This window comes from Pteropus alecto, unplaced genomic scaffold (assembly GCF_000325575.1).
Source record: "Pteropus alecto unplaced genomic scaffold, ASM32557v1 scaffold224, whole genome shotgun sequence".
Lineage (NCBI taxonomy): Eukaryota > Metazoa > Chordata > Mammalia > Chiroptera > Pteropodidae > Pteropus > Pteropus alecto.
Genome location: NW_006436289.1, coordinates 5,985,102 through 6,057,190, shown reverse-complemented (window position 1 = coordinate 6,057,190; position 72,089 = coordinate 5,985,102). Strand labels below are relative to the sequence as shown.

Genomic DNA, 72,089 nt, shown 5'->3' with positions numbered 1-72,089 from the left:
GATTGGTAGCCTCACTGGTCCTACAGTGAATTCTCTTACAGTATAGTTTCAAAGAAGCCAGTCCCTCACAGTGAATTCTCTTACAGTATATTTTCAAAGAAGCCAGTCCCTTCTCAAATCCCAGTAAGTTCTTGAGGATGTCAGTTTGCACGCAGATTGCTAAGTGCTAGTTTAACTGTGAGGGGCTCAGGCCCCCATGCAGCCTACCCTCAAAAAGCTTACCTACAGCATTTTGGACAGAGTGTGGTGACTCCATCAATTCTGTCTTATGTTCCAAGGTCTGAAACAGCTTTTTTATAGATTGAAAGGTTAACTATATGAACTTGTCTTTGTCAAAACTTTATCGACTCTGAAGGATTAAACCATGATATTAACCAGCAGTTCCAGCTAGGTTTCTGCCAGTCACTGCTTCGCATGGCTGCCTCAGCTTCTCTTCCTCTTCCTCTTCCTGTCCTCTCTTTGCTGATCTGGACTCAGCTTGGTATTCTCGTCACATGTCATCGCCCAGGTGAGCTCAGCTCAGCGTGAAACAAACAGCTTATCCGAAGGCACCCCACTATCTGTAGTCCCCTCACAAGCCAGTTCTTTCGGTTCCATCTTGCAAAAGCCAGATGGAAAGGGTTTTCATCTGAGCTCTTGGAGCCCTCCGACTGGAAGCACGAGCCACCCCTCATTCTTTGGGTGCTGAGTGGTCTGCACCCATTCCCTCATAGCACTGTCTGGGGGTCAACCACTCAGCTTGAAAGATGTCTGGGCACAATTTGTTTTCAAAAGGCTTGTATGTTTGTTATTTTTAGAACTTCAGTTTTAGATCCATTTGGGTGTTCTCCAAAGGAGAGCCACGCTGATTTGGTATTCAATCTTTCTAGCTCCCACGCTCTCTTCCCTACTCCCAAGTGTCGCAAATCCCTGCTGCGCCAGCTGCGGGTTTGCGCATCTGAGGCTTTTTAGTGTTCTTGGGCCGTGGGGCGTATTTTATAAACATACGGTCAGTTTGCACTACCTGGGAACTTAGGGACTTTCCTCTTCACGGGAAACAGCTGTGAGGTGCTTGACCAGCCTTTGCTTTGTGGAGAGTAAGACATCGCCTCTGATCATGCACACGGGACAGGTGCACTGGTTGGGTTCCTGTTGTTGTGCCTGAGGATTCTCCCGGAAACGCTAAGAAAGGAAGCTCATTATGTTCTCCTCCCTTGCTTTCAGTTCAGTTGCTCATAAATGACTTTGCATATTACAGACCCCCCCATATGTGTTCATCTTCACTGTCTGCATCTTCCACCATCTGACGGCTATGGGCCTCTGAGGTCACAGAATCATGGAATCACAAAGCTAAAGGGACTTCAAGACTCCACCCGACAAACTAGATGAACACTTACTATGAGCAAAGCACTGTGCCAGATTCCATGGATGAAGGAAAGGTGAACAAGACCAAGTCTCTGCCTTTGTAGAAGCAGCAGACTTCTGGCTCTGCCACACTTCCACGAAGCCTTCCGCAACCTCCTCAGGCAAGCTCAGGTTGTCTTTCTTTGTAGACCCATATCCCTCTGCTGACCACTCTCATGGCACCTCCATGCTTCAGCGAAACGATCTCCATGTCTTTCTTCTTCACAGACTGTGAGCTTCCGAAGGGCCGGGCCAGCCATGCTGGGTGAGACAGATTCTGCAACACTTATTATAAGGTTGTCATACAAAGGAAATAAGAGGAGGAATGCTTTATTTATTAGCCACCAATAATGGTAGATATTTGAATAAACAGCCACACAAGATGAACTTGGTGGCTGCCAGAAGAGTAGAGAACTGGGGAAGCCGGGGGATATCACCAATCTTGAGAGCCCAAGAAACTGGTCAAAATGGTATCACCCAAGCTATGCCCTCTTGGCCCTTCTGCAAACCTTCTCTGCTGTATCTGAAGGTTGTACTTATTTGCTAGAACGGCCACAACAAAGTACCACAGACTGGATGGTTTAAACAACAGATATTTATTTTCTCACAATTCTAGAGGTTAGAAGTCTAAGACTTGGCTTCTTCTGAGGACCTCTTTCCTTGGCTTGCAGATGACCTCTCTGTGTCTTCACGTGGTCTTTTCTTGAATCTTCTCTCCTTATAATACCACCCATATTGGATTAGGGCCCACCTATACGACCTCATTTTACCTTAATTACCTTCCTAAAGACTCTATCTCCAAATACAATCATATTCTGAGGGAGTGGGGGTTAGGACTTCAACATATGAATTAGGGTGAGGGGAGGGAAAGACGCAGAGAGACACAATTCTACCCATAACAAAGGTCAACACTGGTGCTTACAGAAGCACCAGACAGTTCCTGATAAAAAGCCACAGCCAATCAGGATCCAAGAAATAGACCTGTGACTACTTCCCTTCTTGGCTGACTTACAACTCTGGAGATTCAAAGCTTCATCCAGCATTGGTAACCAAACAGAACCCTATCTTGCCACCCCCATTTCCTGTATGTACCTCCTCATTCCATCCCCATAGCTTTGGTACTACCTGAGGTTTCTGTAGTTGAGTGAAGAGCAAGAGAAGATGTCAATGTGGAAAAAAATAAAGAAACATGTCTCCCTTGGGACTAGGATGGGAAATGACATTGATGGAGGCAATTTCCAAGGAGAACTACTGGTTTGTTTCCCAAGTTCATAAGCAGAACATAGAAAAAAATATCCAAATGCCCTGGCTAGATGGAGGAGAGCCAAGCCACCAACGAGCACCATCAGTAGATTGCTGAAGGCCAGCCAGAGCCATGTGCTGCTAGACGGGAACCAAGATGAGCAGAGAGAGAGGCCTGGCAGCAGGATGGCCTCCCTCTTGACACGGCCCCTGCTGCTGGCTTGTGCAGTGTCCTGAGTCCTCAGCAGCCTTGGTTCCCAGGGTTGTTCTTCACTGTTAAGTGCCAGTTGGCTAAATGTCATGTTGGAAAAGAGTACAGGATATGAGCTTCCAGATCAACCGACTCATTGTCACAGACTTGGCTTAGCTGGGCTGCACAATGCCAAGATAACGCGGGCGGGGGTGTGGGGGGGGGAGTTGGTTGTGGGGAGGGTTGTTGCTGACTCAGCGCAGGGAGCCCGAGGACAGGCAGATAAGGGAGTGGCTGGGGGCGGAGTATGTCCACTATAGACAACTGGAGTGGCCTAGTGATGCACGGAGTTCAGCCAGCAAGCTGCAATCCAGTTCCCCAGAAGAAGGGAAGTTCACAGGCAGGTGTTTCAGCTGCCCTTGAGCCAGGTCTCAAGGTGCAAAGTCTTGGAGGACTTGCAAAAGCCAGATACTGGATTCTCCAGGAGATGTCAAAGCTTCTTCCAAAACCATCCCAAGCAGTCCAAATGACCTGCTCCTCAATCTCATCCTGAAATTGCATCTATGACCAGGTAGACCCAACTAAGAAGCCTAGCTTTTGAGCTATAACTCAGTAGATAATAGCCAATCACCTTCCATAGACCAGGTAGCATTCTGGGCTTTGCCTGGAGAAAAATATCAGAAGGTATATGGTAAGGAACAGGCCCTACCTTAGCAGAGGCAGATAAACCAGGAGATTAAACTAGTTATCATTTTACAAGAGCCGAGCCTCACAAATCACAGGTGCTACATGTAGAACTCCTTAGCTCACCTGTGGTTCTCCCTTTTGATGGGTAAGAACACAAAATATCACTTGCACAGTCCGGGACAGGAATCTGTCTGCCGGAAGCAGGGAGAGATTCCATTGGCAACCTGGTGACCCCATTCATTCACTCAGTCAGCACATATTTGTTGAGTATCTAATTTGTGCCAGGCACTGTGATGGATGGTGAACAAGATAAACTCATAGGCCCTAGCCTCATAAAGCTTACATGATACCAGATGAAAGAGAAAATAATCAATTACATAATTCAAAGCATTTATAATTGTGGCAAATGCTACCAAAGGCTTGGAGAGCATGTAATAGAACCTAGTTTGGGAGGTCTAGGAAGGCTTCCTTGGAAGTGACACATAGTCTGGACTCTGAAAACTGAGCGGGAATTACCTAGCTAAATGGATGGGGTGGGAAGTGGGGAGAGCATTCTAGGAAAAAGAAGCAGCATACACAATGCCCTTGAAATTGGAAAGAGCATGATGGAATCAAGAAACTATGAGATCCAGAGTGGCTGGAGTCCAAAGAATGATGTGAGATGGGCCTGGAGAACATCTTTCTCTAGGAGGTCATATTCTGTGGAGCCTTGCAGACTTTCTAAAGGGTTTTGATCTTTATCTAAGTGCAGCGAGGAGCCATAGAAGGGTTTGTAGGAGGAAGAGATGGCATAATTAGGAATGAGGACCTGAGCACTTAGGCCTCTTCTCTTGACTAATGTTGCCTAGATACAGACGAGGAGCCTAGACACCGTGTCTGGGTCCATCATGATCTGAAAACTCTAAATTGGACAACTCAAGAAGGTCATTTTGTTTCTAGTGAGCAGAGCTAGCCAGGTGATTTGCAAAGATTGTTTAGTTTTACACTCGTGTGTACAGAAGGGCAGGACATCCCTGTGGGCTCACACCTGGGCCACGCATTAAATGGTATCTGTATATCAAAGGGTCCACACCACCCAGGTTGCAAGAAAGAGAAAGTGAGACTGGCTTCACTACACACTGAGGCCTATAAAAGGTGGGGAAGTGCAGAAATTTTCAGTGATTTTTTACGATACCACACCACTGAGATCAAGTTCATGGAACTCATAGAATACAGAACCTGCTGAAAGTGAGGTTGGCCTCTCTCCATCTCTGAAACTCTGTGGTTCACTGCAGATTCCATCACAAACAGGATAGTGGTCCCTTCTGCATTCACCCGAAGGGAATCTCTAATTCCCCAGTCTGATAGGATTGTCTTAAACTACTCCAAGCCAGACAGTCTCTTCTCTGACCAAAGAGGAAGGATGCAGAGAGGTTATTTCTGGTCCCAGAGATCTTCAAAAAAGAGTTCCAGCAAATTCTTCCTCTACCTCTGAACCAACCACCCTCCCTGGCACCCCAAACTCAATATCAATCTTCAAGTCCAAGGCATAAAGATTTGTCTTAGAAATCACCAGAAAGAATAGAGTGGTTCTGGACAAGAAGACCACCTGGCCCCAAGTCTACTGGGCTTCTCCCCCACCTACCCCTAAGAAATGGCTCCAGAACTTGGCCTCTCACACTTCCTGGCCTCCTCCAGCTCCAAAGGCACACCACGCAGTCTCATCTCACACACACGCAGGACTAGCAACAAATCTAACATCCTGCCCTCAGGCTTCTCAGGGTCCCATTTAGCATGAAATAGAAATGGAGAAGTGGCTCTGCCTCCTCCTGAGAAAGGGAAAACACAAGTCTCGTTGGAGCCTAAGTCTTTCTGCAGGGGATGAACATTCATGCCGCTAAGTGCCCCCCACCACAGGAGTCCTAGGGACACACATGCACATACATACCCGTCCCCCTAAATGCTTACATGGCCACTGCAAGCCCTGAAATGGAAGGATGTCTCCCTTTACCTTATCCTCATCTCTTCCTAGTCTCAGGCCAAGGGTCGGGTGCATGGGAAGACAGCCAACTTGAGTCCAGAAGAACCCGTTACCACTTGAAAACACTCTTATTTAGAACCTTTCTGCCTTTGGCTGCACTAGATCAACCAGGACCAGGGTAAGTCACCTCCCAGAGGGCTGCTTGGATGGCATAAACACGAGGCAGTAGCACAGGGCACATTCAGGGACTCCAGGTTCCATGCTGGGTCCCTGCTGTAACCCGTCACTGCTGTAACCAGTCCCCGAGGGCAGCCTTGTGTATGTGTGTGGTGGGGAAGGGGGGGCGAGGGAAGGGGGAACAGAATTCTAGTAGGTACGTGCTGTGGCTGCTTCAGTCTTAGTGAGGCCATATCCTTCATCCCTTTCACCCTAATTATGACACTCTTAAGTCAGGACATTTGTGCATGTTTTGTATGTGCTTAACCTGAGCACCCTTCCAACCCCTGGACACCAGGCACAGTGGATTTCCACTCCTTTTCCATCTGAGTCTCCTACAGCCCGTGGCTCTTAGCCTGACTACTCTTCAGCCCACATCTACAGGAGAGAGCCCCCTTGGCGGCTCCTCAAACCCCTCCTCAGGCCTCCAGACAGACCCTCAACCCTCAGGCAGCTGAGGAAGCCCTGCAGTGACAGAGCTCCCCCTGCTGACAGCTCATGGTAGTGGCAGGTTTAGGAAGGCTTATGGGGTCTCTCCCAGGGCCGGTTCTGTGAAATTAGGTTCCCTGAATACCTTCCATCTCTCCTCAATTCACCACTTTTAAATAAAGACAGCTTTATCCAGAAGATCTGGAGAAGCAAAATGCTTTACATCGCCTCCCCGGACAACACAGAACTTCAGGCAGAACTTGAAATGACACCCAGACCAGACTCTTAACCCAGCTCAGGGCCTGACTAATGGAATGTGTCCCAGGGGCCTCACTGTGCCAAGCTCAAAGAGTCATGTGTGCCAGGCTGTTTAAATAAGTATCTATGCCAACTGCCATCCAGAGAGCCTGCCTCACCTGCCCCAAAGGAATTCTTAGACACTTCACCCACTTCTCACACCGCAGGCAACTAAGTACAAGCCTACAGCTTCTGAGGGACCTGTCGACGTCTGTGAAATGAGGGATAATGTAATATACTTGGTTCTCAAAGTGCATGACATTAGTTATCTCATTTAATCCTCAACAACACCACTACAACCCCCCATAAAGCAGATGGCACCAATCTGATGAGGAAACTGAGACATAGAGAGATGAGGTAGTATGCCGGAGCTGTGAGCTCAGAACCCTGAGGAGGAGGCACACTGGGAACCAGGAAGCCTCAGAGGCCTGAGCTTCTCTCAGGATCCTGCCGGAAGAAAAGAACCAGACTCTTCCCTCCCTAGGCACTGAGTTTACCATAAGGACCCTCCCCAGATCTTCACAGCCTTAGAGCCAACAGCACTAATGGATAAGCAAAATAGATGAAGGGAATTAGCACAGGCTCATAGACTTGATGGGCCTCTCCTGTTCTGACCACCATTATGAAATGCATCTTCATTAGGATCCAGGAAAGCAGTCAGCTGGGGAAATGCTGGAGGTCTTCGTGGGTTCAACCTCAGGGCATCTCCCATCACAGCCCAGGTTTGTACAATCCAATTCCTTCACCACGTAGCATGAGATTCATCTGGAGGTAATTTTTCTGTAAGACCACAAATGCTAATTTGTTCACATTTATGAGAGTTGATTAATCAACCCAGCAGCAGCAGCATAAAATAAATGCTAATTGGCCTCAAAGTTATTAATCATCATAAAAGCTGGAAGATTGTGTGGTTACTAATCAACCCGGCTTGCAGATAAGAGTGAAAGATTTACTAGTTATTTAGGTATTCGTTTATTAATTCAATAGATTTTACCTAGTACTTTCCAAGGGAAGACACTGTATTCGGTGCTTGAAAAAATGAATAAAAACGATCCCTGCCCTCAAGTAGCTCAAACCTTAGTAGAGCAAGATATGAGAAGTCCTCAGATAAAGGCACTATGCCAAGCGCCATGGGAGGGTACAAACTGCCATGGCAGTACAGAGATGGGGTGATCATGTCCCTCTGGGCAATCACAGAGGGCTTCGTGAAGGAAGTGAGATTTGGGCTGGACCTTGAAAAGCGGGTAGGAATAGAATAGACAGAGATGGTGCATTATAGGAAGAACATGTACAATGGTGGAGGTGGGGAAAATAAAGAGTATTTTTTGGAAGCGCTGAGCGCTCCTGATAGACAATAGCAGCATTTCTGTGCAGGGAGTAGTTCACAAGCACTGCTCAGGCCCTGCCGTGTGCCACACTCTCTGTGCTGTATGCAGGCTCTCTGCTGATCACGGTGATACACCAGTAAACAAAACACACAAGGTCCCTGACCTCAGAGAACTACAGTCCCTCCAAGGACAAGGCTGAAAAGGAAGATGGAGAACCACCAATTCCACCCTCTAAGTGGTTTGGGGATTTTCAAATTAGCACTGGGGAGTTAGTGACAGTTTTTAATACTAGAAGGTTATTATCAGAGCCTTTAGGAAGATTGATCTTGCCCCAGGGTATAAGGCAATTTTAAGAAGAGGAAAAAGTTTAAGACCAGTTAGCAAGCTATTGCAGTAACGTAGATGAGAGATGATGACCAAAACCATGGTAACAGGTAGGAAGGAAATAAAAGTATGAATGGAAGAGATACTACTCAAGTAGACCATGCTCAGTTTGGAAACTAGCTGGATGCAGAAGGCAGGGCAAGGAAAGCATCAAAGGGATCTGGGCTCTAGAGCCTGTGTTTAGAGAATGTTGGTGCCATTACCCAAAACCAAGGATTCAAGAGGAACACGTTAGGATGGGAAAGAAGATAACGAGATGTCCACTGTCTCTCCCACCAAGGAGGCAAGGGGTGTTCCATTCAAAGAGAGATGAGGATAGCCAAGGAACCATGACAAGAAGGCCAGTGGGAATGGAAGGTAAATTTTAAAATGGTAAAGGAGGGCTAGACAATGAGCAGTTACATCTCTTCGAGACCCCAGCACCTGTTTTCTCTCTCCATGTCTCAAAAGCTCTTTAAAAGACACTTTCTCTCCTAAAATCCACAGCTTTCCCCTCCAGGAGACCACACAACAGAGAATACAGTAGAAGTATGTGTGGCAAATGTGGTGGGGATATTGAAGAGTCTTCAGAATCTAGATGTGGTGGGTGGACCAGGGGTCTTCATCACCAATGTCCCCTTGAAGCTCTCATACTTTATCCTGGTTTCTCTTCTCATAGAGACTCTCCTTCCATATCCCAGAGACTCCCAACTCTTGGTCCAGAGACCCTGACTCATCAGTTTTCCCACTACCTCCGGAGCCTAGGCCAGTCTGATTCCAGATGATGACTACCACTGGCATCGGAAAAATCAGATCAGAAGTCACACTTTTGGCCAGCACCCAGGACCTCTTACTTACCCCACCCCCACCCCACATATCATACTACATCAGAGGCAAGCAAGCCCAGGCAGGTCTGGCATGCATTTCCCAGGCCAGGGCGGGTGGGTGGGAAGGGCACAGGGAGTGACATTGCCTCAGAGTTTACTCAAAGTGCATGTGCCCTAACAGAGCATGCCATCTGGACCTCACAGGGACTCTGGCTAGGACAATCAGGACATTTCTCAAGCCTGTAGCAGCCAAATACAAACAGCTTCGACTTGCGATCCCACCACCAAAGTCTCAAAAACAGAATAAAAATCAACTTCCCACAAAGGAGTTGATTTCCTCGGAGACCTAAAATTCTCTCAGTGCCAGAGTTTCTTCATAAATGGATACGAAGTCACTGCTGCCTGCTTTTTCTTATTGGAACACGTCTTTTCTCTCATAATGCCATTAAACAAATCCCAGCCAAATGGAGCCACTAAATTGAAAAATAATTATTAAATGATCAGTTCTCTAAGCATCTCCAGCTCTGGAGATTAGAAGAAAGGTGAGATCTATTCACAGAAAGATTCTTCTCATTCCAGAGAAAGGCAGCCACATTATAGACTCTCTGAGCCATGAAACTGAGCAGGATGCTCCAAGAAAGGTCAGGAGCAAGATGGTCCACAGCAGGCCACAAGAATCATCGCTGCTCCCTGGGCATTGCTGGTAACCCAGGTACCCTACCTCTGCTCACGGCTCACCAAGTGCTCTTACCTCACCCAGGCAATATATGACTAACTCCACATAAAAGGACAGAAGAATAAAAAGGCTTTTTCTCCTAATAAATATTCTTTTGCAGGTAATCCACTCTTTGTAACTGTCAGGCTTCATGGGGCTGGCAGCAAGCCCATCAGATAACAATGCAGCTGTGACCTGAGAAATGTGAGAAGAGGAGCAGATTAATAAAGATGAAAAACATGTTTGGTAACTGTGTCTGACGGGAGGTCCGAGGGGAGTCCTCAGAGGGATACCCTGGAAGCTCAGGGACCCCAAAACCAATGCCACCCTGAAGCAGTGGCTATCTCACAGCTTGGGAGTCAGATGTGTGGGCCTTGAAAGCAGGCAGTTGGTTTCTCTTACCTTTGGTACAGGTCTTTGCTCCCTGAGCCTCCTTGAGCCTCCCTGAGTTGGCTTAATGGAAAATGGCAACAAAATGATAGAGTTGTCAATTCACAAAAGGCACATTCTTATGGTGTCTCCGACCCCCATCATTGAGCTGAGAACACACACCACTCTGCAGGGAGGCAACCCAAGGCAATAGCACGCTCCCCTCCACTCTCTGACGATTCCCAGGCAAGCAGCTAAAGGTGAAGCTGTCGGGAGAGGGATTTGACTAATGACCAGGAGTTAGGACAAGTGGCCCGACAAGTTAATGCATGAGATGGAGATATCAGAATATAAAATTTCTGAGTTATGGTTGTCTTAAAACTCTGGGTTTTGTATAAACGACAAAGTATAGAATGACAATACTGGACTTCCAGGCCAAGTGATATGATGAGGACTATTACATAGAGAGAAGAAGAGAAAAAGATGAAGGAACTGAGTTCCTTGTTTACATCTCTACATCTTTCTCCAGTTTCCCTCCCTCCATCATCATCTATGATTATATCCTAAAGGAAGCTCTCACCCAAACCAGCCCCCAGGATTTCTTCAAACCCTACCACAGGGTTCCTGATGCTTTTCTTTGCACCTCTGTCCTGTGAGCCTGCACACGCCCTGCTGACCAACAGAGCTTTTCAGAGTCTCCAACCAGAGATCCTCCACCTCGCGCCAGAAGGAACTGGAAACCTCAGGCTTGGGCTCCACAGTAACCACACAGGAAACAGCAGACCAGTAGAGAGACCTGCAGAGAATAGTCAGGCATCAACGGCACTGTTCATTATCCAGTTAAACTTTGGCCCAGAGGCCTGGAGCCCTGGGACACAAAGCCCAATATTAAATTTTATTTTGACTCTCCTCTGCTATGCAGCCATTGTCTCCTATGTGGAGTTACTCCTAGCCCCTGGTCATCCTGGTCATCAGCTGTCTGGAGCAATTCAGAAGTGGGAGTATGGGCACTCACTCAGCTCCCTGAGGAACCACTGTGAGACACCAGCCTGAGAGACAGCAAGCGCTCCAGGGCAGCCAGGCTCTGATAACCAGGAAGACAGTGCAAGGGTCTTGGTAATCCAAGGAAAAGTAGGTCCAATGACAGATGGTTAAATAATTGAGCAACATTACAATCATTGTCTCAGACCACTATGTTCTAAGCACTGCTCTAAACATTTTTCATCCACAACTTTGTCCCATCTTCACAACAACCTACTTTTCTCTGAGTTAAAAGTCACGTAATATAAAAATCACCATTTTATCTTTTATATTTTTAATATTTAAGTATAGTTGGTATATAATATTATATTACTTACATTAGTTTCAGGTATATAGCATAGTGATTTGACAATTTTATACCTTACAATGAGATCACTCTGCTAATTCTAGTAATCATCTGTCACTGTGGAAACTTATCACAATATTATTGACTATATTCCTCTTCACCTTTTCCACTCATCCCTCTCTCCCCTCTGGCAGCCATCCTTTTGGTCTCTGTTTCTGTGAGTCTATTTTTGTTTTGTTTTGTTGGTTGTTTTGTTTTGTTTTGTTTTGTTTTACATTCCACATATAAGTGAAACCACACAATATTTGTCTTTCTCTGTTTGATTTATTTCACTTAGTATAACACTCCCTAATTCCATCCATGTTGTTCAAATGGCAAGATGTCATTCTTTCTTATTCCTGCATAATATTCCATTGTGTGTGGAATATATATATACACACACAATGTATGTACACACACACACACACACACACACACACACACACACCACATCCTCTTTATCCATTCATCTTTCAGTGGACACCTAGGTTGTTTCCATACCTTGGCTATTATAAATAATGCTGTAATGAACACAGGGTGCATTTTATCTTTTCAAATTAGAGTTTTCATTTTCTTCAGCTAAATACTCAGAAGTGGAATTTCTGAGACATATGATAGATCTATTTTTAGTTTTTTGAGAAACCTCCATACTGTTTTCTATAGTGGGTGCATCAATTGACAGTTCCACATATAGTACACAAACAAGGATTCTCTTTTCTCCACATACTCACCAATACATGTTATTTGTTGACTTTTTGATAATAGTCATTCTGACTGGTGTGAGATGGTATCTCGTTGTGGTTTTGATTTGCGTCTCCCTGATGATCGGTAATGTTGAGCATCTTTTCATATGTCTGCTGACCATGTACATATCTTCTTTAGAGAAACATCTTTTCATGTCCTCTGCCCATCTTTTGATTGGATTTTTTTTGGTTGCTATTGAGTTGTGTTAGTTCCTTATATATCTTGGATATCAACCCTATATTGATATAGCATTTGCAAATATATTCTCCCATTCAGTAGGCTGTCTTTTTGTTTTGTGGAAGGTTTCCTTTGCTGTGCAGAAGCTTTTCAGTTTGATGATGCCCCATTTGTTTATTTTGCTTTTGTTTCCCTTGCTCCAGGGGACATATCCAAAAAGATAATACTCAGACTGATGTCAAATCATTTACTACTTATGTTTTCTTCTAGGAGTTTTATTGTTTCAGATCTTATATTTAAGTCTTTAATCCATTTTGAGTTTATTTTTGTATATGCTGTAAGAGAGTGGTCCATTTTCATTTTTCTGTTTTGCAAGTATCCATCCAGCTTTCCCAACACCATTTACTGAAGAGACTCGTTTCTCCATTGTATACTCTTGCCTCCTTTCTCATAGATTAGTTGACCATATAAGCACGGGTTTATTTCTAGACTCTCTTCTGTTCCATTGATCTATGTGTCTGTTTTTATGCCACTACCATAGCCTTACAGTATAGTTTGAAATTAGGGAGTGTGATACCTCCAACTTACTTCTTTCTCAGATGGCTTTGGTTATTCGCGGTCTTTTGTGATTTCACATAAATTTTAAGGTTATTTGTTCTAGTTCTAAGAATGTCATTAGTAATTCGATAGGGATTACATTAAATCTGTAAATTGCTTTGGGTAGTATGGTCATTTTAACAATTAAAATGCACCATTTTAAACATTTATAAGTGTACAATTTTGTGACTTCCAGCACATTCATAATGTTGTGCAACTATCACCTTATTTAATTCCAGAACATTTTTATAAGCCCCCAAAACAAATCCTTGCCTTTTATGCAGTTACTCACAAGAACCTGCTTTGGAGGTAGCTCCCCCTACTAACAATGTTTAACATCGTGCTCGCTAGAGGGAGAAATGCTTCAAGACCAGCCCATGCTGCAGAGCAGGTACCGAAAGATGAACGTGGAGCCAAAGGCAATAAATGGATGACTGGCATATTATTCAAATTTTGCACATGAGTTAATAGAGCATGAGAGGTTAAGTAACTCGCTCCAGGTCACAGAGTAACTGGTGAAGTCAGGCTGTCTGACTCCAGAGGCAGATACTTTTATCTGGAAGATAAAGGCTGCGAAGAAAGATGCTTCATATCTTCTCGATGATAAACAGTATAGATGAGGTTCCCATGCTGACCAAATCTGAAGATATTAGGGGAAAAGGCACATTTTATGGAACTTCGAACCGTATCGTTTTAGGAAATTGAATGGAAACCCCCAAGAAGATTAGTAAACCTGCAAAATTCATCAGCTAAAGAGACACAGGCCCATCTAACTAGGCCAAGAATTTCAGTAGCAAATAATAAGAATTTTCTGAGCAAAGTACCATGCGAGGCACAGTGGAGACTACAAAGAAGCGACTCCCCAACTTCAGTTGCCCTTCCGCTGCTCCCACTTAACCTCTCACACCTTCCCAGAGTAGGCTCTCTCTTTAAGTCCTGATATACATCCTACTGTCATGAAACATTCCTTAGTCTTCCCTGGCTCTGCGCTCTTGTTGTTTTATTTGATTTTGTTTTTTTTTTTTCCATCTACAGAGTATCTCCTCTTTTCTTAATTCATCTAAATCCTGTCCCTTCTGATTAGCACAGGCCTCGGTGAGCTCTTTTTTCTGAATGCATAAAACACATAATAATAATAGTAGTTAACACTTAAGGGGTTCTTGCTATGTGTTGTGCGCCACGCTAAACACTTTTCAGTGCAAGATCTCATTTAATCCTCACAAAAGAACCCAGATGAGGAAAATGAAACCTAGAGAGGTTGGAAAACTTAATCAAAATCATACGAGTACTAAGCGGTAGATCTGAGATTAGGAGCTGATCTTTGTGATTCCAGAACCATATCTCTTAACCACCATATTAAAGGGCCTTTCAACTGAATCTGTCCATGACAATAAATCTCTTCCTCCTGTGGAACTAATATTGTTTCCTAATTATTCCATACATACTGGCCTTTCCTTCCTCTCAGATTACAAGCACTTCAAGGGCAGGTGCCATGATATAAAAACAGCTCAGCACAGTGCCTCACACTGTGTAGATTCATTTCCTTCCTCTCTCTGTGTTCCTATAGTGTCTATATCAGTGACTAAATGGTTCCACATCCAGAAGCAAAAATTAATGGACTTATCTGAAGGGAGAACTGATCCTTGTACCTTAACCCAGAAAATAAAGGAGGACCATAGTTTCAGTAACATACTAAGAGATGAACTGGGGATGAGGAAGTGCAGGGCAAGAGCTATACATTGCATCGTGGCTGGCCTAGAACCCCAGGCTCAGCCTTAATGTCAGCCTGATAATAAAAACAATAACTCCCACTTTTCAAGCCCCTGATATGTGTCAGACCCTGTCCTAAGCTCTGAATTTACACATCTCGTGAGTCCACATACCAAACCTACAAGGTAGGTACTGCTATTATCACTGATTTATGAATGAAGAAATCAAGACTCAGAGAAGTAACTTTCTTTAAAGTTCATTGCTGCTAAGTAGTAGTGTTAGAATTTGAACCCAAGGCTTTCTGATTCCAAAATCAGAGAAGAAAGGAAGAACCCCCAACCCTATTTAGGAAATAGCACCTCTCATGTAAGTTCAAATATTCAAACTTTTCATGTTATCAAATATTCACTACCTACAAACAGATATTAATTGATTCACATAAGATGTGGCCACTGCTGTTGAGAGGCTCATAATGTAGGCAAGTGGACAGATGAAAGAAAAGAAGTAGGATGCAGTTGAAACACCAGGGCTGGATAACAGTGAAATGGGCTGCTTTGTGAGGGAGCTGATGGGAGCAGACTAAAAGCATGGGAAGGTTGGGTAAGGGACCTGATTAGACGATTTCTAAGGTTCCTTCCAACATTAATACTCTGTGATTCTGTCAATTGGCCCACAGTCAATAGGAGATGTCAGAAGTCAACTTTAGCAAAGTTCAGAATCAAGGACGCATACTCTATTGCCATCAGCACAAAAGTAGTAGATGCTGTCACAAAAGTGGCTGGGGTTCCCAGTGGAGGACACAGAGTGTGATTGGAGCAGAAGCTAAAGAACTGAATATCAATGAATACAGAATGTAGAACCAAGGAGACTCTGTCAGAGGTAAAGGGGAATATAACAAGTTAGTCAGAGGGCGGCAGCAAGAGAATGAATGACTCAGTGCAAATCAGTGAGCACTTAGGAGTACCTACTCTTCATGCCTTTGACATTCTAGCCATTCAACAAATATTCATTGAGTATTTCTCCATGCCAAGCCCTGTTCCTGGAGCCAGAGAGACAGCAGTAAAGCCCGACTATCAGGACACTGACACCCTTGGGGAATGCTTACAAGCAAGACATTTCATTATGGAGTGACATAAAAGTATGTGGATCATGATCCCTATGCCCAAATCACTCAGAGCTGGCCTATGGATACTAAACAAACACATGGTGAGCTAAATTGTGATCCAATATTTAAATAAGATGTAAAGAAAATAACAGACAGGAGAAAAACTAGCAAGCCAAATAAAATTTTGTCCTGACAGGTAGAAGAGATATGAACATGTTTGAAGGAAGAGAAGCCTGCTAAACAAATTCAATTATATACTGCTTTAGGCTATGTAAGTTAAAAATTTGAACGTTCATGTTCCTTAGGAACTGAATCTTATTACCACTACTTCTCAAGTAATAGATCTGTCCCTCTAAGGAGTAGTTCTAAAAGCCCTTTCTTCTCAGCTGGGCCAAGCCAGGTGAACTTCCCAGGAGGGAAGGTAGGAAGGAGATGGTACCCACGATTCATTCATAAACCAGCATTTATTGTTTGCACTGGGCCAGGAATATAAAATGGTCATAAAATGTACACCAAAGATAGAAAGGACCTTAAAGATGACCCAGCCCGGTTTCTTTCTTTTACAAATGAAGAAACTGAAGCATGGGATAAAATGTTTTGCCTGTGCTTAATTAGTAGTATTGGCAGACTCAAATCCAAATTTCCTAGCAATCTCTCTTCCTCCAGATAGAAAAAGGACCATCCATCCAGGAGGGGGTGGGGAGGCAGGGAATTTCTGAGGTCCTCCTAGACGATATCTTTATTGACACCCCCTCACCTGTTGCTCTCCCTGCCTCACTCTTATTCCATTGGCCATTCCAACTCTGGCTGATGAATAAGAGATCCCACCCGGCAGGTCTCTACAGTTCAGATCTCACTTGGTCCTGGGAGTCTCCAGCGAGATGTAACTCAGAAAGGCTGGCGCAGGTATCCCCAGGGCTGCTTAGCTCTGACCAGAACTCTGAAGTGTAGCAGTACCTGCCCTGAAGGATCTAAAACCCATCTTGGGTTCTCAAAGCAAACAGAAACGAGGGCACCAGGCTATAGGCAATGGCAAGAGACCTCTTTGGTGGTTCTCTTGGCTGGAATACACCAGCACCAGCACCAGCACCACCCAGGGCTGGGACAGAAACCCAGCAACCCAGCCTCGGCCACCACTGGGCCAAGGGAAGCTCCAAGCTCTATTCCGTTCTCAAGGGCCGAGACCTGGGATGAGGAAAATATTCAAGGTCAGAGAACATAGGGTTTCTTGAGGGTGGGCGGAGAATAGAGAAGGCCCACCACCACAGGAGAGAAGGGGAACAAAGGCTCTTATTTCCCTGGAGGCTCCACCCTGCCCTAGGGAGAGCAGCTCCCCAGAAATGACACTTGAGGACCTGGCTTGGGGCCATGAGAGCATATAGCTCACAGTTTGATTTTCTCTTTATAAATGGAGGCAGGCGAGGAAAATAATTCTTTGGCTGAGTAACATAATACTTCTGGGTCCAGCCCACCAGGCTTGGCCCTGGGAAGAGCAAACAAGCTGCCTGCCCTGTCCCAACAGGTTTGTGGACACTGGCTTCCAGCTGCCACTCACTGTGCTGAGGTGTGGATGTTGAGAGAAAGAAGGAAAGCCAATTCCAGGAGAGTGGGGATGCTGAGGAAGATCTCTAGTCCAGCCTCAACCCCGCAGAGCAAGGCCAGGGCCCAACATTTAATGCCAGCAATCCATTAGCTATAATTCTGTACCCCACCTGCATCCCATGCCATCTCAGTTCCCACCTTCTTAAGTCACCCAGGCCCCAGAACCTAACTGTAAGTCCAAAGTTTCTTCTCCATAAATCCTATAAGTTGAGGGACTTACCAAGTGCTACCTACTCAGATGGTGAACTTCCTCCACTGACATGTACATGTGTTCTGCATGTCACAAGCCAAGAGCAAGTACCTGTGACCCAAATGATCAGCCACGGAAGTAAAATGTTAATCACAACCAGCATACGTTCGGCATTCTGCAATTTACAAAGTACTTTTTACAGACATCATTTCCATCCTCCTAACGCCCTAAGTTAGGCATTATCATCTCCCCATTTTACAGATACAAAAGAAAGAGGTTCAGAGAGATATTCACTGGAGTGTCAAAGTCAGGTCTTGACCCCAAGCTCTGTAACTCTGCATCTCACACTTGATCTGTCTGCTACAAACCCAGCAGGTATTGGTGATCAGTAGAGGGGTAATAACTAACTCTGGCTTTGCTACCCCTGGCTTTTCAAACCTGGCAGCTGAATGAATGAGAGGCTCTCACCTGGCAGCCTGAGGGGGGCGAGCAGACGTGGGTACAGACCTCCCTGACCCCTGCACCTGCAGGCAGCCAACCCAGGCCACAGAGCACAGCAGAGTCCCCGCCCGCTGGCAGGCGCCCTCTCACCTCTCCTTCGCCCGTGTCACAAGCCAAGAGCAAGTACCTGTGACCCAAATGATCAGCCACGGAAGTAAAATGTTAATCACAACCAGCATACGTTCGGCATTCTGCAATTTACAAAGTACTTTTTACAGACATCATTTCCATCCTCCTAACGCCCTAAGTTAGGCATTATCATCTCCCCATTTTACAGATACAAAAGAAAGAGGTTCAGAGAGATATTCACTGGAGTGTCAAAGTCAGGTCTTGACCCCAAGCTCTGTAACTCTGCATCTCACACTTGATCTGTCTGCTACAAACCCAGCAGGTATTGGTGATCAGTAGAGGGGTAATAACTAACTCTGGCTTTGCTACCCCTGGCTTTTCAAACCTGGCAGCTGAATGAATGAGAGGCTCTCACCTGGCAGCCTGAGGGGGGCGAGCAGACGTGGGTACAGACCTCCCTGACCCCTGCACCTGCAGGCAGCCAGCCCAGGCCACAGAGCACAGCAGAGTCCCTCCCCGCCCGCTGGCAGGCGCCCTCTCACCTCTCCTTCGCCCGCCTGCCCTGCCACACACTCCAGACCAGCGCCCTCCGCACTGTTTGTTTTGCTGAGAGTTTCCGTTGGCTCGCGTGTGGGTGTTTGTTGTATTTCTCCTGCAGATGGCAGACAGTGTGCCCTCCCCGCTATCACCCCACCCCCAGGGCTGTGTGGAAAGCAGACGCTGCAGGGCAGAACAAAAGCCTAGCAGGTGAACAGCCCTCTCTGCCGGCATCTTTTATCCAACCCAAGTCCAGACAATATCTTTACAAAATTCCTTTCAACTCCCCCATCATCTGGGGCTCTTCCTGCCTGGCTCCCATTTAACTGGAGCCCCCAACATTCCCCCACCCTCGCAGAGACATCTGCTCTTCTCATGGGGCAAAGGATACACAGTTCCAAAGAGCAATTTAGTTTGTTTTGGGGGATGAGGGTTGTTTTGTTGTGTTTTGATTTTTTGGTTTTCATCCATGATGGGCCCCTAAGAACCCAGAGACCCCATGCTCACAGAAACTTCTGGCAAAAGGAGAGTGCATTGATCTGTGGAAGGTAGAAGATAATTCTCATCCTCCATGCACAGAATTCCCCTCAGCACAATGGCCCACAGTCATCCTTTGCTATGTAACAACCCCAGAACCTTTTTACTGTCCCGAAAAGGCCCTCGATGCTTAGGGGAAAAAAAAAAAATGATGGCATTTCTCTGTTTTTAAAGCAAATGTATCTTATTTCCAAATCACAGTGCTCCCATCTGGCCCCAAGAGCTATGCTCAGCTTAAGGACTGGTGTCTCTTCCTCTGGAAATTCTCCAGGCCAATGCCAGAGAACCAGCTACTATGGGATACAGAGGCTGGCAAGCCTCTGAGTGTCCTTCTGCCCAGAGCAAGCTGTTCAATGTTGAATGCCTGCAGCCATTCCCTACAACCCTACAACTGTCTAGTGATCAGGAAACCAGGAAACCAGGTCGGGCACCCTAGTTTTCATCCGGTGGTCTCTTACCTGCATCTACCACTCTGCCTGGTGACAACCTGGCTACACAGCCGTCCTGGGTTTTCTTTTCAGCTCTGTTCGTGTCTTGAGTGATCTCCATCAGCATATATCTTATAGGTCAAAGTCCCATCTCATTCCACCCTTCTGCTCAGCTCAGATCTTTAGGACCCCAGATAGGCCGATAGTTTCCAAGGGAGGGGAACTGAGCTATACTGCTTTTTTGAACAATATTTTATGCCCGCCTGGAAATAAGGCCTTGCAGGTGTCCAAGCTGACCCTGTCATCAAAGACCTAGAAGCAGTTGAAGATGCTGCTTAGGTGAAAAGGTAAAGAACATGCCAGGGCACCCTCAGAACCATCAGCAAGCAGGGCACAGAAGTATCCGGGGCCACCCCCTAGCAGTTCTGCAGATGCTGATACAGGGTCCCAGACTCCCTGATCAGACTCCCTAGATTCTGGGTTAAACCGCTGACTCCAATTCTTTCAGGCCGGTTTCTAGCACAAAAAGAGAACTTGGGCCCTGGGATGCAGAAGCTGCTTTGCTCAGTCCTTAGAGACATAGTGGGACCCAGTGCACATTGCCAGCCTGCACACTATGCTTTCCAACATGAACCCCTTGGCTCACCCAGCCCTTCACCCTCTCGCCTGCCCTGGCCTCCAGACAGACCTTCAAGGCCTGGCCCCTTCCTAATAGAAGCCAAGCCTTCTCTTAGGGCATTTTTTCCAGCGTTTACCAAATTCCACCAGGTATTTTACTTATCTAGGTACACATCTTATCTGTAAGCTCCTGAACAACAGAGCTATCTTATTCATCTCTGTTCTGGTAGACCTCCCACTGCTCCCCTCCCCCAGTGCCTAGCACTGCACTTTCTACAGAGCAGACATTAAACGTTCTGGATCAATAAATCCAGAATAATCTCTCCAAGTTTTTTTGAGTGTCCACTAGGGATCCTGGCTAATGATTGAGAGGAGAAAAGAATCTTATCATTACCTTCAGCTTGTTTTCCTGCCTGCGGATACATTTGTACTTTCTTGTTCTCAAAAGGAGTTTGCCCTTGCAGACCGTAAGGACCTTGTCAGTTTTCAATCCACTCTCCACATTGACCTGAATAGATCTGAGTAAGTCATAACATGCTTATGGCCAGTTTCCATATATACACTAAAAAATTTGGATGTTTTATGCAACTTGATATTTGTTCATAGGAAGGAAGGAAGGAAGGAAAGAAGGAAGGAAGGAAGGCAGGCAGGAAGGAAGGAAGGAAGGAAGGAAGGAAGGAAGGAAGGAAAAAAAAACAGAAAGAAAGCCAAAATATGTGCCCATCTCCTTGGCAACCATGTATATTACTCAAAGTTTTAAAAGGGAATGCTAGAGAATGCCCTGGGTGAGATGGTCAGAGGGTCTCCGGATGTAAGAACCTTCCCCATCCTCACTGAACATTGTCCTGAATTTCCAATTGTACTTTCCTGGTGACACTTCTGCCCCTACACTCTTATTCATCTATCGGAAACCTCTGATTGACATATTAAACACTTTTTCAAAACCCCAATTTCCTGAACTTGAGGAAAAACAGGCTTCCTTTGCCTGAGGCGCTGTGCGCTGCCAGGCTAGGGCATGAGGCTGCCCCCTTTCCTGCACACCCATTTCAGTCGGCAGCTAAGCCTCTGTGGTCAGGACCCCACTGAGGCCTCCTGGCGATTTGCATATAATCACACACAATGCCAGGCACAACAAAGCCACTCCACACAGCAGAGCCTTCTCAGCTGAGTTTAAGGTTTAATCTCCTTAATACAAAAGTTTCTGCTTTGCTTTGGACAGGTTCTGGGATTCTTGCTAATGATGCTAAACAAATAATCGCCCTTTATCCCCCTCCAGGAGGCTTTGCCCCTGCATTGTGGCCACACAGGCCCCCGTTGTTGTGGTTTACGGGCCAAGCCTGCACCTGCACTGTTTGTGTGAGATCACTGGGCGCTCACAGAGCTCTTTAAAGGGAGCCAAGCACGGTGGTGGTGGGAGGGAACCAGGGAGAAGGCCCCAGCCCAGGGGCTGCTTGACCCCATCTGCCAGCCAGACATCAGTTTTAGGCTTCCTGAACTTCCATAACCCCCTGCTCTTCCCACTCCCCACCCCCCACTATCCTACTTCACTTACTCCCACGCCTTCCTCCCAAAGTCCAGCTCCTTCTTTACTGGTCTTCCAAATTGATCCCCCTCCTTTTCCAGACAGTGTTCAGCCCCCTCGTGCTTCCCCTTCGAGACTCACCCAGCCCCGCCTTTGCCCCGCCATCTGGAGGTCATTGAGTAGGTCAGCTTCCTATTTACTTCAGCACTTCTCCCCTAGGACCACAGGGTTAACCCAAACAGAGAGCCTCTAGGACACTTTTTCAAAGAGATACTTAGTACATTTAGTCTTGGCTCCAGCCCACATCATTCTGAGAATGAACCACGATCTCCTGTCTCTTATATTGATACAGGATTTGGAAGTCGATAATTAGACAGGTGACCTAGATGGGAGAGCCCTCTAGGTCTCAGTCATCCATTGCTATGTAACAACCCCAAAACCTAGAAGTATAAAACAACAATCATTTTATAATATCTCACAAAGTTGTCATTCAGAAATATGTTCAGGGTAATTTTTCTGCTCTATATGGCATTATTGGGGCGGGGGAGGGGGGTACTCTGTGGTATTCAGCTGGCAAAAGGGCCAATCTGCAGGTCTAAGATGGTTCCACTTTCAGGTCTTATGCCTTGGTAGGTAGGGCTGGAAGATTTGGCTCAGCTGGGACTGTTAACCAAAGGGCCTATACATGGTTTCTTCAGCTTGGCAGTCTCAGGATAATGGAATCCCTTACATAGCAGATCAAGGCTGCCAGACAGACTGTTCCAAAAGAACTGGGTAGAAGCTGCAAGACTTCCTATGACCCAGGCTCAGAAATCCCAGAATCTCACTTTTCTCATTTTGGTCAAGCGGGTTCAAGAGGAGTAAACTTGCAGATATCTCTAATCTACCACACCAGCTAAAAAGATCTTGTCAGGAGCCACCAGTCCCTATAACCAGTCAAGGAGCAATGACCTGGGCCCAAAGGCTGAATAGCCTAGCCTTGCAAACAGAATATCACAGTTACCAGCCTGCACACACTGAATGCTGGCATCACTCTCATTTCCTAGCATACACCCCCCCACCCCGCACCCCCACCCCCCGCTCCCAGAGACTCAAACAAATGTTCTACCCCTGGTCTAGAGCAGTATTCCCAGTTGACACACTGCTTGGCCTGCTGGGAAGATCTTTGGTTTTTCTCAGCTGCTGCCAGACCTGGAGCTGCCCATCTCAAGTTTTTGTTCACAAATTGCTTGAGATGGAAGGTAGGGAAGTTTGAGTCCATTTTTGTAGAGGCAAAGATGCTGCCACAAGTTACAGGGGCTAATGCTCTAGACTTCAAATCCCATCCCAGCCTTTGCCAAATCGCTCCAGCAGCAAGTCCCTGCTGAGGGAAAGGGCTGTCACTAAGTCATGCTCTAAGGCTCTCTGAGAGTAAGAGGTGGGCCTTGAGGATGAGGGGGGCAAGGAAAATGGGGGGTTGGGAAGTAGGTTTCTATCTGCCACGCCACTTAGGTATTGAGTAACATCCACTCCAAGCAACACTGGTCAGACAGGCTCCAGCAGACGCATCTGGCCCAAACCAGCTGCATTTTTCTTGGCTCCAGGCTGGGAGTGGCAGGCATCTGGTAGGGCTGTCTTTGCTCTAGGAGCAAGGATGCAGGGTCATATAGGCTAGGGTCACACACAGGTCTTTTTTATTCCCTTCATTAATATGTTTCTAATCTTATTATGAAATATGTAAGCCATACAAAAAGGAATGATGAATACAAAAACAAACATCCATGCACCCACCCCCTAACTTAGGAAATAAAATGTTACCAACGCTGTTGAAGTTCCCTGTGCCACAGTATTTTCAGGGCTCTGGAGAGTTAGGGAGAGAAGGGGGTCTGCTCATTTCCACCCAGGAAGGGGAGAAGCATTGATAGGGAAGAGGGAAGCTAACCTCAGCATCAGCAGTTCTTGCTCCATCCAGAGAGGAACCACTCCAGTCAAGGGAGATTTTACAAGAGTCTGGGAATAGACTATAGTGAATGTGGATCATTCCTCCCTTCAACTCCCAGCTCAGAGACTTCTCAGATCCCATAGTCTGAATTAGTCACTAATTCCTTAGGGATTTCTTAGAGACAGACTTTTATGTCTCTATGTCCATCTACCTCCCACACTTGAATGTGCATTATTCGTTTTTGATTTCTCACAAAGTTCTAGTGCAGAGTCAGGACTCTTTGATATTGACTTGAAAGTGTGATTAATTTTGGGGGAACCCCCATGGTCAATGGGCAGGTGATCGAAAACTTAATAAAAAAGGATAGGAAAAGTGAGTTAAAAAATAAGAGATCAGAGCACACTTGTGACTCAGATCGTGGTTTCAATGCCATTCTGCCATAAAAGGAACCAGGACTCTTTGGAGAAATGGCTCATTCTGAGACTGGGGCAGGAAATATACAAGATGAGCCTAGTGCATCTTCTAGTGCTGGAAAGTAAAGAAATGCTAAAAAGTAATAATAATAATCCACATGATGGGTTATGTCAAAGGACCCAGGTGCCAGCCAACTGAAAGAGCCCCCAATGGCTAATGCTGGGTCATTTTGAGGAAAAAGAAAAAGAAAAGAAATAAGAAAGAAGTACAATGCATAGTATGAAATAAATATCTAGGAGTCTATACTAAATAAATGAATAAATGAATGAACATATGAATGGGGAGAAGAAACACATCTCTCATGAAGAATTCCATATATATATATGTAGGCACACCACTCTCGGGGAGGTGGAGCACAGCTCTCCCCTGTTTAAGTGTGGGCTGAATGTGATGACTTTTTCCCAAGGAATACAGTATAAAAAGAAGAAAAATAAAAGAGTAACATTACAATGGAGAAAACCTGACAAACTACCTCAGCCAGGTGATCAAGGTCAACACCAACAGTGACACCTCATGGTGATAGTATGCACCCTTGATGGAAGTGATGAAGACAGCAAATTATTTCTGTGGTTTTCTTTCTGAAAATCCATAATGCCAGTATAATCATTAGAAAAACATTAGATAAATCCCAATGGAAGGACATTCTACGCTATATCTCACCAGTACCTCAAAACTGCCAGGGTCATCAAAAACAAGGGAACTCTGAGAAACTGTCACAACCAAGAGGAGCCTAAGGAGATATGACAACTAAATGTAATGTGTGATCCTAGAACAGAAAAGGACATTAGGTAAAAATTAAGACGTTCTGAACAAAATATAAACTTTAGTTAATAATAATGTACTAGTTCATTAATTATAACAAATGTACTACATTAATGTAAGACATTAATTATAGGAGGAACTGGGTATGAGGTATATGGGAACTCTCTGTACTGCCTGTGCAATTTTTCTGTAAATCTAAAACTCTTCTTAAAAGAAGTTGTTCAAGGATAAAAATCAGCATGTTGCAGGAAAAAACTTAAAAAGAACTGTAAAAACAAAGGGAAAAAATAAGAGACTGAGGGGACTTCAGAATCATGGACGTTAAGAAGTCCCCAACCTGTCAGAACCAGTGAAGGTTCGGTTAAAATCAGAACTAAAAGATCTAGACTAGCCAGGGGCCACTGCTGCCTCGGAGAGGGCAGTCTAAGGAGATGGTGGATATGGAAGGCAAAGAGCTAGGGGAGACAGTACAAAAACCTGAAAGCAAATGTAGGCAGACTCTCAGGAAATGTGCTCTTTAGGGATACATTAAAAGATGAATGAAGCCCTAACCCTCAGTTAGAAGCCTCTAACTAGATACACACTTAGTAACACAGGTGAGTCTTTAAAACCGTGTTGAGGGGAAAAGTAAAAAACGAGGTTGCACGATAACCTTTATAAGCATTTTAAAAGTGCATGTGCATAAACAATACTCATTTTGCAAGAACACTCACAAAAACGTGTTAAATTTATTAGAATGGTTGTCTATGAGGAGATGGAAATGAGAATAAATGGGGAAAATAAATGGATACAACGCTAGAGGTTTCCTGCCCAGACAGTAGTGAAAGAAAATATGCTACAGAGCTGCATATGATTAACTCAAGTCTCTGCACCTGAGGCACCTGGTGGGGGTGGGGATGGGAGCAAGCGAAGAGAGGGAAAAGGAGAGGTTGGTGATGCCAGAGAAAGAAGGCAGGGGGTACAGAGAAGGAAGGCTGAGTGGGGATTTCTTTGTGGGAGGGAAGGAGAAAGGGTGGGCCGTATCAAAGTAAAGTGTCAACCAAGGAAGTTGGTTTTTGAAAGCACAACCTTCCCTTTCAAGTAGGACATTCTGATATAAGCTTTAAGGAACAGGGGAAAAAAAAATCAACGTTGGTGCTGGGGAAAATTGGAGAGACTTGGAGCTCAAAAGAAAACCTAAGGTTCCAATCTTGGTATTATGAGAAAAGCACTGCTGAGAGCCGGGGCACCTCATTCTGCCACCAACCGTGTGTGACCTTGTGAAAATCCCTTAACCCCTCTGAGGATTGGTTTCCTCATCTTTAAAATGAGGGGTTGTAACCAAGGTCTAAGCTCATCTCACTGATTCAAACAATTAATGCAATTTGTGAGTTAACGCAGGAAGGAAGACTAATAAGCGTTACCTGACAGTGGCTGGTGTCATACCGTGGTCTTCATCATTTACTCTTTCTGCTCCCATTGCTTATTATGCCAATAAAGTCCAGGGAACCTTCCCTCTCTGTGCCCTTTCAGCATATTTGGTCATTCACACACCTTAGCACCCTATCCTACATCTTTCGTTGTGCCCTCTTTTGTCATATACATAGCCTTTAAGGGCAGCATCCATTCATGTCTTGTGTTTATTTTGTATCCCCACAGGTCTGGGCCACGAAAAGGGGCTCATCCAATACTTTGTCACATTCTAGGCCCAAAATGTTCCCAATGGCTAAAGACTCTGAGGTCAGACATCCCGGTAGAAAACAATTAAGGTCAGATTTTTTATTCAAACTTTGATCTGAGGCACAATCTGAACTTTTTTTTCTCTTTTCGAGTAACCTAACCTTATATAAATTTTTTTCTTGTCTTGTATTGACTGAGGACAAGTCACTTCTCTTCTCTGGTCCTTAGTTTCTTCATCTGCAAAATAAGAAAGTTGAAAGACATAACCCATAGGGTCCCTTTCAGCTGAAAGACTCTCCACCCACTAGAGTAATCTAATTCTATTTAGGCCCCCAGGACTCTTTTACCAGCCAAATATAATCTCACAGTCACATTCACCAGGTAGAAATAACTGTTGAGATTGATTTCACAGCAGAAAGGGAAATGATAAGAGTTACTGGCTATGATAACAATAGACAGACAAAGGATGAAGAGAGTTCAGAAGGGTACAGAACTTCCCATAAGATCTTGGAGCCAACAGAAGTTCACCTATCCTCTCACAGAGGAAGGAAATTTGATGAGATGTACCCACATTCTGCCACCTGGGAAATTCATATAATCAGTATGGAAAGAACATGCTTGGGAGCCAGAATACCTGGGTTCTATCCTTGGCCTCATTTCCTATTAACAGTATGATCTTAAGCAAGTGACTTAACCTCGTTGAGCCTCCATTTCTTGCATAAGACGAGGTTAACTGCAATGCCTATCTCACAAGATTGTTGTACAAAAAGAATGGTACATGTCAAAGTTCCTTACAAAACTTTGCTATATAAAACGTGGTGACTATGGCCTTATCTGAAAGCTTGTTAAAAATGAAGAATTTCTGGCTCCAGCCTAGATCACCTTTAGTACTGAATCAGAATCTCTCTTTTAGGGACTCAATCAATAGCAAGAAAACAAATAACCCAATTTAAAAAATAGGCAAAGGACTTGAATAGACATTTCTCAAAAGACATACAAATTGCCAACAGATACATGAAAAGATGTTCAACATCACTAATTATCAGGGAAATGCAAATCAAAACCACAATGAGATATAATCTCACACCTGTTAGAACGGTATCATCAAAAAGACAGAAGATAACAAGTGTTGGCAAGAACGTAGAAAAAAGGGAATCTTTGCACACTGTTGGTGGGAATGTAAAGTTGTACAGACATTACGGAAAACAGTGTGAAAGTTCCTCGAAAAATTAAAGCTACCATATGATCCAGCAATCCCACCGGGTGTTTATCAAAATGAAATTAAATCAGTATGTTAAAATTATATCTACACTCCCATGTTCATTGCAGCATTATTCATAATAGCCAAGTTATAGAAACAATACAAGTATCCATCAGTGGATAAATGAATAAAGAAGATGTGAGATTGGAATATTATTCAGCCATGAGAATAAAAAAAGGAAATCCTGTCATTTGTGACAACATGGATGAAACTGGAGGACATTAAGCTAAGTGAAACAAACCAGACAGAGAAGGAGAAACATTGTATGATGTCACTTATATTTGGAACCAAAAAAACAAAAACAAAACAAAACAAAACTCGAATTCATAGAGGCAGAGAGTATATTGGTGGTTAGTTACCAGGGTCTGGGGGGCTGGGGAAAATAGGAAGAAGTTTATCAAGGGTAAACAGAAGTTTATCAAAGTTTCAGTTAAGCAGGATGAATAAGTCTAGGGACCTACCATACAGCCTTATGACTATGGTTAATAATACTGTATTGAATACTGGCAATATGCTTAGGAAGTAGATTTCAGGTGCTTCCATCACAAAAAAAAAAATGATAACTATGTGAAGAAATATGTTAATTAGCTTGACTGCCGTAATCATTTCACTATATATGTATATCAAATCATCATACTATGTACCTTCAATGGTTACATTTTTATATTTAAAAATATATAAATAAAATTTAAAAAATAAAAGATCCCCAAGAGATTGGTAGGGACAGCACAGTTTCAGGAGAATGGTTGATAAACATTCTTAATTTCCACTAAAATAATTAAAGTAATGGTACTAATTTACACACACACACACACCACACTTTCTCTCTCATAACTGTATTTCCTCTTCTCCCTCCATGGAAACCCCCAGCACCACCACCAACCAGTACTACCATTTCCTGCAAGCTTACAGTGCCACCTTCTGGAAAGACAAGGGCAGGACGACCGAGCCACTTGAGAGCAAAGCAGATGACAGAGATGATGTACAAGGGCAGCGGGGGCACTCACAGACCTAGAGGAGCCAGCAGAGAAGTGGCTTTGCCAGAAGATGACACCCTTGGATGTCCAATACGGTAGTCACTAGCCAGGTAGGGCTACTGAGCACTTGAAATGTGGCTAGTCTGAACTGAGATGTGCTGTAAGTATGAAATGGACTTCAAAGACTCAGTACGAAAAAAAGAATGTAAAATATCATGTTATGTATTTTAATATTGATTACATGTTGAAGTAACATTTTAGATACATTGGGTTAAATGGAGCATATTAAAATTAATTTTACCTGTTTCCTTTTACTTTCATAATGTAGCTACTAGAAAATTTAAAAATTACATATGTGATTCACATATTTCTATAGAACAGCACTGAAGTAAGCTAAGTTTTTTTCAGAATATGGGTTCTCAGGGATCTTAGTTTCTTCCCCCTCAGATATGTGTCTATAGGGAACCTATACTTCTGCACCCCTGCAATTCTCCTTCTGGCCTCAGCTCCACAAATAGCATTTGACAATCTCACAGGGCTTGTGGCACATTCTTATAGGTATCACCAGCCCAGAAGGGAGCCTGGTACATAGTAAGTGCACAACAAATCTCTGTGGAAAGAATGCAAGAGTGAATGAAGTGCCTGCAAGTAGAGGGCACCTTATCCTGAATGCGTGGATCTCTTTTTAGAAGCAACCAAGTCATAAGTCATTCAGACACAAAACTGGTGAATTACGTGGGACAAATCGAATCAGATACGCCATGCATTATTTTCGAAACTGAGGCCAGAGTACAGTCACACAATAACTTCTCGTAAGGCTCTTTCAACCCCGTACTATTTAAACTTGGAGTCAGAGGTCTCATTTACAAGTTGTAAGTCATGCTTACAAACTGGGTGGCCTTGAAAGTCCCTGAGTCTCAGCTCCTCTCCTTGGCAGCCCCACTTTCCTTCGCAGCCACCCCTCATTCATTAGCACTTACTTCTGTTAGCACTTTATGACTTTCCAAGCACTATTGCACCTCTTATTTGATTGATTTTCACAGCTGCTATGAAGAAAGCCAAATAGTATTATTATCACTTTTTTTATAAGTGATAAGTCAACTGATTATCCAGTCTCCAAAAATAATTAACAAGGCCTCCACCTCTCTCCACCACCTGCTGCATGCTTTATCCTTTGCCACATGTCATTATTCCAAGGGCTCACTGGTTGTTCTACAGCTTCCAGGTGTTTCATGCGTGCATATTCTTTAAGAGCATTTGACTGGTTGTGCGAATTTATTAATACTTTCCATCTTTCTGGCCTCAGTTTTCTTATGTATAAATTGGAAGGATAGAAATAAATGATCTGTAAGGTTCTTTCTAATGATAAAATTGTATGTATTTCTGGGCTGAATGTACACCAAAGGCAGAAAGAAGCCTTATATTTCATTCCCTTTGTGCCTCTCCTGCAAGATTTTGTACATAGTCCTTAAATGAGGTTGACTGGCTTTGCCTTGCAAAGGAGGGAGTCCCTTGCCCCCACAGAGCCCAGTTCTACATACGTGCGTACACGCGCGTGCGCGCACATGCACACACGCACACGCACGCACACGCACGCACACACACACACTCCGGCTGCTCTAGGAAGGAAAAGGTATATGAAAGAGGAAAAAGTGGGTGGTAATATTTAAATTATGTGGGCCAAAGCTGCCCAGAAGATTCATATCTCAGATTTCATCTTCATGAAATATTCAGTGAGAGTGCTTCCTGGAGCTCCTGTAAGTGCAGAGGCTGGCTTTCCTGGGAATTTCTCTCAGCGTACAGATCCCTGGGCCCAGATCTCTGTGCCCTGATCTAAGTCTCTCTCGGTGTTGCTTTATCAATGTGTCTTTGCCTTCTGTTCTTTCTCTCTCCATCTGTGTCCTCAGAGGTGCCCTGGGTCTTTCTCAGTGTCTGTCCTCCCTCCACCCCCATGTCTGCCTCTCTCTCTGCCACTGCTTCCCCTGCCCAGAAGGTGAGGATATTCCACTTTGGAACATGTGCCTATGTAGCTTTCTTCTGCTTTGCCCTCCAGAGTGCCACATGCTTCAAAAGGAGGAATCCAGCGGACTGTGGAGATGAGACGCCCTGTGTAGAAGAAGAGCCAGATCAACCAGGGTGTCCAGAGGGTAGGGGTGGGGGCTGAATTTGCTCCAAAGGAGTTAGAGGTAAAGTTGAGGAGGAGTGGGGAAAGAAAAACTTTCTGAGGGGAGATGCTGGCTTTAGGAGGTACCTGGGCTGGTCAGAAGCACCTGCATCGAGGAAGGAACAGTCAGAGACAGTTACCTGGGGTCCTACAGTTCCCAGGAGCTTAATCTTAGCCCTAATTACTATATACCTGTCACTCCACAGGTAGATTCTGTCCTGCCCCACCACCTGCTCTCTGTCCCCCTGGAACTTTCCTTTCCGGAGCAAGTCCCCACAACATCCCCATCTGCCTTCTCTGCCCTCGGGGATTCTTCAACCCCTGGCCTGGCCAGGATGCCTGTTTTCCCTGTGGTTCGGAGGCCACGCAACCAGAGGAGGGCAAGGACACATGCATCTGCCCAGGACCTAGCCAAGTGTTCCAGGTATGTGCTCTGGCAGTGGGACCTGAGGACAGAGGACATTCCCAGGACTGTTTTGGCCTCTAGTCAAGTTCAGCTCAGGTGTAACCTGACTGGGGTTAGCTCAGGTTGCCAAGTGACTTGGGGGGTAGGGTTACCAGATGAAATACAGGGTGCCCAGTTAAACTTGAATTTCAAATAAATTATAGGTAAGTCTTTAGCATAATATGTCTCAGACACTGAATGAGACATTCTCATACAAAGAAATTATTCATCGTTTGTCTGAAATTCAATTTAACTGGGTACCCTGTGTTTCTATTTACTAAATCTGGTAACTCTACTCCAAGGAAAGGGCAGACGTTTGCTGTTCTTCATCGTGACCGCTGCCAAAATACACAACGACCCCTTCCAACTTGAACTTTCCCTATAAGCCAACAAATAGGCCTGTAAATTTCTCCAAGTCTTCTTGACTGGCATGGACTCTAACCAGCGTGTGCCAGGAACCTTCCCGTGGATCTGACTCTTGCCCAGCCCTGTTGATCTCTCACCTTCCCTCCCCCACTCTTATCTTCTGGCCCTTCTTAAGCAGGGTCACAGTCAAGGGGTTGTGTGTGGTTTACCACAACCAAGTATTAACCAGCCAACCTGCAACTGCGTTCCTTCCATCCTCAACCCCTAGCCCAGTGATGGGCAATGCTCTTGCTTCCCGGGCTACCAAGACCTTGGAGAGCCAAGAGGCTGTGTCCAGTGGGAACATAAGAGCTGCAAGGATGGGGCCACCTGGAACCAGGAGGGGCTATGTTTGACCAAGGATCAGTGGAATGACCACTGCGCCCACGAGGTAGGAAGCTGCCAGTATATTGTACCCCTTGCACTCCTAGCCCTCTGCCCAGCTGTTCACATGCCAACCTCCCAGCTGCTGGGCTCATTCTACAGCCTCTCTATGGAAACATGAAGACCTGTGCTCTACACTTTGAAGTGGGGGAGGTCTGGAGGGAACCTCCCCCAGGAAGGCGTCCCCCAAAATTTAGAGTTTTTGTGCAGGTGTGTGTCACGTCAGGGGATGTCCGTGGCTATGACCCTGGCCTGGGGCTCTGTCTGTGCTGGGGACAACACTCGAATGGAATGTGTGGCTCCCTGTGCCCAGACGGACAGAGACACATCCTGCAGCTCAGCTGCTCTGAGGGCATCCCACACATTTCCATCACTGAAGATACCGGGAGCCAGGTACAGTGCCCTGAAGTCCAACCCCATGCTGAGTTGGGCCAATGCAGCTTCAGTATCCTAAGAGGGAATGTGTGTGACATGTTTGCGTATGGCGTCTAGGCCCTGCTCACAGACCCACATCATGGCACAATCACTAGTTCCAGAGAAACAGCCCCATTGTTGATTTAATTTCATCATATAAAACTCTTTGAAGAAGTCATTGTGTTCATTAAAGAGGGAGAACTGTGATGGAAATCTTTTCACGTGAGCAAAAAACATACTCAGAGTCACGACTCCAGGCTGCCCCTGTTTCATGGAGCTCTTAGACCTATTCCCGCCACCACGTCCCTCCAACAGGACACTCACACAGGACTCAAGGAGGCTCTGTGCTCTCCTCAGTTCCCTGCCAGCCAGTGTGTTACTCGCAATGTCTTAAAGGAAGAGCTGACACTGCACCTCCCCATTCCCAGGTATTTTACCTTCTGGACAAGCCTTCCTCACCACGTGCTGTGGGCCATCCTTGCAACTTGGACCAAAGGCAGAAGCCTGTCCCTCTGTATATGGTCAGGATGGATGGTAAGAGAGCTGGACAGAGGGAGGCCTTAGAGAGGCCCCCAGCTCAGGACCACATGGGGCAAGCGAGTCCATGCCTGGCATAAGTGTTACCTGTGCAAGCAGAAGCTGGGGGGGATGGGCAATGCCTTCCAAAGAAGTACATGTAAATTTTGACCCCTCAATTTTTTAGAAAGTTGTATCCTTCCACGTGCAAATCAGGGATGGACAGCGTCAGTTGTATCCACACACCAGGAAAACCCTCTACACAGGCCCTGCAGGCTCAGGAAAGCCCTGTCTTGTTCTAGGGGCTGGCTTCCTGGGCCTGACCAGACCAGGTCGTGAACTGCTACTCACCCTCGGCCTGCCCCTCAGAGATCCCCGGCTCCCAGGTCAGGATGCAGGTGAGCATCCCCGCTGATACCTGTTGCTTCTCCTCCTCCTCCACCTCCTCCACCCTTCCCAGATCCCAACACAAATCCACCTGAAGAGTGGCTGCTCTTCCTCATGCTCTGAATCCTGCCCAGGAAAGTCAGAGAAAGGACATCCGGTCTCTCCTTGGTCACTGAGCCACAACTCCACACGCCTTGGGGATCTGTCGCCCCCAGAGCTGGGCATCCAAAACCCCACAGTCTGCCTCCAAACCAATGACACGCTGGCCTTCCTGGTGACCCGTGAGCATTATCCAGAGTACGACCTGTGAGTGTCCAAGGACATGGCCCCACCGTCAAGGTTCCGGAGGGGAAGTGTGCCTGTGCCTACAGCCACCTCCAACAGACAGCACCCTCCCTCCTTTCTCCATCCCCAGGGGCCACTTCTATAACACGGTAGGGGAGTTCGACTGGGGGCGCTTCCGGGCCCTGGCTGAGGAGTCCCCACTCCACGATCAAAGCCCCTTTCTCTTTCTGCATCGGTTCCAGCAGCCTGGGGTCTATGTGTTTCGTCTGAGCAGCAACAGGCATCGGAAGATGGTTTGTATGTGGTGACTTGCCTAGTTGAAGACATTATCCCACCATCTCCCCTCTCTCTAAAAAGGACTGCCTCATAACCATCCCAAACAGATCTCCAGGGAAGGAGATGCCCTGGATGCTGCCCCCCAGGTTTCAGTCCTGAGATAATTCTGGGCATGCCAAGGTGTTGCTCCATAGCAGCCCAACCTGTAATGTGTAAGGAGGGAAAGATTGTGAGGATGAAAATACAATGTCTAAGGACGTCAGAATATCTGTTTGTCTCTCACGGCTCCCCACCCCATTTCCCAGTCCCTAGCCTCTTTCGTCCTAAAGGCACATATCTCAAGCCCATCTACACAGGCATTTACTCGTGTGAAACGTACATGTTATGTCACCACCACTGATCCAGGTGCTCTGCCTTAGTCACACTCAGGATTTAGTATCTCAACCTGTCAGCACACTTCTGAGAGGTTGTGCTGTCCTAGCTGGGAACATGCAGACGGCTCTCCGGACAGATAGTTATCCGACATGAATTCGTTTGCCAGGGAAAACCCAGCTTCTGCTGCCCGCAGGGTTGCACAAAGTTCTGGTCTATTCGGTTATCATTGACAGGCCTGAGTACCCACTCTGTTCCCTGGCCAGTCTCTGGCAGACAGTGAGACAAAGGCTGAATAAATTTCTTTCTGTTCAGTACATCCGTGCCCTCCCACCAGGGGGCCAGTGCTTTGGAGAAGGGCCCTTCGCCTCCACAACTCCCAGGTATCTCATCCAAACTGGCATCGCCAGAATCCCCAGGCCCCCGAAGAGGTCTGACTGGCCAGCAGTTCTAGGGGAGGTTGTTCTGCTCCTGGGGCTCTGCTTACTTTTGTTGGTGAGTAAAGCTGGGCACGGACATCTTAACCACTACGACAGACTACCTCTTTAATTCTGTTTAAAAGTCCCCTTTTGCAGTAGGCATTCTAATAGTTGCTAAGAGGCCAAAGTGACGAAGGTACAGCCTCGGGCCTCCAATGGGCAAAGTTTAGTAGGGAGAATATAGACAAGGAAACAAATAAATGTCAGCGAATATTGCAGAGCTATGGTGAAAGTATGTCCCGAGTGCCCTGGCTGTGCAAAGGAGGGAGTTGACTGTTTTCCCTGGAGGATCAGAACAGATTTTTCAGAAGAGGTGACCCCTGAATGAGGCTTGAAATATGAGAATATAAGAATACAGTCCCTGTACTAACAAAGGGGTTGATGAGTTGGGGGCTGGGAGGATGTACTTGGGAGGAGGGGTGGGAGAAGAAAGAGAGTATCATGAGCAAAGGCACAGAGGCATGACACAACATTCACCTGCTCAGAGAACCAGATGTGGTCCCTTGTGACTGAAGCTTAGGGTACAAAGACAGAGATAGGGCTGGAACCAAGAGAGAGACCAAATTGTGGATGGTCTCATGGGCCCTGATAAGAAGTTTGGACTTTATTCTCTAGGCAGTGGGGATCTATTATGAATTTTGAGCAAGGGAGAAAGCCTGGTAAGACTATTTTTTCCACTCTAGCATTAGGGTGGAAGATGGAGGTGGATGAGAGAAAGCCACAAAGAGATAGGTTATTAGAAAGGTCCAAACAAGAGAAGATGAGACATTCCCTGACCACAGCTAGGCGAGGACCTTCCTCCTCTCAGAGTCTTCAAAAAGGATGCTACTCCCTCACTTCCCTTTTCCTTCACACATCCCCATTATGTACCCCATAGACTCAGTGTCACAGCCTGAGCTGGGCCCGAAAGGCCGCTCCCCACCCCACCTACAGGAAGCATCAGCAAGGATACAACCTGGATGTCTACACTTCTCCAAGAACTGGGATGACTTCAGTGAGGAGAGGCCGATCACACCAAGATTTTGATACACCCAGGGATGAGGGAGGACACAGTGAGTGACAGACATGGGCTAGAACCCCAGAGGGGCCCCCACCAGCTCCTGCTTCCTTTGTTCACCTTCCTAGATTATTCACTGTTCCATTCCTCCCCATTCATTCATTCATTCATTTGCTCAATAATATGTATTGAGTGGCTACTGTGCGCCAGACATTGCTAGGTCCTAGGAGTGCACAGAGTGGAGCAGGACAGAGACATCTCAATACAAACTTTCCAAAAGAAAAGTAATTTAACCATGTACAAAGCGACCAAGTTAGCTAATGACCGGTACCACTAAGAGGAGTGAATTGCAGAAGGCATTATGTGTCATGCTGAGGTGTTTCACCTTCTACCCTTGCTACTCAAAGTATGATTTGTTCTTCTCAAACTTCAGACTAATTACAGATCACCTGAGGAGTTTCTGCTGCCATAGGTCGGGGATGGGGCCTACAATTCTGCGCTTCTAATGAGCTCCTTAGCAAAGCCGAGGCTGCTCTTCCAAGGACCACACTTTTAGTAGCAAGACTAGTTTAGACCATTGGGGATCTGTAGGGAAGCTCATATTTGCATTTCAGGAGGATAATCCTGCTTCCCATCCCCGCACAGGTAGGAGCTGGGAGGCCGAAGAGCAGGTGGACCTGGAGCGGTTTGACACAGAAACCTTCTTTGGGATCCTGCTCAGGCAGTCTCTGTCAGTGACAACCAAACTCAGCCAGACCAAGGAAGAGGTAAGTGGAGAAGCTGGACAAGCACGTGAGGCTGAAAACATATTTTCCCCTCGGAGAGCTGGTAATGGGACACTGAGCATAAAGAAATTCTCAGTCTCTCAATAATGAATCAGAAAAAAAAAGGAGAGTATACGAGAAGGAAGACAGAAGATTTCAGATTAAATTTAAGACTGAGTTTATGAGACCTAGTTTATGAGACTCAGATCAATGGTGGGAATCTACAAAGGCCACCTCTGGAGTGTCAGATCCTCATTACTGGTCCTCAGAAGCCCAACTGGGTGACAGACATTGGGAGCAAAAAGAACACACTAGAAGTCCAAGAATGGAAACTGAGCCAGGGGATCCCCAGGCAGAATATGCTAGCTGGGACTTGCTGGGACCTGCGTCTGCTGATCTTCATGCATTGCCTCCAAGTGTCTCAGGCATTTTGCCCTCTGGAATCCCTCCACAAATTAGCAGCAGGGGGCGCTGCAATCACAGCAGCGAAAGAGAGTGGGTGGCTCTAGGAGCCGTGTTCACAGGTGTACTACATCCTCTCTCACAGCTCAAACTCCTCTGCCTCAACCTTGTGAGTGAAGCCCGTTCTCTACGGCAGCTGTGGAGTACTGAGCATGGCATCCCAGCCTCCATTGACAAGCTTCTGGGGGACCCCCAGAAAGAGCAGCAACAGGTCGGGCTGTGTTCATTCCTTCCCATCTGGCCCCTGTGCCCAAATGTGACTCTCTCCCCTCACTGAGGCCCAAACTCCCCCCACTGAGCACCTCTCCCACCTGTTCCACCTCCCAGGCCCCAGGGTGTTCAGCCCCATGCCCACACCCATCCTTCGGGATTTCTCACCCTCTTTGCCACTGCTGCCAATGCCATGCCCAGAGAAGTTGGGTATCCAGTCCCTGAGGCTGCTGTCCCTGGCGGCTGTAGCCCCTGTAGATAAGCCAGCAGGATTGTCTCTGACCCCAGGCTGCTGAGGCAGCTGCCAGGGCTGCAGATGAGGAGGCCAGGCGAAGGGAACACCTGGCAGGAGAGTATGCAGCATGCCTTGATCACCAACTGAAGCTCCTTCACCAAGACCTCCATGCCAGGCAGGAGCAGTGGGCCTCTTTCTGCTCAGCACTGATGGCGGCTCAGCGGCTGCTGAAGACACAGACAGGCTCCAGGCCTGAGAAGTCCTCCCAGCCTGGGCAGGACACAGAACGGTGTGTACGTGGTTAATCTGAGCCAGGCTTAGCTATATCTGCACTAGGGGAGGCACGAATGTGGCTTCACGGGGTCCTGGAACCGGCCACGCCAATGTGCGTTTCCAGTCTCTAATCACTCCTCCCCTGATGAGCCCTCCCCCGTGCCCCTGCAGGAAAATCTCCCAGCTGGAGGTGGTGCTGGGCCACCTGTCCGGGGCCCTGCTGCAAGAGGGCCATCGCCTGAAGGCCTGGGGCGTCCTGGGCACAGGCACGGGAGCGGAGCTGCTGCGGCCAGGTGAGCCCTGCCGGGTCTCAGCCAGGGCCCCCGGGAAACCTGGCCCTGCAGAGAGTTTCACCTCCAAGACACTCGCAGGGGAGGAAAGGAGGAGGAGAAGGAAACAAAGTTACTTACTTTGAAACCCCCAGAGTTACTTACAGGGGCCTCCTGTGCAGTGCTTTGGGCAAGTGTCTGTTACAGAAGGAGCTTTTGAAATGGGAAAACAGAGGAAACAAAAGAACCACCACAAACTATAGCTTTATGTATAAGGTAGCACTTCCTGAGAGCACAAGCCTGACAGATGAATGCAAAACACCAAGTTTGGAACATGCTGGACTTGCCTGGCAAGGAAGAGTGGAAGAAGGATCCCCTTGGGAACCCCAGGGGCATGCTGAGTTCTGGGATTCCCCCAATCCCATCTGGTCACCCCATAGGCTGTCGCCTCCATCTCCCAAGGCTTTTCCAGCTACTGCTGGCCTTCAATATGATGAAGTCACAATGTCATATGTTGAATGTGGAGTCCAGTCCTGGACTCAGTACAAGACTGAGAGGCCCTGCTCTGCTATGAGGGTTGTGGTGGGCTTCTTGCCAACTCCTCCCAGTCACCAGCCAAGGGAGACCCTAGCCTGCCTGTTGGCCTCAGACCTCGGGCTGAGCAGGCGTTTGCTTTCCTGCAGCCTCAGCAGGCCCTGAAGGGGGCGCTGATTACATCACTGTGAATCCCATCACCAAGTTAATGATTCCTGGCCCCAGCTGCGCAATGCTTCCAGCCAGTGGCCACGCAGGGTCCATACCTGCTGGCTACTTCGTCCATCCTGACACTGGGAGGGTGCTACCCGAGGCTGGAAATCTGGGATATGATCTGCAGGGAGCCACCTTGGTGCCCACCACGGACTTCAGCTCCGGTGAGACCCTGACCACTAAGCAGCTCCAGCCCAGCCCAGGGCTTAATGGGATACCCTGGAATGAAGCCCCAGGGGCACAACACAGGAAGCAAGGCCCTCTCCTTGCACAGTGGGGTCGTGACCAGAAGAGCAGTAAACGCCTTCTCCTCCTGTTCCTCACGTTAACATTCTTGCCGCAGAGGGCTCCATGTTGGAGGGAGCTGCTAGATGAAAGAAAGCAGGTGCCAGAGGCTGCTCTCTGCCCCTGCTCAGCAGGGCTAGGGAGGGAGGCTGGCATGCCAAGAGCATCAGCATCTCCCTGCCTCTCTGTCCAGGTGGTGTCCGAACGTCGGAAGCTGCCATCCTCCCCTATGTGCCCTACCCGACCTGTCCTGCCACAGGCTCTCCTCCAGCCACCCGCCTGCCTGTCCTGCAGCAAAGAAGGACATCACAGCTGGGGGCTCTCATGACAGACCCCATTACTGGCATCGAGGTGCCCGTGCTGGCTGTGACTCTGCACCCCCAAACAAAGCAGTGGCTCACTCTCGGAGGGACATACTGCAATCCCCTCACCAAGACCTTGGCCCCTCTAGAGTTGGGGGGCCCCATGGAGGATCCAGTCACAGGAGGCATCTCGCCAATCCTGGGAGTCGGGTTGGACGAAAACACAGGTCTCCTGGCCGCCCTCAGTGCTCTCCTTCCACTTCTCCTCCACACCTGGCCTGGCTTCCCAATACCCCGCTCTCAGCCCCCTAGACCCTCCATGTTCTGGTCCAGGCTGCAGACTCCACCCCAGCCCATCTTTCCACCCATCATTTTCACTCTGCCTCTTACCCCCACCTTCCCTCTCCTTCCAGCTCCCCTCATCCCTCCCCCATCTCCAGCACACTGCCCCCAGGAAGAAAAAGAGAACAGAGCTCTTTCTGCAGTAAAAGTAAATGGATGTTTTCCACCAAAAAGGGCATCATTCTCCCTACTGTCACCACCATGCTATCCCTCTGGCTTCTCCCTCGCCACTTACTCTCCCCCAACCCACAGCTTCCAATCCCGCATCCCCATTGTTCACTCTGCCCTCAGGCCCTGGTTCTCCCTCATCCTTCATCTGCCCGCATCTTCTTGCTTCCTCTTCGCACCTCACCCTCTTGGGTTCCCACTTTCAGGTCAGGTGCTGGCACTGGGAGGGCTTCGAGATGCCTCAGGGAACCTCATGCTACCTGGTGACAGCTTTGTGGAGCCGCTGAGCAAGAAGACAGTCCGGATCCAGGGGGCTTCCCAACAGGAGGGCCAGACACTGCCCCAAGTGGGAGGGTCACAGGCCCTGCTGGATGCCAATGTGCTGGTGGCCCAGAGGCAAGTGATTGCAGTGATCCGGCAGTGCCAGCAGAGGCCAGCATTGAGAGTACAGGGGCTTCTGGAGGCTGCCATCAAGGACATGAGACACGCACTGGCCTTGAGTTTGCACCATGTCCTGCAGCAGGCTCGGAGACTGGAGAGACAGCTGGAGGCAGCACATGGCATCAAGGCCAGCGGCGGCAGGATAGGTACATGTCGCCCTAAACCAATAGCTCTCAGGCCCTGAAATCTAAGGCCCAGGGTGACCTGGTGCTTCGGTGACCCTCAGCCTGTAAGCTCAGGGACAGGACTGCAGCCCCACTGGCCATGCCCACTCATGACCCACACAAAGGAAGTGGGAAGGCATTCCATGACTTCATGCCCTGACCCCATGAATGCTTGGCTGCATCCCTGTCTTTTAATGTCTTGCCAACTCCATTGGATCTTACACTTTATTTTTGTACAATGTATATTCTTTAATTTCGTAGGATCCCAAACACCATAACAGGGGTTACGATAGCCATTTTACATTGGGGAATCTGAACTTCACAGAGTGGTCCCTAGCTAGTTAGCAGCACAGCCAGGGTAAAGCCTGAGATTCCTGAGTCCTCTACATTCTTCTCTCTTTCATTCCTGCAGCAGCCTTCAACTTCCCACTAACAAACTCAGAAGCAGAGCCCACCTAACTCCTTTACCCCGCCCTCCCCCACCACCACCACACAGCACTAATAAAAGGAAACGCAGGAACAGGAAGTAGTAGAGGCACTTTCCTGAAGCTTATCTCACTCATTCTTTCTAGAAGCTTCCTTCTGCCCGTGGTGTGACAAAGAAGAACCAGGGTTTGGGTAGGAACTGACTTGAGTTTGAAGACCTGCCTCACCATCTATTTACTCTTTGACCTTGGGCAAGTTATTAAACTTTACGCTGTCTCTGTTTTAGCATCTTTAAAATGAGGATTACAATAATACATACTTCAGAGATTTAGTTGTGAAACCAAAGAAAATATAATTTATACAAAGTTCTTAGCTCAGGATCTGGCACATGGTAGGTACACACAAATATTTGTCCTTTCTTCCACCTTCTCAGTGTGGCCTACAAATTGTTCCCAGCTTCTGAAGTCCTAATACCACTCAGTTCTTCCCTTCTGAATTCAAACTGCTAAGCTGGGCCCCAAAGGAAACAAATGTAATCTTTGCAAGAAGCTTCTCTGGTCAGAAATGTAGCCCTTTGAGCCTGGACAGACCCTCCGTGTGGCACTTAACTCTCAATTCCTCTTCTGTGTCCCCACCCCCTTGTGTTAGGAATGATGTGCTATCCTGGGACAGAGCTGTGGGTCCCCGTCCTGTATGGGATGGAGATCCCAGACCCTGAGGGCTCGGGGCTCATGGTGCCCATCCTGGGCATGGAGAGCGATGGGAATGCTGCTGATGCCACACCCCTGGCAGGTTCGATGGAAGATGCCGATGGCAAAGGTAGGAGGGAACTTGGGGCCTCTGAAAGCCCTACGAATGTGACTTAGCCCTATATAGCTAAGGAGGGGGACCCCCAGTCCATTCATTCATGGAATGGGGTATTCTGATGCTTCTACTAGGGCTGCTAAGACCCAATATAAAGGTGCTCAGAGATTCCAGGACCCCAGAACCACAGGTCATTAACCCCCCACTGAGAAAATCAGTCCTTTCAAAGACCAGCACTTCAGAAACACACCACCCACCTCTACCCTCAGGGCCTATTGTCACCAGAAAGTCCTCCAATCCAGCTCAGAGCCCCTCAAAGGGTAAAAGAGGTTCTAAGGGCTTCTTTAGCTCCCTTCCAGCCATGTTTCTTTCTTCCCATGACTGCCCTTCCTTCTTTCCCCCATCACCGGTTACTAAAGCCAGTGATGGGCTTCACATCACACAGGTCTTGTCCCAATCTCAATTGGGGCTCAAGCCATAGACCCCATGACTGGGGAACTTGGTCCTGTCATCGGTGCTCAAATGGATCCCTCTGCCAAAGTGGTGGTGCCCATTGTCCAGATGCTGGAGGCCCTGCCTCGGGGAGTGAGAGACCCTGGGCTGGTACGTATGAGGAGTTTGTTCTATTCACTTCTTCATTCACTCAGCAACTAGAACCTTGCATGTTCCAGGCACTGTGTTAGGTGCTAAGATGTAAGACAGCTAGACAGGGCTCCTATCCTCAGGGAACTGGCCAGCCATAGGTTCCTTCCTTGATCACAGTTTACAAGCACAGATGAGGTCCATTTAGACCACATGCAGGAGAGTTCAAGAAAAGTTTCACTAAAGAGGCAACACCTGGGCTGAAACTTGAAGATGGCATCAGAAAAAGGCCTCACAGGCCAGCAAGAACCAAGGCGGCAGGTGTGACACCGCAGAAATTCTAAGAGAATGAGGAAGTAGTGTAGGGGCACAGGCAGCAGGTGAGGCCAATGAAGAAGACAAAAAAAAAAAAATCATGAATAGCCTTGTGTGCTTGGCTGAGGCCAAGAATTGTGACCTTTATCATGAAAGCAATGAGGAGCCATTGAAAGACTCTAAGTAGAAATGTTATATGATCAGATATGAATATTTTTAAGACTTTTAAATTAGGAAAATCTGGAACAACATGAAGAGAAAATAAATTACTCATAATCCTATTATGCTTTTCAATATGTAAATAAAGAAGCAAAAGCTCCCTCCTCCCCATTCCTCACTCCATCTGACATCAACGACTCCCATCCCGCTCTCCCGTCCAGACACTACTCACTCTCCTCTAGTCTCTCCCACCAAATGCAGCCGCTATTAACAGGTTGGCACACCTCCTCTCCAATATTTTTTATGCTTATGTATGTGTACATATAGTAGGCATTCTAGAAAGTTCCCTCTGGCAGTAGTGCAGAGGAAGGATGAGAGCAGGACCGACTGGAGCAGGAAGCCCCATCAGGAGGTTATTGCAGTAATTCAGCCTTTGGCATATCTCCACGAAATGAAAATGATTTAAGGTCCTCCCATACATTCTCAGACTAGTTATTTCAGAAACAAAGATGGAGATGTTGCAAAAGACTCTCGTTTGAAGCCAAATAATGTAAATTCTAGCCCAATTCACAGTTTCACAGATGACTATGAAGAGGCAATATAAGGGGGTGAGGACAACTTCCCACTGCCATGTGCCCGTCTCCCCCGGCCTCACAAGAGAAAAGTGGAAAGGAAGTAGGGGGACAGGTGACTCTGGAGAGTCCAGAGGTTAGAAGGAAGGAGCTTGAAGAAGGTGCCTGGTTATTATTTTTCCATTTACAAACAAGTCAACTGCCTTACCAAGTTTACTCATGGACACCCAGGGGTGGGGGAGGCCTATGTGTTGAAAAGCTTTGGGGATCTTCGGCCAGATCACATGTTGAAAAGCTTCGGGGATCTTCGGCCAGACTATGTGGGGCCAGACTATGAAGAGAAATAGCTTATGAGCCCTAAACAAGCTGGATGTGGTAGGTGGACACCCTGGAGTGGGAGCTGAGAGCCCGGGAGCAGTACTGGCACCACCAGGAACAGGAAGAGGTATGGCTAGCAGAACACCTGGGGGACTTGAGCCAGGAGCTCCTCATCACTCCAGGCAAGGATGCCAGGCAGCAGGTGAGGCCCAGAAGCACCACCTCACATCCCTTGCCCAACTGTCAGCCCAGAATGTACAGGTTTTCCTTGGAAGTGTGAAGCCCTTGTCTCCCCCTGACCACAAGAATAGAACTCATCTCAGGGCAGACAAGTGCCAAGGTTCCCCAGCTCCAGGCCCTAGCTTTCAATCACCCCTATGTGTCTCAGCAAAACAGGGGAGGAGGGGTGAGGGAGTAGGAAACTACTCCCTCATCCCTCTGAGATGGCCCAACTCAGAGCTCCTCCCTTCCTCTCCATGGCCCATTCCTTTGTGCTTCCTGTCCTATGTAGCTGAGGGCTGCCAAGGAGGCCTGTGCAAACCTGGAGTCCCGCTGCCTGAAGGAGACCGAGAGGAGAGCCAGAGCCTTGAGCATGCAGAGTGGCCCAGAACGGGTCCTGCTCTCCCAAGGTACAAAAGCATCCCCTGCGCCCAGATCCTTAGAGCAGAAATCTTCTGGGAGTAGTGCCACTACCCACAGCTGCCCAATAAGGAGTCCCTCCTGCCCTCTGAATCTGCTCATCTCCCAGGCTACCAGCCAGACCCTGACTCTGACCTGGCAGGTCCCCTGGCTCCAATAAACTACTGTCTTGTCTTCTCCTCCCTACCCTCAGAAGTGGCCGCTACCATGCAGCCTTTTTCTCTACCTTTTGCAGCAGACAGAGAGGAGTGGGAACAGGAGGCCCAGGTGGCACTGGGCATGAGGAAAGTCCTGCAAAGTTTAGGACATGCAACGGAAAAGCTCAGGCAAGCAATTGACCGGCTTCAGGGGCAAAAGGAGGAGATGTGGCTACAGCAGAATAGAAATCAGAGCCCACAGATGAGGAACCGTCCCAGGAAGGTGAGGCTTGGAGGCTGGCAAGAGGAACCACCAGGAATGAGCACATCCTCCCAGGTCATCAGATGTGGCTCTTCAGGGCAACTTAACACTCAGGGAGAGGTGGGCCCAAGGAGCAGTGGATTGGCTGCAAAAGGAACAGGAGGAAGGAGAAAGAAGCTCCATTTTAACTTGGGCATTATGCTTCCTGTGTTCTAGGTGGTTAAGCATCTCTCTGATGAGTTTCGGGCTGTGGTGAAGGAGAGACAGAGCTTCCTGGATTGGGCTCTCAGTCAGTTGCAATACCAACGGGAGCTGAGCCGCCTCCAGCTCTTGCACACCCAGGTACTGATGTCTGGTGTGGCCAAGGAGATCTGTGTGTCTATCTCTGAGTGGGGCTTTAGAGAGAAGCTCCCGAAGAAGCCACGTGGGACAGGTGCGAACCAAGCACGGAACTAGGTTCTATTTCATCCTAGATTGTTGCTTCAGGAACCCCTGTGTGTTTGGAGAATTACCCTGGAAACAGATTTTATGGAACAGTCACCACTTCTCTCAGGGACCAGGCTGCCACCTGCCCACTATTAATTCCATTCCTGAAGAGCCTCACTAGGACACTAGAGGGAGCTCAAGGCCATGGCCCAGGATTGGAGGATTGTGGGCCAGAAACAGGTAAGGCTGGTTACTAGTCTGACATTCCCTTCTGTCGCCAAACCTGGTCATGTTTTGATACATTCTAACACTATAATTAGGGCTTCGGGCACCATAAGAATGTGGCTATTACATATAGGTTCTTTAGGAAGAACATGGAAAAACCCAACATACTAACAAACTAATATAAAATTAGTTTTTGCATAACAAACTAATCCAAAATTTTGTGGCTTAAATTTACAATAAACATTTATTACCTCACAATTCCTGTGGGTCAGGAATCCGGGTGAAGCTTAGTGCGGCCTCTGGCTCAAGGTATCACACGGGCTACAGTCATCTCAAGGTTGACTGGGGAATCCAAACGTACTCTTAAGGCTGTTGGCACACTTCAAGTCCTCAGTGGCTGTTAGCCAGAGATATCAATTCCTTGTCACATGGACTTCATAGAGCAGCTCACAACATGGCAGCTAGCTTCCTTCAGAGCAAGCAAAAGAGGGCAAAAGGAAAGAAAAAAGGGAAGCCCCAGTCTTGTTGTATACTAATCTCATCACTTTTGCCATATTCTATGCATTAGAAGTGAATCACTAGATCCAACGTACACTCAAGGGGAGGGGATTGATTACACAGGGGCACGGAGTCACATGGAGGGGATCACGGGGACCATCTGGGAGGTCGTCTGTCATACCTGATGCTATGCCTAAATCTTTTTGACTTTGGCCACAGTTCTTTGCCCTTAGTTCAACAACTGTATTTTTTTTCCCCCCTCTGTCAAATGCAGATAAAGCTGACATCATGTGGACCTTACCACTCTTTTCTACTCTGAAGAAAGTAGACATCTGGTCCAAAGCCTACAAGGAGGGAGCTGAACTACAAAGACAAGTGCATCACAAATCGGGTAACCGCTTTTCCCTGGTAGCCCCTGTTTGAAATTATCATGGGACACTGAAGGTATTCAATGGTTTAACCTCCAGAGACCAGGAATATCAAAACCCTGCCTTGCCAGTCATCTCTTTCTCCTCACCCTAAGATTCCCAAGGGATTTTTTTCATATAAGGAATGACAAATAGGAATTAAAGTCCCACTGTAATAATAACTGGGCCAATTCCCAGAAAGAAATTCCTAAAGGCCCTCTACTTCTCCCCTAAACACTGAATCTATATCTTGGAATTTGACCCCATACTGGCCAGCCACATGTCACAAGGAGTTAATGGGGGAAAAAAGTGAGACACAGGGAGAAAGACAGAGGAGACAAAGAGAAAAGACCTCACACCCAAAAAGGGATTCCCAGCTCACATTACCACCTTCCTGGAATTGGAAGTCAAAAGAGAATGTGGCTGGCTTGCGTTGAAGGTCTTTTTCAACTTGCCCACCTCCCAGGTGGAAGAGAATTAACAGAAAATGAGTGCATTCCTTTCAGTTGACCATGATGCAGGCCACTAGTAAACACAGTTCTATGAATACCCTTGAACTTGACCAGGGGTCGGCAAACTATAGCCCACAGACCAGCTCTAGTCTGCTATCTGTTTTTGTATGCCCACAGCTAAGAATGCTTTTACATTTGTAAATAATTGTGGGGGGAAATGTTGAAAGAAAAATAACATTTTCATGGAGTACTGTACAATATGTGCTATTCTAAATCTTTGGATATGTTAGCTCATTTAATCTTTACAAAAACCCAGTGAAGGAGGTGCTATTACTCATTTTATAAAAAAGGAAAGTGAAGCTTCTGAATAGGTCAAGTAAATGGTCAAGAATCATATTGCTAATGAGGAGTTCAGCTGGAATTCAGTCCCAGGGAGTCTTACCCCAGAGCCTGTGTTCTCAACCTGCTCTCCCATATGAAAAATTATACACTATGAAAGTAGTGCCAAAAGGGAGATGCAGGCACCATATTCTATGTATCATTGTGTATCAGAGAGGCAAGGAAAGGTTTTGTAGGAGAATGAGGCCACACTTCTATCATGAGGATAGGGAACACTAAATTTGAACCCCAATTTTGCCTCTTGGCTGGCAAAGTATAAAATATTTACTCCCTGACCCTTTACAGAAACAGTTTGCTGACCCCAGAACTCTGCCTCCCTTTGGGGGAGACTAAAAAGAGTATGGGCAGAGAGGTGGACCCTTCTTGGAGACTTCCCACCACTACTTTAATTTTCTTTGTTTTATAATTATATCGACTTTAAAATGTTGAAAGCAATTTTATATACACTGTCTTGTTTACAGTCAGAAACCCAAACTCTAATTCTATAAGATAGTGGAAGATTATGTTTTTATATAGATGAGAGAACTGATGCCCAAAGAAGTTAAGTGGATCTCCCAGGGTCTTATATAACCTGGACCAGAACTGAGGTCTTCCGACTGCTAGTTCATCATTCTTTCCTATGTCATGCTACCCAAGCCTTCTGTACATGACCTCTCAAGAACAAAATGATGATAGAAAATGTTTAAAGACTCAAGGCCCATTAGAGACAATTTTGTGGGAAATTAAGATTGCTGATACAGCTAACATTTACTGAGTACTTACTGTGCACCAGACATTGTTCTGAATACAATGCAACCCAATGAAATAAAAGAAAATTTGTTGCCATCTTTTTGGGACCCTCATTCTGTCATTCTAGCTCCTCTTCCTATTGACCAAGACCCAATCGCTTTTCCAGGAGAGCTGGAGGCACATATAGCACAGGATGACGGATGGGTGAATGGATGGTTGGATGGATGGATATACACCTTTTCCTAAGCTGAATTGTGTTATTGTTGTAGTTGTTGTTGTTGTCGTTGTTGTTGTTAATATACTGTTACTGTGCAGAAAAGTCAGTAAAATCATTACTGGTTCTTCTTGATCTCTGTAGCCCCCAAAAGCTCTTTGGAGGATTTCTCAAAACCTCAGATAATGCAGAAGGAAGAGCTGATAACTGTGCAATCCACAGATCTTTCCGCCAGGGAGTTTGTGGTTTACCAGTATGGCCTCTCCATCCTGCACCTCCTCATCCCCCAGCTTCACGTAAGTCTGGTTTCTTGCCTCTCTGTGGAACAGTCATCCTTGGAGCCAAGAAGGTCAGGGTGATCAGGAAGGAGGCTTTGAGGAGGCAAATATTACCTAGGATTAAGTACCTGGAGCAGGGAACTTTCTAGTCTCTCCCTTAAGGGGACCGATGGAGTCATTTTACCAAGCTAAAGCCTAATCTCTCAAATTATATTAATAATAAATAAAATGAATTAAGCACTTTACACATGCCGGAAAATTACTAATAATTTGCATAAATTAACTCATTTAATCTTCGCAAAACCCCTATAACATAAATATTACTATTTTTTCTCATTTTGAAACTGAAGAGGAAAGATACAGAAGGGTTGAGTAAACTTACCTGAGATCACACAACCAAAAGGTTAGAGCCAAGTTGGAATCCAGGCATGATGGCTCAGGAGCCCTGATGCCACTCTAGCCTACCTCCATTTAGAAAAGTAGTAAATTAATTCTTGTCATTGGCATAAATATCAAACACATAATTAAATACCCTTTTTACTTTCCTATGCTGTATTCGGAATCAACTTACCTTGTTACAATTTAAATTGACGTGCCAACGCATTTACTTCCCACTAACTTGGTGGTGCTATGTAGCTGAGCTGTATGAGCACTTTTTTTTTAGCAAAAGGATGGGTTTCGTTTTTGTTTCTTTGTTTATTATTCTTTTCAGGCTCCAGAAATAAACTTGCAGATTGCTTCTAGTCTTCCTGCCATGGAAGCCTCAGACAATGTCTTCCAAGATTCCTTCTTCTATCAGGTACTGTAAATTCAGCCCCAGATGTGGAGTTAAAGATTTCTAGGGTCTAGTAAAGTTAGACAGAAGCAAAAAAAAAAAAAACATTATAAAACATTTTTCTCTCTCCAGTCCAGACATATTTTATTGCCCCCTGGTAATAAATCATTTAGCTAAGGCATAATAAATGTCACCATGTAAGAGCTTTCTCTAATCAGCGAAATGAATATAGCCTGGCTGGTGCCCAGTGAATCCTAATGGCTTTGTGCCCATTAATGAATCTCTGTCATTATCAAAGCTGGTGATTCCAGACTAGTGTTTCCCGTAAAAGTCATGGTTCCAACTTCAGGAAATCCTGCATAATCAGCATCTTTCAACAGAAAGGAATATAAATTGTTCCTGTCCTGGTAGTCCCTCAAATATGTAGATTGCCAGTGCTTTGACAGAAACTCCAGGCCAGTGTATAAAGACCTTAAACGCTGATGACAGTACACAATGATTGTGAGAGGAGGAACTGCTAATCAATGTTAGAGGACTAGGAAATGGTTTGTATTAGACTAGTAGGTCTAGTAGGGGATTTAATAAGACCAAAAGTTATGCATATGTGGTACTCTCCAGGCATTATTTCACCTGATCTTCAGAACAATCTATAACGTAAGCAAGCATTTAATCCCATTTTACTGATGAGAAAACAAACCCGGGACGCATTGAGTGCTGTCTGCCAGACACTTGCATATGCCCATACACATTATCTCATTTACAACTTACAGCAACCCACCTCTAAGGGGTGGGTACTCTTATTGTCTCCATTTATGAGTTAGGAAACTGAGGCCCAGAGAGGCCAAATAACTTGTCCAAGATCTCAGTGTCAACAAGAGTTGAGACTTATGTCCAGGTGTATTTGACACCAAACTCATTTTTAACCACTAGTCTGTGCTGCCACAGCTGATTCCAGAAACAGATCTCAGACTGTCTGATGCCAAATCGCCTAAGGCTTTTCCGTGCCAACCTAATGCCTCTTAAGAGAATGAACAAAGGAGTTATTTCAAATCAATTAGGCAAGACAGGAGATTTGGGAACTCAATTATGATAAAGGCATGAAAGAAAAAGAGAGCCCGAGAGTCCTCTAATCCAATGATTCTCAAGCTGTGGTCCTTGGACCTCGTGCATCTACCACCTGGGGAGCTTGGTAAAAATGGAAACGCTGAGGCCCCACCTAAAGCCCACAGAACCAGAAATCCTGGGATGGACCCCAAGAATAGAATCATTCCCATTTGACTCTTATTCACACTAAAGTTTAGAACCATTATATAAGGAAACAGTGATACAAGAGTAATTTTGCTCTAAATTTCTAAGTTTGTTTTCTATAAGATGAGGGTAGCAGAAAAATTGGGAGACAGTGGAGAAAATGATTTATTCAGAGAGTTACTCTAAAACATTTTTTTCTCTTGTCATCTAAATCTTCCCTTCAGTAAATTTCCATTAAGCCCAGGGAGTCTCTGACTTTATAATTCTAAGTTATTTTAGACTCCATAAAACTAGAAAGAGAAAGAGGCATTGGAAATGTTCCCTGAAGTTGACGTCTCTGTGTTTGGGTATTTTTTCCACTCAGAGTGCTGAAAACACACTGTTTATTGGGAGAGAGTGTTTGGCATCTGTGGGAAGCTTCGTTCTGCTGTTGATCCACTGCCTGGCCCACATTGTTGCTGAGGACTTCCACCAAGACTCTGATCCCACATTTCTGAGGTCATTTTACAAGGTATCTATAATGTGCACAGGGCTTTTTGCTTCTCTTTCTCTGTGACTCAGATCCCATTCCCCAAAATAATAAATGCTATAAGCTTTGCAACATTTCAAATCTACTGAAGTCCTATTAGTGGACTTTGGTCCCTACTACCTGGCCAGGAAGAAGATTTTCCTGATCGAATTTTCTGTGATAGCATATGACAAAATGCATGCACCACTCTATAAGAATTCTGGAGAGAAGTGGTCTTCCTATGAGAACAGCATCACAACTGTCTTTGGATATTTCACTGTCGACACATAAGCGTCACCATAATTGCAAATGATAGTAGTAACCCATGGTGAGCACGAGTAAAGATGATAAATCTCAAGCTCCATTTCTCTTTCAAATATCATTTTAAAGCTTTAATAGCAAGTGCCTAGAAGTGGTACTGATCTGCCCCCCTCACCTTTTCCTTGACCAGGGATTGAAGGCCTATTTCAAGGAAGCATTCTCTATCACGCTGCAAATGTCAGCAGTTTCCTGGGACGGTAAACTGGACCAAAGCATAAGTGCTATTCTGCTGGAAGAGCAGCCCATATCTGAAAGAGGAAGAGATCTTCTCTCTAAACTTATTGAAAGGAAGTGCGAGTCTCACTTGGAGCCAGAGTCATCAGAAGAGGTAACTAATTTGTATAGCACAAGTTCTTGATTAAAATTGACTTCTTTACAGTGTAAATGTCTCAGTAAATAACCTATTCATATATTTCTGGCCTCCCTAGGAGGTACCCTGCCTTGACACTCAGCCTGCTTCTTAAACCACATATGACAACATTTTTTAAATCCTGTTTCCTACAGGGCAGACAGTAGGTACCTGGCTCTTTGAATCATGCATGGGGATTGCAAATGTGGCTCCACAGTCACGTAACTCATGTCCCACTAACATATTATCAATAGGTAACAATTCCATATGTAAAACTCACTGTTACTTAGAGACAAAATTTAGATGCCCCAGTGGTAGCCTATTTACCCAAACTTACTGTTTTGTGTGTGTGTGTGTGTGTGTGTGTGTGCGCACGCAAGCTTGACAGTGATGTTCTTAATATTGTGTTTTTAAAGCACTTTTATAAGATTATCATCTCAGCTATCTATTAAAAATATAAAATTTAAATCTGTGATCTTAAAAAGGTCATCTTCCATTAAAGGTCAGTTCATTCTTGAATTATAAATAAGAACATATCTTTTTTCATTATTTATATCAAACATTTTAAATTTCAAAGCTATTATGTATATAGTCTCATTCGATCCACCCAACAATCTTCCAAAATAGGTATCATAGTTTTAGTCACGTTTTATAGTTAAGGAGAGATTAAGCAATTTGCTCCAAATCATTAAGCAATTTGCCCCAAAGCTATTTGCTCCAATTAAGCAATTTGCTCCAATCATTAAGCAATTTGCTCCAAAGCTATTTGTTGTAGTGGATCTGACACTAGATGCCAGATCTCTTGACTCCTAAGCAAATTTTCCATATATATTTATCTGTAATCAAGTCTCAATAAGTTACTAAGTCAGAGATTTATTTTGTAGTTATGATGTAGATGGTGATGCTGATTATCTAGATCACAGGATTCTGTTACACCCCAGCTTCCACAAATCACAGAGAATGGCCAGTTCTCTGTCCTCCAGACAACAGCATTTGACACATATGATCACTTTCTTCTCCTTGGTACATGTTCTTCACTTGGCTCCCAGGACACCAGCCTCCTCTGATTTTTCTTCTTCCTCTTTGGCTGTTCCTTCTCAGTCTCCTTTGCCCATCACTCCTCTTCTTCCAGGCCTCTTTGGAGGGCCAGGATTCAGTTCTGTCCTCCCTTTTCTCTGTCTAAATTTATTTCCCTTGGGGCTCTCATCCATTTTCAGCTTTAAATCCCATCTATGTCAATGACTCAAATTTTTATCTGCAGCCCCAACCCAACTCTCTAACTCAACTCATGTATCAAACTGCTTACTAGCCATCTCCACCTAGATGTCTAATAAGTATCTCACCATATATATCTCAACATATCCTAAATCAATATTTTTTCCAGACCTGCTCCACTCAAAACCTTCCCCATCTCAGTTGATGACAACCCTATTCTTCCAGTTTTTCGGGCCAAAGTCTTCCTTGAAAATTCTTTCTCTGTTACATATGCCCCACAACTAATCCATCAGGAAATCCTGTTGCTCTACCTTTAGAGTATATCCAGAATCTGGCCATTTCTCAGCACCTGCACTACCAACCTAGTACAAGCCACCATCATCTTGTGCTTGGATTACTATAATACTTACTACCTGATCCCCCTGATTCCAACCTCACCTCTCTTCAGTCTAATCTCCACACAGTAGTCAGAGTGATCCTTTTAAAATGAAAATCACATCTGCTCAAAATCATGCCATGGCTCTCCATTTCAATTAGAGTAAAGCCAAAGAAGCCCAGTCCCCTAGTCTCCCACACCCTCACTTATTACTCTTCACATTCACTCAACTCCAACCATACTTTCCTCCTTGCTGTTCTTCAGACACACCAGGTACACCTCTCTCTTAACTGTTCCTTCTGCCTACAACACTTTTCTTTAAGGAAGTGGCCCTTAACTAGGAACAATTTTTCTCCCACAGGACATTTGGCATGTCTGGAGACATTTTTAATTGTCCTGACTCAGGAGAGGGGGTGTACTACTGTCAATTAGTGGGTAGAGGCCCAGGATACTGCTAAATATCCTACAATGCATAGGGTAGGCCCCACGACAAAAAAAAATTATCCATCCTAAAATGTCGGTAGTGCTGAGGTTGAGAAATCCTAGTCTAAGAAGTTAGAGCATGCCTGACTCCCTTACCTTTTTCATGTCTTTGTTCATGTGTCACCTCCTAAACGAGGCCTACTCTGACTAGCCTACCTTAATTTGCAACTCTTTACTCCCCCATTCATCAGCTTTTCCTTACTCTGGTCTACTTTTCTTTTTACACATCACTTAACATACTACCTAATTTACTTACTTATGCTTGTTTATTATTTTTCTTCCCTTGCTAGAATTTAAGCTCCACAAAGGCAGAGATGTTTGTTTTGTTTCCTGATATAGCCCACGTGCCAGGCTTATTGTAGGCTTTTGGTATATTTACTATGTTAATGAATAAACTTATATGGACCCTGATGCTAAATACTGAAACATTCCAATCTACCTGAGCTAACTATAGGGAAGATAATAGCAAACATTTATTACACACTAGATTTGCATGCATTATCTCATTTATTCTTTCCCATGCCCTTATAAGGCAGATGCTACTTTTATTCTTAACTTATAAAGAGGAAACTGAGGTTTAGAGGTGTTAAAAACAACTTGCTCAAGACAGAGATAGTTGTGGAGCTGGAATGAGTCCTCTGCCAACCACTATCTATGAAGAGGTCTCATTTTAAAAGCAGAATTATATATAGTGCTCTCAGGTCTACATTTTAGCTAAGAAGACCCAAGAGTACTTAAAAGAAATGGGAACGAAGGTATTAACTCTGTCCTCTACACTCTCTACAGTATATTAAGAAAAACAAAGATCTTTTCCTCTTCACCAGTATGGAACATTTCCTGAAAAGCATCCTTGCTGCAGAGCAACAAATCCCAAGAAAACCAAGAGATCAATTTGGGGGCGAAGATAAGGTGAGGTGCCCTTATGATCTACAGCATTAAGACTGTACTTTGCTACATACTTTGAAACTTTTTATTGTGTGTTTGGGACCAAATTTATAATTGAACATGTCAGCAGAACAAAGGATTGGAAATTAATGGCGGTATGAATAAGTTATATCAGAACTTTATTTAGGAGCTTTCCCAGTACATGCAGATGGTAGATTTTACATCTAAAAGTTCGAAAGGACCCAAGTGATCACAGACTTGATCCCTCTGCCTTTGAAGAGATAAGGCATTAATCCTAGAGAGCAGAAACTGAAACTCAGACTTGCCCCAGTTCACCCAGCTAGAAGGGTCCTCTGCCTTCTCACAGGGTTTCTTCTACTTACCATAATGATACCTACTGCTATTTTATAAAGGGTTGTTTGTTTTTTCATAAGCATTTAAAATGTTGTATCTTTAAAAATCAACAAATATAGAATATGTTCAACTTTAATACAAACCAGACTTCCAAAATAAGCATGTAAACATACACTGCCACCAGCAGTGGATAAGAGTTCTGGTTGTTCTTCATTATAACCACCATTTAATGTTTATCTTTTCTACTTTATCCATTCTTCTGGGTGTGTGTTTTAAATTTGCACTTCCTTGGTGGCCAGACAAATTGAGCATCTTTCATATATTTATGCACCTTTTGAATACCCTCTCTTGAGAAGTGCCTATTCAAGTGTTTTGCCCATTTTCCATTGGGTTGCCTATTTGATTTGTAGGAATTCTTTATTCTGAAACTATTCTCCCTCATTCTGTGGATTACCTTTTTATAAAAATAACTACATATGTTTCTTTTGTTTTATTTTTAGCTCTAGAAATAAAATGGTGATCTCATTTCAGTCTTCATGATTAAATGGTATTCAATACGTCAGTACAACATTCAATAAAGCTAAGAATTTTTTGAGTACCTATAACAGTCATGTATAAATCACAAATATATATTACAATCTTGGATGGATATATAGCATCACAAGAGCTAATATTTGGCACAGAAGATAAACATATTGACATTTTCACTGACTAAAAGATCATTAGACCACATGTCTTATTAAAATATTATTTAAAGGTATTGACTGAACCTCTTTCTAGAAATGTAAAATTTGTATATATTATCATTTGTCAGATTGACTAATATCTAAAATTGTCTGTTATCAAATCACACAAAGTGGTTAGATATATTAGCACACTGGTGATTTAGAATGAGAATATATAAAATATAGTCCATGTGGAATATACAAAATTCACTTTGGAGGACCTGGTTGGAATACCTCAAAAGAGATAAGCAGTCATCTGAAACTGAATTTTCAGAGTGGATTTGAGTGCCGGTCCAGAGGGACACAGCCATCACATAAATCAATGTAAGCCAAAAAAAAATTTTTTTTAATTCAAACTCCAAATCAAAAGCCTGCTCAAATTACAAATCCAATGCCAGCAATTCAAGCTGCTTCTCACATGGATAATTCTCTTTATTGTGCTCCAAAATGAATAGAAAATGGGATTTTTTAAATATATATAACAATTGTTATTGAGTCTCGAGCAATGCAAGGAAGGCAGACCAGTAAAGAAAACTTTAAACAGACACTATGTGGGTAGATAATGAATAACAAATTAGTGAATTCACTATCCAATTTATATTCAGTATTTGTTAGCCCTCCAAGTCTTTTGTCATAATTAAGAAATGTCCACACATGGCTGAAGATTTAAGTCCAAATCCAACCAAAATACTAATAAATCACTTTAGGGAAAGTAAAAAAACAGAGAAAACATGACAAGAAGCTTTACGATTAAGGTTTAACAAAGAGTTTTAAGTCAAGCTATAAGGAAGATCTGCTCAGAATCAACTCACTACATCTAACTCTTCTATTTCTCTCAACTTACACTGACTTTCAGCTCTCATTTCTTTGCTGCTAGAGGTTGATCACAGTCATTTAAAGTAGTCATTCAGGTTAAATTATTAGATTTGCCATCGGGCAAAGTAAGTACCAAATTTGTCAGCTTTAAAACTAAATGAAAGTTCCTATCTCAATGAAAATCACCAGCTGCCTTTGTAGCACAGATACCAATAAAATGTTCATTGCCCATAAGAATGGACTGTGACAGCTGTCTCCCGTCTCCTTATGAACTTTGAAGACTTCCCAGTACTGAGAAGGTAACTTAGTTTGTTATGATAAATATTGAGTGTGTATCTTTCAGAACTTTATTTAACTATTCATATACATTATGAAATATAGTTCCCAGAGATTAGAGTGAAGACTAAATATAGTTCCCAGAGATTATGCCAGACATGCAAGAATGTTTAGGATATTTAGGTCAAAAACTGTTCATATACATTATGAAATATAGTTCCCAGAGATTAGAGTGAAGACTAATTATGCCAGACATGCAAGACTGTTTAGGATAGTTAGGTCAAAAGTCCAGGGCCTCTAAAAGAAGTAGTAAAGAAAATGTCATACAGAAATTAAAGATCTTCCTTTTGTATTCTTATGCTTGACTGAGCAAGGCGCCTACCAAAACATGATCCTATTAACTTCCTGATTGACTTCTCGGGTCCTCTATCTGATTTCAGTAAGACACTAACAGTTGTTGGCTTTTAGTAAGCACATGCTTTCAAATGGAAATGCCATAGATTACAAGGCAGTGATCGTGTTCTCCTTCCTGCAGCCTTATGTGTATTTATTGCTGAATCAAATCAATAGCAATTTCTTTTTAAAAGTTTTGAGATTCTAGTTCTCCTTAAAGAATTAGCTTGTATGCACACAAATATACACACATACATGCACAGCCCACTGACCAGAAAAAAATAAGAAAACCTAAATGGGGGGAGGGGAGAGGTAGGTGGGGTAAAGGGGATCAAATATGTGGTGACAGAAAGAAATCTAACTATGGGAGGTGAACACACAGTATAAATATATATATATACCTTACTGCTAAAGTATACAGCTGAAACTTATTGGATTTTGTTAACCAATGTCACCATAAAAAATAAATAAACAAATAAATAAATAAGAAAACCTAAATAGATAAAGTTATATTTTATTAACTATTAATAAAAAGGACCCTTTCCTAAAGGTATAGTAATTGTTTTAAGATTTTTTTTTTTTTTAATTTTTAAAAGTGGTACATAGACTTCTGCTTCTAGGAAGATGAAATAGGCACACTTTTCTTTACTCCTCCCATCAGATACAACTAAAATCCCTGGATATATATATATATATACACACATATACATATATATACACATACATACATACATACATACATATATACACACACACACACACATACATATATACATATATATACACACAAGAGGATTCTGAAAGGTATAGAGAAGAAAATATGCCATCTAGGGAACTCAGAATGCAAGACAGGATATGGTGATGAACTCCACAGATTTTCTTTTTCTCTTATATATTTTTGACTTGGAAGTTAAAAAGTCAGCAACCCATAAACACCAATGGGCACAGACCAAAAAAGCACCCCCAAAGTCTGTTCTCTCTAGCCAAAGGAATAAGAAAGGGGCAGTCTAGCAAGACAAAACTTTTAGATGATAACTGTTTTATTCCAGCCAAATATCATAGACAAAAAAAAAAAAAAAACTGTCTCCATCCACACAAGCAAAATTTGAGTAGGAAGTCTAGGCTTCCCCCCTCTGCAGACTGTACCAGGCACCCTAACCTCCTTCTGTGGTTGTGTCAGAAGAGACCAAGGACAGAGATGAGAATTTTCATCTTTTCATCCACATAGGGCATAACAACCCCAATTCACACCATGATGTCAGTGGAGACCACATGGGAAATCTAGACATCTACCAACATATGGCAGTAATGAGTCCCCTCACCACCACCTCCTTACTGGAGTGGCATCAGCAAAGGCCAAGTAAAGAGTCAGAACTTTCACCATTGCCCATTGGTGATGAGGCCACCCTCACCAAAGTATTAGTGGAAACCACATGGGGAGCTGGAACTCCCATAACTGTCTAGCAGGTATGTGGAATGCCTTCCTTGGGTGTTAGTGGAGGCCAAGTGGAGAACCTGGACTGTTATCTCCCACTAGGCAATAACAAAGCAGCACCCTCTGTACCACCCCGCCCCTGCACTGGGATGGTGCCAAAGGAAATCAGCTAACCAAGTTTAAATAAGAGTTCAAATCTTATAACATAATAACAAAAATGTATAGGTTTCAGTCAAAAATCACTTATACTAAGAACCAGAAAGACATAAAACTGAGTGAAAAAAGACAATAGAGGCCAACACCAAGATGACAAATATATTAGAATTATATGACAAAGATTTTAAAGGTGCCATCATAAAAAATGATTCAACAAGCAATTATGAATATGCTTGAAACAAATAAAAAAATAGAATCTCAGCAAGGAACTATAAAGTCATAAGCAAAGAAATAGAAGACAAAGAAGAATCAAATGGAAATTTTAGAATTAAAAATACAGAAAACAAAAGAAAAAGCTCACTGGATAAACTTAACGGTAAAATGGAAGCAATAAAGGGAGGGAAGTTAGTGGGTTTTTAGATAGAACAACAGAAGTTACCCATTCTGAATAACAGAGAGAAAAAAGACTGAATGGATGAATGTATAGTGCCTTGAGGACCTATAACAGATGATACTATAACAGATGCTCTAGTATTCAAGTCATCAAAGTCTCAAGAGAAGAGAAAGCACGTAAGCTGTAAAAGTACTCAAAGAAATGATGGCTGAAAACTTCTTAAATTTGAAACAAGACAAAAACCTACAGATTCAAGGAACTGAGTGAATTCTAAATAGAATTAACCCAAACAAATCCACACCAAGACACATCATAAGTAAACTTCTGAAAACTAAAAGCAGAGAAAAAAATCTTGAAAGCTGCCAGAGAAAAATGAGACCTTACCTATAAACAAAAAATATTTGCCTGACAGCAGATTTCCGATTAGAAACCATAGAAGCCAGGAAAAACTGGCACATTTTTCTAGCACTGAAAGATGCTAGAATTAATCCAGAATTCTATACCAGTGGAAAATATTCCAGAATTTTATAATCGGTGAAAATATTCTTCGGGAATGAAGAATGAAATGAAAAAAAAAATCAATAAATTCACAAGCTAAGGAAAACTAAGAATATGTCATTAGCCAACGTACCCTAAGAGGCATGCTAAAGGAAATTCTTTAAAAAGAAACAAAAGACAACAAAAAAGAAGCTAGAAACATCGGGAAGTAAGAACATGGCAATCAAAAATAAAGATAAATACAATATACTTTGCTTCTCTTCTTGAGTTTTCTAAATTGTTTGACAGTTGAAGTAAAAATTATAACACTGTCTGATGTGGCTCTAGATGTATGTAGAGAAAATATTTAATACAATTATAAAGGGAGGAAGATAAGGAAACATAAAGGGAATTCAGGTTTCTATACTTCTTATGAACTGATAAAATGACAACACTGGTAGACCATACAAATTATGTACATAATGCAATACCTGAGGCAACCACTAAGAAAACTATATAAAGAAATGCATGCAAAAACACTATAGATAATCCTAAATGGAATTCTAACAAATGTTCAAATAACCCGCAGGAAGACAAAGAAAAGAAAACAATTGAAAAACAGAACAAACAGAAAACAAAAAATTAAATGACAGACTTAAGACCTAACATATCTATAATTATAATAAATGTAAATATTCTAAATATACCAATTAAAAGATAGGAATTTGCAAAAAATATGACTCAGCTATATACTGTCTACAAGAAACTCACTTCAGATATAACAATATAAGCAGACGGAAAGTAAAAGGAGGAAAAAGATACACCATGTGCTCATTAATCAAAAGAAAGCAGGAGTGGCTATATTAATATCAGATGAAGTGACATCAAGGCAAAGTAAATTACCAGAAACAGAGATAGACATTTTATAATGATAAAAGGGTCAGTCTACCAAGAAGACATAGCAGTCTTAAACGTGTATACACAAAACAGAGCTGCACCATATGTAAAACAAAAATGGATAGAACCAAAAGAAGAAATAGACATCTCACAATTATAGCTGGAGACCTCAACACCACCACCACCCCCCTCCCCAAATATTTATAGAACAACTAGACAGAAAATCAGCGAGGATATAAAAGAACTCAATACCATCAATCGATAGTACTAATGAACATTTATGGAACACATCCCAAACAACAACAGGATACATTCTTTTCATGTGTCCAATGAACATGTATCAAGATAAACCATTTCTTCAAGTATAGGACAAATTTAAAATAATTGAAAATACATACATTATATTTCCAACTAGAATGGAATCAGTTAGAAATCACTAACAAAAATAAGAGATAAGTCTCAAAACACTTAGAAATAAAAAATATACTTCTAAATAATCCAAGAGTCAAAGAAAAATTTTAAAATACATTAAACTGAATGGCAATGAAAAGTCAACATATCAAAATTTGTGGGACATGGCTCAAGCAGTGCTGAGAGGGAAATTTATAGTAACTACGTTAGAAAAGAGAAAAAGTCTCAAACCAATAATCTAAGCTCTTATCTCAAGAACCTAGAATAAGAAGAGCTAAATAAACCCAAAGCAAGCAGAAGGAAGAGAATAATAAAGAGCAGATATTGATAAAATTGAAAAGAGGGGGAAAAAAATCAATAAAACAAAAAAGTTTTCTTTTGAACGTTTGATAAAATTAAAAACCTCTAGCAAGACTGACAATGAAAAAGAGAGAGAATACTCAAATTACTAATATCAGAAATCAATGTATGGATATCACCAAAGACCCTATAAACATCAAAAGGATAATACGGAAACACGAACAACTACAAAAAATAAATTTCACAAATAAAATAAACCAATTACTCAAAATATATGAGCTACCACAACTCATCCAATATAAAAGAGACCATTTGAATAGCCTTACAACCATTAAGGAAATTGGACTCATAATTTTAAAATTCCCAAAGAAGAAATCTCCAAGTCCAGATGGCTTCACCATGTAATTCTACCAAATATTTAAAAACGGAATTAACACCAATTGTGCACAATCTCTTCCACAAAATAGGAGAGGGATCACTTCTCAAGTTGTTTTATGAAGTATTAGCATACATAAATATGTTATATTTATATAGCTATTTATAGTATATTTATATTATTGCCCTGATACCAAATGAAAGACAATACAAAAAAAAAACCTACAGACCAATATTATTGATGAGTATAGATGAAAAAATTCTTAAAATATTAGCAAATAAAATTCAGCAATATATAAAAATAATAATACACCACAATCAAGTGGGCTTCATTCCATAGATGCAAAGTTGATTCACTATTCAAAAAACCAATATAATCTGCCTATCAACAGGCTAAACAGAAAAACCACAAAGTAATATCAATGGATGCAGAAAAAGCATTTGACAAAATTCAAAATAGCATTTGACAAAATTTGACCCATTTATAATTAAAGCTCAGAAAAATAGGAATACAAGAGAAGTCCCTCAATTTGATATAAGAACATCTACAAAAATGGTAAGTATCTGCTTAATGGTGAAAGATTGACTGCTTTCCCTTAAGATTAGAACAAGGCAAGGATGTCTGTTCTCCCTGCTCTCATTCAACCTGGTACTGGAAGTTCTAACCACTACAACAAGGCAAGAAAAGAAAAAAAGAAAGGCAAGGCAAGGCAAAGGCAAGGCAAAGGCAAGACATCCAGATTGGAAAGGAAGAAATGAAACTGTCCCTATGTGCAGATATCATTATTATCCATGTAGAAAATCCCAAGGAATCTACAAAAATAAAAATAAAAATAAAGTCTTTGGAACTAATGAGTTCAGCAAGGTAACAAGACAAAAGGTAAACATACAAAAGTCAATTGTATTTATATATATTACCAATAAACACATGGATACGAAAATTAAAAATATGACACTAATTATAACTACTCAAAAAAAATGAAGTTCTTAGATACAAATCTAAGTATGTGTATAAGACTTACATGCTAAAAATTACAAAATGCTGATGAAAGAAATCAAAGATAATTTAACTAAATGGAGAGACATATTGTGTTCTTGGACTGAAAGTAGTAGAGAGGATTTTCTCCAAACTGATATACAGATTTAAAGCAATTTCTTTTGAAATCTCAGCAAGATTTTTAAATGTATATAGAAAGATTATTCTAAAATTTTTATGGAAAGGAAAAGGAATTAAAATAGCTAAAACAACTTTTACAAGAATAAAGTAGGAAGAATAAATCTACCCAATTTGAAGACTTACATGGCTACTGTAATCAAGACTGCATAGTATTGTCAGGAAAAAAACATACGAATCAAGGGAACAGAATAAAGAAGTAGACCCACACATATACGCCAAACTGAATTTTCACAAATGCTAAAACAATTCAATAGAGGAAAGATAGCTTTTTGAGCAAAAGGTACTGGAGCAAGTGGATATTCACAGAAGTGGAGGGCAGTAATGAACTTCAACTGACATCTCACCACTCATACAAAATGTAACTCAAAATAGATCACAGACTTAAATGTAAAACTATAAGACTTTTAGAGGGAATAGAATAAAATCAGAATCTAGGGCTGGTCAGAGAGATTACACTTGAAACTGAAGCACAATCCATAAAAGAGAAAAATTAATGAATCAGACTTCATTAAAATTAAAATTTTTGCTCTGCAAAATATCCTATTAAAAAGATAAAAAGACACTACAAACTGAAAACTATTTTTAAACCACATATCTGACAAAGGACCAGTATCTAGAATACATAAAGAACTTCCAAACTCAATGATTAAAAATAAAAATGCAAACAATTCAATTTAAAAAATGGACAGAAGACATGTAGACATTTCGCCACAGAGAATATACAGATAATAAACATGAAAAGATGTTCGACATCACTAGCAATCAAGGAAAGGTAAATTAAAACTACAGTGAGGTGATACTTTTTTTATTTTAGCCATTCTATTAAGTATGTAGAACACCAAAGGCTGGCACAGATATGGAGAAACAGGATATATACATTGCTGGTGAGAATATAAAATGGTATAGCCACTCTGCAAAACAGTTTGGCAGTTTCTTAAAAATCTAAACATGAAACTACCATATGACCCACCATTGCACTCTGAAGCATTTATCCCAGAGGAATAGAAACTTATGTTTCCATGTAGCAGCTTTATTCATAATCCCCCCAACTAGAAACAACCGGTTGTCATCCTTCAACGGTAAACGGTTGAACAAATCTTGGTATATCCATACCATGAAATACTACTCAGCAATAATAAGGAACAAATTAATACATGCAACAACCTGGGTGAATCTCCAGAGAACTATGCTTAGTGGAAAAAAGAAAAAGCCAATCCCAAAAGGTTACTTACAGTACGATGCCATTTATAACATTCTTGAGGTAAAAAAATTATAGAAATGGGGAACAGATTAGTGGTCGCCAGAGGGTTAAGGAAGGGATGAGAGTGGGAGGGAAGTGCGTGTGACTATAGAAGGGCAACAAGAGGGATGCTTGTGGGTGGTGGAAATGTTCTGTATCTTGACTGCATCAATGCCAATTTTATTTTAGTATAGTTTCACAAAATATTACTATGGGTGGGAATTGGGTAAATAGTACACAGGATCTATTTATTATCTGTATGTGAATCTACAATTCTCTCAAAAAAATTGATTTTTAAAAAAGAAAAAGAGTAGTACATACTCCAAAAATCTCAAAAAGCAGACTAGGAGGATCTAATCTGTTTATTATACTGATGTACTAATAGATACAGTATTCATTTATCTGGGGGCTTTTCAAATATATTGACTACTTTTAACCAATAAAAAAAATGTATAATTCATTATATTTTCCCCTACACATTTGCTTCAAGGCCATATGACAAGCGGTAAAAAATGCAGAACTAAAGCTCTGGCCCAAATCTTACCATGGTGATCAAATTGATTTCTTCTTGAGTAGCAACTTGGAAAATTTATTTTAGTGGCCATCTCTAATACTGTGTTGCATAGAATTTTAAGCAAATTTCTGCACCCAAATAAGAATATTGTGATTGATTAGGGTATGGGATACAGGACTGTAATACATGTGCCACAGATTTCTCAACTCTGTTGGCTGGAAGAAGGTTTTTTTTAAGCCAACCTCACAAACTTCAGGAGACTCTTTGTTAATAAATCCTTCTGTGTAAAGTTTCTTAGAAACCCATTCTCCTGTCACACCTAAGTATTAAGTTATGTTCTACCTACAGTAACTATTTAATACAGTTCTCTTTCATTTTTTTAGTTTAACGAATTGTACATGTGAATAACACCTACAGAGAAAGTCATTAATTGAAGTGCAAAATGACATCATTATGGAATAAATAAGGTAGAAGCAAGAAAGACTTGCCAGGGCTGAGAGTCAAACTGGCAGAAAGAAGGCTTAAGACAAGCATGGTTTAAAAAAAAAAAAATGAAAGATATAAAAGTGGTCAGATAAATTATGGTTATGACAGACAAAAAATAATGCAGAATAAGCAGAGTTGGTATTCCTAAAATGGATGGACAAAGAAAATATTCAAAGGTAATATTGCAGAAGATTGCTCTAGAAAAATTAAACCTGCAGGTCAGAAATGTTTCAGGGAAAATTGATACAGAATGATGGACTGAGACATAGACTTCAAGTATAGGCATACCTTAGAGATACTGCAGTTTGGGCTCCGTAATAAAGTATCGCAAAAAAGCAAGTCCATTTTTTTTGCTGGGGGAGGGTCTTGCCTTCCATTTGTTTAAAAAAAAAAAAAAAACCTGTGAAGCACAACAAAGTGACATGCAATAAAACAAGGTATGCCTATATAAAGAGAACTTTTCAGTGGTAGGCAAAGGAAGTCACCTAAAGAAGTAAATGTACATGTTTGTGCAAGTGGGAGGGATTGGGAAAATCAAGGTGGTCTCGCATTTCTCCACAGCAACATAAAAATGCCAGAAACATGAGAAGTGCAATGTCCACAAAGTTATAAGGGAAAGAAAGTATGCCCTAAGATTTTAGTACTCAGCCAAGTTGTCCTTCAAGTATAAATGGACAGAGATAGTCTCAGGCACAACTGTACTCACAGAATATAGCACTTATGAGCCATTTATGAAAAAGCTGCCTAACAATAAAATCCACCTAACCAAAGATGAATCAAAATAGATTTTACATATATAAAAGTTTATTAATGAGCACTGAATCATTTTAAATATAGAACTAAGAAAAAACAACTATAAGAATAATTGTTTTAGGATGGAACATAAATGTTAAACCTTGACATTAAAAATGTTACATATTTGAAACGAATATAATGTTATATGTCAATTACACCTCAGTTTTTTAAAAATAACATGGGAAATAAAGGACAAGGAAAAAATGTGTGCTAATTTCTGCAGTTTACAGAGCAACAACGAATACCGTATAAAATTTAAAAAAAAAAACTTTTAAAGACTGTTCAGCCTCCTGATGATTTCCATTTTTTGTTTTTTGTTTTTTTAAAAAAAAATAAAATAAAGAAGACTTTCAAGAAATAAAATAATTTGTGATAGAAAAAGCTTATAAATATTTCAACAATTTTTTCAGTTTCACTTTAGGTTTCTTTGCTTCGTTAAGATCAAGTAAAATTAAATCTAAATATTTAACAAGTAGTGCCTATAGTATATATATACTATATAGTAAGTATATAGATCTTACATTTGCATATATACGATAACTGGAAAGATGGTCACCATTTAGTGTTAATAGTAATTTCTGGCTGAGTAGAATCAATTTTTATTTTCTTGGTGCTATGTTTTTCTGCTTAACTTGAATTCTTTATGAGCATATATCACACTTATAAAATAAGTCACTATTATTAAGTCTATTAAGAGGTTTAGAAATGAACCTCTTAAAGAGTAATTTTCAAACATGCTGTCACTGGCCTTATGAAATAAAACAGAGATGGCAGGTAATAAAGTAGAACCAGAATACTAGATTATAAGGATCACTCTTCTGTAAATGAAGATCTACATTTTTTTGAATAACTAATGAAGAAACACAAACTTTTAAAATTTTCTTACAATAAATTGAACTAGAAATATATTAAAAACACAATACGTTTATTTAAACTATCACTTTTCATAATTCATTGAATCTTATCACAGGTCAATATCTTTATTATATTACCTTATTGGGTACATTCATTAGTGTTACATAAAACTTCATATCAAATTAAATAAGAATTAAAAGTACAGCTAAGAACATAGTAATGATCTGCATGAAGACTCATCTTCATGCAGCCTAGTCCCTAATATGGTTAATTTTTCTGTTTCATGGGCCTCTCAACCTTAGACCAGTTTCATTTTAGAGAAAATAAAGTAGCTCCCTGAGCTCTATCCCACCCAGTTCCCAGCCTCTGCATTATCTGTTCATGTTGACCCAGTGGTACCTGTCCACCCGGGGTACAGCAGCAGGCCTGTGACCCTTAAGGTTCTTATGTAACACATGGTGAGTATTTCCTAGGAGGGCCATACGGCCATTCGCCATATTCTTTTTGCGGGTGATTTGGAACCAAGATTGAAAAGGCTGTTTCAAGTTTTCAACCTGAAAAAAAGAGGCGGGGGGGCCAGGTATGAAGCTCTTCCGTAAACTAATAAACTAGCTCTGAGGATTAAACGAAACCCATAACTCAGAAATTACACCATTCAGAAACATAAGAAGTACAAATAAATAGAAATGGAAGTAGATAATCATGTTTGGAAAACTGGCTAGCATTTGGGGGTGGCGGTAATAAAGTCAGTCACTTCGTACCTTTTAACAAAATCAATTCTTTACTCCAAATAAAAATTTTAAAAACACATTTATGCAAATTTCTATATATTCTTAAGTTATCCCTTGCTTCATCCCACCTCACAGGCCCAACCCAAAACTGTCTAATCATGATCTCTGGGTCTGGAAATATCCATTTTAAAGATGCTAAATGACCAATATAGATGTTTTACAGACCACATTGCTCTAGAAGAATATAGCTGACTATAGATCTGATCCCTAAATGGAAGATGATCTTTCTAAACATAAAAATATAATTGTCCAAATATTTCACTACATAATTTTAAACTTTTATACTTATAGAAATTTATATATATCTTTGTGTATATGTATATGTGTGTGTTTACATGTGTTTATATATATATATATATAAACAAGCTGGGGAAAATATTTGCCAGTAATATGAGAGAGTCAAAATGCTATAATAATACATTGATTATTCAGAGCCTATAATACATTCAGACCTCAAATAACTGGGTGAAGATGAGAAAATTCATAAGATAGTAAATACCAAACATTTGGGGATGTGGAGTTTTTTTATATTTAATGTAATTAATAATATCTGCAATAGTATTGTTTTCAGACTATTTTTAAATGAGAATACCCAATTTTAGGGAAAATGATAAACATTTTTACATAAAATTTATTATATTACAAATAAATACAACTTTCAGAAGATGCTTTGGACATATATTGAGAATGAGTAGAATGTCCATACCCAATGACCCAGTAATTCCATGTCTGAGAATTAAGTCTCCAGAAATAATTTAAAATTCAGACATCTCTGTATAAATTATCAACCTTTACATATCACAACAATATGGAAACAATCAAGATATCTGCCAATAGTAGATTAACTAAGTAAATTACTAGAAAAGCAAATAAATATTAAAGTGTTAAATATTTAGATTACTTTAATGTGTTGATACACAAGTGATTAATTGAAGAAAACATACAAACAAGTATATACATACAAAGTGTCAACAAGAGATCCTCTCTAGATCAGTGTTTTTCAAACTGTGGATTGTCACCACTAGTGAGTCATGAAAAAGATTTAGGTGGTTGAAGTTAACTTAATACAAGTGTTGGGGACATTGTAGCTAGCAAGGATAAGTATTATTTCATGAAACCTATTTCCACAATACAGCTATGCATATCTTTCTATAGGCTGTGGCCAAAAAAAAAACTTTTTTTTTTTTCAATTTTTCTGGTGGTATGAATGCAGACTTTTGACCATTTGTTAATATTCTAAATTTCCTATGAGTGGTATGTTGTTTATTGTCAAAAAGCCCACTGATTTTAGTATTTAATTCTGAAGAAATTTGAGTGAAAAGAAACTTATGTTCAAATATTATACAGAAAAATGGAATTGCAAAAGGTGGTAGAGATCCTGAGCACTCAGCCAAGTAGAAGAACTACACATAGAAGAAAATAAAGTTTTGCCAGAATATCAAAATTGTGATTTTAATCTTTATAGTTGTTTTTTCTATATTTTCCAATTGTTTGTTTCTTTGCTTTTATGGTGAGCATATTCTTTTTAGAATAAGAATAGAAAAGAAAAAAAAAAAAACCTGAAACATACTTTACCTGATAGATACTCTTTGGATTGCTGACTTTAGGAATTATCTGAGGTTCTTTGTTACTACTTTCCTCATCGGAGGAATTGCCAGAGGAGTAGTCTAGTGTGGCTCTACTCACAGCATAACTGACTTGTTGGGAGAGTTCCCATTCCTCCCATCTGCCTTTGAAAGAAGCAATTGTAAATGGATGGTTTTTCTCACCATACCTAAGTAGGAAAGGACAGGAAATTATTCATTAGGGATTCAATTTCTCAGAGTTTTATCTCTAAACTTTTCTGAAGACAACACGCTAACATACAAAGAGTTGTTTAAAAAATAAATTGAAATGACTTTACAGCAAAGCAGATTGAGAGACATTATGACCTTCAGCTACTACACTGTTGTAATTAGTGGGAGTATACTGTAAGAGCCATCTCAGTTAATTGCTCAGAAAAAGACAACCACTAGTTTCTTTTAATTCAACTTATGTGCTCAATTGCCCAATGGTAGCTAATTCCTCTTCTCCCTTGATATTGTCTATAATACTTAGACGTTATATAATCTATTGGGAATAGGGCACAGGGATTAAAATTAAATTTCAAATATTTTGCAAAATCTTTGTGCTTTCCACTCTATCCACTCTTACTGGAAGTGTGTTGTCTAATAAAGTTTATATCTAAAATCTTAACCAATCGATGCCATCACTACTAACCCAAGGCTTTAGAGCATCATCCTGAAAGCTGTATAGAGCTAACTAAATAACCTAAGGTTTCCAGGTGTCACAGAGCACACACACTCTTAACTCCAATGAGATTACTCACCTACAGCAAACTTCAAAGGGATCTACCCATATAGTCATCTCCTTTGGAAGTCCCAGGTGAGAAAAGTCTACATTACTTTCAGCACAAGCCCTTTGTAGAATGGGATCTTTATTCTGACTATTGTTTATCCTGATACACCTTAAAAAAAACAAGGAAAGGGAAACAAAGGCATGGTAACAGGTGCTTTAGCAGAAGAATCCTGTTTTAGGCATACTACTCCAATATGCACAGCTCCCACTTCACCCCTGCTTATCACAGACCCCTTTCCCAACCTCCAGTATTATAAGTAAGAGTAAAATATCAACTTTTCTCACAGCAACTCAGAATATGAGTTGCATCACTACGTCACACAGTTCACTGAATGTGCACTGCATATCTTTCAAGCTAAACATGTTAGAAATTGTTTAATCCACTTCATACAAGGGGTTTGTTCTATAATTTGGAACTGTCACCTGCTGCATCTCTTTCTTTCAAGCCCACGTTCACACAAATAAATTTGAGCCCATAAAACTTTCATTATTCATAGACTGCCAACAAAATCATTCCCAATGGTTATTACTTTCTTGTTACTTTCCTTTGCCGTACCACATACTAGATCTCACCTGAAGGCTTGCCCTTTAGAAGGGCAATCAGAGTGCCAGTGACTTCTGTATGTTTCAAACAAGATGGTCATCAGCTTTTCTGCAAAGTTTTCTACTTGCTGTTTACTCAATTTATCGTGTTTTTTCACCAGTCTTGTGACAAAGAAAACTGTTGTTGCAATTTCATCTCTCATGATTCAAGGAAAAATCTATGAGGAGGTCTGCAACCATTAAAAGGAAGCAAGAAGAAATTAAATACAAACAAGGGTCTAACTTCTTAATATGTAATTGCCATTTGGAAATTTTATATACCTTAACTTTAAAACAGAAATCATTTACTAGTCTTTAATGAACTAAATTAGCACATCAATACTATATATCAACAAAACAGCCAAGAATATCAGTTCCTTAACTAGCTAGTTTTTAACGGCTTTCAAAGAAAAAAAAAACACTTTTAAAACTTTAATACAATTAAGAAACAAATGTAACATCACTATGCAACTTACATAAAAAAATAAAAATAAAAGTCCTGATATAGGACAGTAATTACACCAACCACCATTGTTTAAAAAACATATTTACGGAGAGCAAAAGTATTTTGGGATATGGTTTAGTTCTAAAATATGGCTCTCGGGTTGCCTGCTTTAAGTAAAAGTTAAGATTAATGAAATGTATTATACTTGCCAGCAAAAACTCTTTAGCCCCAACAAAAAGTGGGCCAGAGTTAGAAGACCAGCTATGCTTTGAGTTTCTAACTCTCACCCACACCTGTTTGTTAGTTTTAGGCTGAATTTATATAAGCCTGGGCCCCAAAGCTTGGTAGGTATTTAACCTTACACAGGTGCTATCTTTTAGGGTAATCAGCTTTTCCTAGGTCCCCATGAGATTGCTCTTTGGTATATGTAGAGTGGGTTCTTTACGGTGTTTAAAGTCTTTCATAGTGGATTTGTATCTTCCATTTTACTATTAAAGTTTTGTCTTTTTGATATAGATTGAGAATCAAGTTTTCTCCTTCCATCCTAATATCCAAAATTCCAATAATTTCATCTCTAATTGTAACTGTCAACATACTAAAGAATTTTGTCTTGAATCTTTTGTAAAATTTAAGACAATTTTCTTTGAATAGCCATCATGTTGACTACACATATTTTTTACTAAAATGTTTACTTGCAAAATACGTGGAAGAGATCTCGGAGTTTACCCAGTCTCACTAGTTATCAAAGTATGAGTCACTGACCACCTTGTTTGGACCTACCAGACTGTTAAAAATGCAGATCCTTGGACTTTATCCTAGATCCACTGAGTCAATACTTCTAAAAGTGAGGCCTGGAAATGAATATTTAACAATATTCTTCAGATGATTAAAATTAAAATTTAAGAACTACTACACCTAAAATATACATGTTTAACACATACAATAAGTGGTCATTCAGGTTCTCCATCAGTGAAAAAAATTCATTCTCTTACAAGGAAGCCCATTTCATTTCTAAAAAGCTCCAAATCCACCTGTTTGATTCTCTAAATGTACAGCCTAGTTTTTTCCTCTGGAACTATACAAATTGTATCTAATCCTCTACCACATGAAGACACTTCAAATACTAGTTACTCAGCCTTCTCTGAGTCTCTTCTTTGGGAGGGCTAAGTATTCTCAGCTTTTTAAGAGTTCTTCCTGTAGAACTTCCTGTAGAATGTGTTTCTCAGACACTTCCCGTGCTGGGCACT

General features: G+C 42.7%; 1 protein-coding gene across 1 annotated transcript; it reads right to left on the bottom strand.

Moving 5' to 3' along the window:
• Window positions 1-49,073: 49,073 nt before the first annotated feature.
• BTG4 (BTG anti-proliferation factor 4) lies at window positions 49,074-70,588 on the bottom strand. The gene is made up of 5 exons (XM_006912827.1): window positions 70,389-70,588; window positions 69,787-69,924; window positions 68,994-69,192; window positions 67,027-67,181; window positions 49,074-49,229 (listed from the first exon to the last, which is right to left on the bottom strand). The coding sequence occupies exons 1-5, from the start codon at window positions 70,559-70,561 to the stop codon at window positions 49,220-49,222; spliced, it is 675 nt and encodes a 224-aa protein (XP_006912889.1). The 5' UTR covers window positions 70,562-70,588; the 3' UTR covers window positions 49,074-49,219.
• Between the last annotated feature and the right edge of the window lie 1,501 nt (window positions 70,589-72,089).

Excerpts from the sequence above, each read along its gene's own strand:
- BTG4 (XM_006912827.1), bottom strand. The coding sequence starts at position 70,561 with ATGAGAGATGAAATTGCAACAACAGTTTTCTTTGTCACAAGACTGGTG. Across the intron at positions 69,925-70,388 it reads TCTAAAGGGCAAGCCTTCAG|GTGTATCAGGATAAACAATA; the intron begins GTGAGATCTAGT and ends GTTTTTTTTAAG. Across the intron at positions 69,193-69,786 it reads CCCTTTGAAGTTTGCTGTAG|GTATGGTGAGAAAAACCATC; the intron begins GTGAGTAATCTC and ends TTTCCTACTTAG.